General features: G+C 37.2%; 1 protein-coding gene across 1 annotated transcript; it reads left to right on the top strand.

The window, feature by feature from the left end:
• Positions 1-21408: 21408 nt before the first annotated feature.
• LOC106087062 (chitin deacetylase 1) lies at positions 21409-51868 on the top strand. Its single transcript, XM_013251953.2, has 5 exons — positions 21409-22245; positions 30896-31065; positions 36489-36738; positions 49543-49861; positions 50036-51868. Exons 1-5 carry the CDS (start codon positions 22194-22196, stop codon positions 50862-50864), a joined length of 1620 nt encoding a protein of 539 aa, XP_013107407.1. The 5' UTR covers positions 21409-22193; the 3' UTR covers positions 50865-51868.
• The last annotated feature ends 20221 nt before the right edge of the window (positions 51869-72089 follow it).

The raw sequence follows: 72089 nt of genomic DNA, 5'->3' as shown, positions 1-72089 counted from the left end.
AATCTATAATATTTGGAATATATTGTGGATACATTCTTAGATATGACAAGATTCATGAAATATGTGTAGCTTTAATTCCAACAACAAACAATCTTTACCATTAGCACACACACATGGACATGCGTAATATGAATGGTAATAATGTTATGGTGACATGTATTTTGATACCAGTCAAAAATTCCCAATTATGCAAATTCAAAACTCATATTTCAAAATTCTAAATAGATGGAACACACATTTAAATGTCAGCCGTCTCTCGTCTGTTTTCCTGTTTCTTAATCATATCGGATAATGATTGTGTGATCGGATATTGATTGTGGATACTCACCTGGCAAAACGTTATGAATATGCTCTATAAAACCGGATTAAATTTTATCAATTTGAAATTTGTAACCAAAAATTTTAAATTTTATGGAGTAAAAATTAAAAATGTAACTTCAATAAAATTTAATAATTAATGTAAAACAAACGTTAGAAAAATAAATAAGGCAACTTAAATCAACCTATATAACATGCAAAACGAAAACGAATTCAGAAATGCGTAAAAATCTGTCTAAAGTCAGGCCTCAGGACCTCAAATCGGGAGATCGGTCTTTATCGCAGTTTTATCCAAATTGAGTAGGGGTCTACCAAAACTTACTGTTTTAAATTTCAGCGAAATCGGATGAAAAATGGGCCTTTTATAACTACTAGCTGAACCGGACCCGCTCCACTGCGACTTCTTTTACTTTATATGGAGCAAAATTTTCCACTGAATATTTATTTTCGACAATTAAAGATCTTTTAGTGAAATACCATGCTACGGAAATAGTATATCGCTTGACTAACAGTTTAACAATATAAGTGCCTTTTTCTGAATCCCATATGATCTTTATTGGCCTACGAATTTAAATTTGGATGTAAGATGTACTCCATTTTTAAAATACTTTATTTCAGCCCGATATGCTCATGTATTCTCTGATTTAGGGGTGTTTTCGCGGCTGAGGTGGTCTCCCAGACACTTGGCCCTGAGAAAATATGAGCATCTTGCTCTTCTCTCAAATACCATTTATTTAAACCCCATATTGCCATTGGTTTAAGGGGAGTTTACACGATGAGGCGTCCCCCAAACACATGGCCCCAATATTGGTTATCAAATTCGTTTTCTAATCTCAAATACCTTTCATTTTAGCCACATATTAGCATAGTCGAAAAATGTTTACCCTTTGGGGGGTGTTTTGGGACAAGGGGTGATGCCCTAAATACATGATCCTACATTTGGATATCAAATTCGTATTCTACTCCTAAATACCTTTATTTGAACCCCATATTGCGATAGTCTAGGGGGGTATTTTGGCAAAGGGGTTCAACCGTTTATGAGTCTATAAGGAACACACAAACAAACATTAATTGATTTTTATATACAATATAAATGATGGTTCGATTTCCTGAGATCAGAATATCAGATTTATATACAGTCATAGGCGAACAGTCATAAATTTGCGTCATAGTGGCCTCCGCTTCGTGCCAACAAATAAGCATCATTTTGCTCGATTTCCAACCAAATACAAAGTTTAATCTGCGCCTGTAAGGAGGACCTCAAATGGGATCAACATCTAGTTCGATTCCAGGCATCCCATTACTTACAAAGGGTGCAAAAACGCAGAATCCATAATTGAACTGTCGTTAAAATTGACGATTTTCGGGCGATATCGGGATACCGATAGAGCGAATGGAAAAAATAGATCGACTTATATTATGAAAAATGTTCATAGAGCCGCAGATCCATCCATCAAACATCGAAAAATTTGTGTGCTGACTTTAAATATTTGTTAAACTAACTAAAAAGATGCAGAAATTTCCAAAATTTTAGACAAAAGTTACATAGATGAAAACATTTTACCTAATATTAAGGAATTTTCATCTTAACTTCCAGTGTAATACATTCTTATTTTCTTCGCCTGTTAGGGCGAAGATCATTAAACTTTACAATCCATGTCTGTTTTTCCTTCGAGACGAGCTCAATGATCGGAGACATTCCTTTCAAATGGAAAAGGAAAGCCAGAGATAGCAACACACACCAACTACCATGGGACGCCTCCCTATCTTTGGTTAAAATGCCCCTCAACCATATTAGGTGTGATGGCTTTAAGGGCCGTGCGTTGGTATGTTGTATTTGAATCGTATTAAATGCGAAAACGCCTCTATGATACAATTACCACATTAACCACTCTCGACGAACCTGTCTATTAGCCGCACTTTTTCCCAATGCATGTAGTGTACTTTGTACACTACTTCCGTGGTACACATGCTTCTGTGCTTATGCCAGAAGCCGCACTGATGACCTCTAACGCCAGACAATGGAAACGGCTCTCGCTGTTGCTATGTGTGCCCAGGCTGGAATCCCGGCCGGGATCTGCCAAATTTTTTAGTTTTCAAGTCTATAGCCTGCGAAAATCATTTAACTTTGCAATCCTTTACTGTTTCTCTTTCGAGGCGAGCTCAATGATCGGAGACACTTCTTATAATTAGAGATGAACCTCTTTCGTGGTATATTTAAACGAAATGGCCATCTTTAACCCAATTTTCTATTTTTAAAGCAACATTTTCTTTCGTGATATTTTTTCGATGATATTTGTAGCGAGATATTGAGGAATTTTTATCATTAAGTTAATAATAGTAGATCATTCCCATGAACATTCCACTAAAGTGCAGGGGCAAACTTCTCACATATCCACAAACTTCTCACAACGGCGTGCCGCAGTGCGACACCTCTTTAGGCAGAAGTTTTAACATGGCATAGTGGTCAGTATAAGAAGGGGAAAACCATCACTGACAAGTTTTTCTGATGGTCTCGCCAGGATTAGAACCCAGGCGTCCAGCGTAACAGGCGGACAATCTAACCTCTGCGCTACGGTGGCCCCCTTCTCTTCTCTTTATTATGAAAGTGTAAATATCGTTGAAGGTTGGGAAAAAGAACAACCTTGTACCTTGTTCAAAGAAACAGAGAAGTTTTATATTTAAAGCATCTTTGAATATTTGTACTTTAAGAGAACGGATGCTAAAAAATGGGGCTTTGAAAAAAGAAGAAATAGGAAATACTTTGTGAAGTTATATGACATTTAGTCAGCGAGCGAAATTCGCATTGTAAGATTGTGAAGATTAGAGTAAAACCTTTGGGAACTTAGTCTGTGGCTCTTTTACACGAAATCATAAAAATGCGTTTAAGGCAGCAAAAGATGCTTTATAACACGATAAGATGATTTTTTTTTGTGTCTTTTCCATTTGTTTGAGAATGTAAGTTCTTGAGCAGATAGAAACGCACGCTAAAAGGTCTCATTTTGGGCTTTTTCATGGAGCATGTATCTTTAAGTATTGTTTGAAACATAGTCGTGTATACGCAAAAATATAGTTTGTTTGATATAAAGGAAATTTCCGCCAAGCAAACTTCTTTTCTGTGATGAATTCTTGGAAAAATATGTGGTAAATATAAAGTTTTTTAGCCTGACAATACCTTTCATTCTTGATATATAGAACATGGTATTCGGGGTTTCAACCAGGGTTTTCTTTATTTATAAACTAATTTAACGTTTAAAATGGATTGTGCATATTGAAAAGGATGCCAAGTTCAATTTAATGCTGTAACATAATTCAAATTAAAATGTTTACGAAAAATAAGCAGATCTCAGTTTGTAATTCAAACTATTCCAGAATATATTTGGATTTATTTCGACAATTAGCCTTCCATTTTCTTACAACTCCATGATGGTTTTATATTATGATCTGGGCATGTCATACCTAGGGACCAATAATTTTAACCGGTCATTTCATCGGTTTAAAACACTGGTAATTTTACTGATTTAAAAAATTAGCAATTTCACCGGTTTCCAATATCGAAAATTTCTCCGATTTAAAAAAACCCTCCACTTCAAAAGTTTGAAAAAAACCAGTCATTTGTGCCGTTGAGACAAACACATCACTTCACCTATTTGGACAATTTTTTAATAATTGTATATTTAGTTTATTCATTTTTGATTTTCTTTCACAATTTTTTTTATATAGAAAAAATAAACAATGGGTAAAATCAGGATAAAAATAAAAGTAAAGTAAAAATTAATTAATTCATTACATAAAAAAAATATAATTAAATACTAAAAATTATTTCTTAATTTTTAAATATGGTTTTGATATTAAATATATCGCTTTTCTAAGCTGTTGCGTTCTCCTTCTATCATTTATCAAGAGGCGAAATTGCTTCTAAAAAATGAGAAAAAAAATAATTAAAATTTTGTATCGTTTAGTGCAAATTATTTGCAAGTAGCAAATATTTGGGCACTTACCTGTTTGTAGAACATAAGAACACAGACAGAAATAATTTGTCAAATTGCAGCCAAAGCAAACAAACATCAACTTCTTCGAACGGTTTATGTTGTTGTTTTATGTTGGTATGTTTTGTCAGAAGCAAAAAAATCTCACCCAGAGCAAAGTAGTTTTTATACCCACCACCATAGGATGGGGGAATACTAATCAAGTCATTACGTTTGTAACACCTCGAAATAATCGTCTAAGACCCCATAAAGCATATACATTCTTAATCGTCTCGACGTTCCGATTCGGAATAGACATCTCCGTCCGTCCGTCCGTCTGTCGAAATCACGATAGCGGTCGAACGTGTAAAGCTAGCCACTTGAAATTTTGCACAGATACTTAATATTTATGTAAGTCGTTGGGGATTGCAAATGGGCCATATTGGTTCAGGTTTAGATATAGCTCCCATATAAACCGTTCTCCCGATTTGACTTTTTGAGCCCGTGGAAGCCGCAGTTTTTGACCGATTTGACGGAAATTTTGCACATAGTGTTCTGTTATGACTTGCAACAATTGTGTTCAGTACGGCCCAAATCGGTGTACAACCTGATATATGGCCCCCATATAAATCGATCTCCCGATTTGACTTCTTGAGCCCCTGGCAACCGCAATTTTTGTCCGATTTGGCTGAAATTCCATGAGGTGTTCTATTACCACTTCCAACAGTTGTGCCATATAATCCGGTCTCCCGATTTGACATCTTTGGCCCGTGAAAGCAGCAATTTTCGTCCGATTTAGTTAAAATGTTGCACATTCGTTTTGTTATGACTTCCAACAACTGTGCCAAGTACGGTCCAAAAAACCATAACGTTAAACTTATTTTGTATTAAATTTTAGCAGAATCCATGGTGGTGGGTTCCCATGATTCGGCCCGGCCGAACTTAGCATGTTTTTACTTCTTTTGTGACAATACGATGCGTGTACAACAAGAAAAGCAAGAAAAACAACGAATGCGTACTTATGAAAAAAAAACGAACTGTCGCCAACATAGAGACATTTATACCGGTGTTTTCACCGGTTTATTTTGCGAAAAGAAAAATTCCTCAAAGCAGCCACGCATTGGACTAAAATGACTGGTGATATAACCGGTACTTTATATAAATAGGGGTGAATTTACACCAAACTTCCTCCAGGGCATTTACTGCTGTTCAACTAGGCACAGGTAAATGTTAAATTGCATACACAAGTACTTATGAAAAAGTTCAAACATGTGTGATACACTTAATTTCAGGTTTGATATCCAAACAAAGTGTTCGATACTAACAGTATCTGTGTATATTCACAGTATCCGTGGACATTTACAGTACCCGTGTATGTTCGCAGCTAAATTGAGATATGAATGAAAAAATATTTTTTTGTAGTTAGTTTGTTTTCCAAAATGGAAATGCGTCCACAACTTTTGATCTATTGATATGATCTGTACAAAATGTTTTAGACATTTGTAGAAGAAGATAAGCTTTCAGGGACATGTCGTAATCGTCCCATATCTTGAATACATCATGAGATACAGGTTGTCAAAGTTTACCTCCTATCGCCTCCATAACCTTCTGAGGGCTATAAATGTGAATTTATATAATTGATTTAAACGATTATTTTACGGAAAAAAGTATTTGGAAAGATATAGAGTATATGTTTGGCATATATGTTTGTGATGTCAAAAAAAAGTCCCTTCATGCACTAAAAATTAGTTTTAGTGCAAAAATACGTTAATCCATTAACGACGAGTGGATAAAAAATATCCAAATAGAGCTGTCTTAGAAAAATTGTAGCTCGAGTTAGAAAAAAAGGTATTGTTATGAAATTCGGATTGACGTAAAGTGGACGATTGAAACTAGTTAAAAAATTTGTTCCCGTCATGTAAGGTCATGTTTTGGAGGAAAATTGGCTTGCCGCAACTCGACCATTTTTTTAAGCTAAAAAAATTTTCTCAAAATTCTTAGGAGTGAGATTTCTGGAAACCGTTTTAATGTCCTATTGCACTTGGTGGTTTCTATATTAAAAAAATAAATTTATGGCAATAATCTTACTACTTATGACGCCGGTTGCGATTTTTTGTTAAAGTCATTAAAATCTCCTTTTCCTGCTAAATGGTTTTAAATATTAAGAAAAAAAAAGTCTAGTAGCTTAAGAAATAAAAGATTTTTTTCTTTTTCAAAAATTTTAATATATTTTTTTAATTAAAAATTTATATTTAAACAAAAGTCTACCTCATCTTTCTTCGGTATTACTTTGAATGGGAGTTTCATCACGGGGTAATTGATGAACACATTTATGTTTAACAAGTAAGAGCGTGCTAAGTTCGGCCGGGCCGAATCTTATGTACCTTCCACCATGGATCGCATTTGTCGTGTTCTATGCGCGGTATCTCTTTTAAGGCAAACAAAGAATATTGAATAAGAACTGCTATTGAAGCTTTTTCAAGTTATAGTCCGATCCGGACCATAAATGATAGAATTGCGCCTTGTAGCCGCCCAAGAAGCAAAATTGGGAGATCGGTTTATATGGGAGCTGTATTAAGCTATTGATCGATTCAGACCATATTGGACACGTATGTTGAAGATCATGAGAGAAACCGATGTACAAAATTTCTGCCAAATGGGATGAGAATTACGCCTTCTAAAGGCTCAAGAAGTCAAGATCCCAAATCGGTTTATATGCCAGCTATATCAGTTTAGGTACCGATTTGCGCCATACCCAGCACAGCTATTGGAAGTCATTACGGAACACCTCATGCAAAATATCAGCCAAATCGGATGAGAATTGAGCCTTCTAGAAGCTCAAAAAGTCAAGACCCAAGATCGGTTTATATGGCAGCTATATTAAAATATGGACCGATTTGAACCATACCCACCGCAGTTGTTGGAAGTGACACCAAAACACCACGTGCAAAATTTCAGTCAAATCGGATGAGAATTGCGCCCTCTAGAGGCTCAAGAAGTCAAGACCCAAGATCGGTTTATATCGCAGCTATATCAAAACATGGACCGATTTGGCCCATTTACAACACCAACCGACCTACACCAATAAAACATATTTGTGCAAAATTTGAAGCGGCTAGCTTTACTCCTTCGAAAGTTAGCGTGCTTTCGACAGACAGACGGACGGACGGACATGCCTAGATCGACTTAAAATGACATGACGATCATGAATATATATACTTTATGTGGTCTCAGACGCATATTTCGAGGTGTTACAAACAGAATGACGAAATTAGTATACCCCCATCCTATGGTAGAGGGTCTCCAAATATAATAAGTATTCTGTTTACCATATTTTAATATCTTTCGACAAATATTGCAGAATACTTTCTCTGGCAAGACAAATCCTTCTTCAATTTCAAGAAAACATTTCCAAATTGCACTTCTTTTAGATTTTAAAGGTTTTCCATTCTACAAATTAAACGGTATAAAATTTGCGATATAAAATTAGAAACAAAATGTTCTTGTTACCTGTTTCATTAGTTTGCAAACAAAAAATGCATGCAATTTGTGCCAAATAGCAAACCACAAACCACGTGCATACGTTCAGTTCATTATCATTTTTTCCAGCGATAAACAAACAAATCCAATTGCTTGTTCCTTTAAAAAAAATATATAGATATATACATGTGTACAGAATTACTCATTCCTACTCCTCACCATACTGGAATATTCAACTTGCAGTATGGGTCAATCCTTTCTCGAACATATTTGAGTTGTTCATGTATGTGACAAATCAAACAAAAACCTATTTAGAATCTACCCATGCCGAACTCGAACAGTTGTGAGTATGGTAAATATATTTCCAATCGGAATTGGGTTTGTGTCTCTCACATACCGAAAAAATTTTGTGAAATATCCGTGTACACCAGGGATGGAAAAGTTAGTACTTTAGTACTTTTTCCAACCGGGGAGTACCGTAGTACCCCCTCGACCATTTTTGTACCTTTTCGAGCATTACGAATTTTTCGAACAATTCGGATACTTTCGAGTCTTTTTTATCCTAAAAGACGAGAAGTTCTTAATTTTTGAAACAACCCACGATAAAATATAGATATTCACTAGTTAGTCGATGTCCGACTAACCAATTTGCGTAATGCGGACCGTTTGAGAATTTTAAGAGGCAATATCAGTTTATGTTTGTGGCCTTATTTGACTAATTGTGCCTCTAGAAAGCTTTGGGAGACAAGTGGCCACCCTGACACTTGGCTCCCAATTTCTATATGGGTTTTGTGATATATTATCAAAATGTAGGTCTTTGCAGTACCAATCGGTCTATATGTTTGTTTGAAGTCGGGCGTTCCCCCTAGATACTTTGAACGAAATGCATACTCCATTACGGAATAGTTGGAAAACTTCTCAGCATCGATGAGTGCTATCCGATAAAAGTTTAAGCACAATGATAAGGCACCTCCTTGGCCACCTCTAACAATTTCATCGCTGATGTAATCTCGAATATATCGCGGAAGATGAGGATGTTTTTCTTCGATTAGGCTTGAATGTAAATAGCCAAAAATTGTTTGTCCTGAGAACTCTTTTGGGGGTTTCCTTTACCATTACCATCACCATAACTTGGAATATCCAACACCTCTGTTGTGCTGTGTAATGCGTTAGGTAGAAGATTTCCAAAGAAATATTTTTGATTTCTGTGATGACTTAGGCATGGTTAGTAAAAGGTTTACAATAAACAACGTTACATAGGTTCAACAATTCTACAATTATGGGTAACTTTTGATATGTTCGAGCGAAACCTAACGCAGTTACAATGAATGTACAACTTAGTAATGTAAGTGTGGTGTTTTTTACGTAAATACGATTCAAACGCTTTATTATTTTGCGTGTATTGCAATGAGCGCCAGGATTCAAGTCCCAGCGTGAACATCAGAAAGAATTATCACCGGCGGACATTTAAAACTTCTACAGTGGTGTCGCTAATCTTCTTCACTGTTCGTACGCGGCATAAAAAGGAGCTCCCCTATGATTTAGTTAAAACTTTAATCAGACTGTTCTCTCTTGATGGAATGTTCATGGGAAAATTTATTTATAGATCCAACACTCTTTGAAGAATCCATCATAAAAACCTACAATGCTTGAATTCAATTTCATGTTCATTAAAATGCATAGAGTCATCTAAGTGGTGGTGTAGCTTTGGCTAAAGAAATTCGTAATGTTTCATTTGAAGCAACAAATCTTAGGTGCACAACGCATTTAAGGTGACAAGCATATCTAGATATCATTAATTTCGATTTCAATCTCTTTTGACAACCAAGAACTTTTGCTTGCTTGTTTAAAGCAGTCAAAAAGGAAGAAGTTTCAATACTGCGCAAATACGTATCCATCACTCAAGAATAAATCAGCAGCAAGAAGATGTTAACAAAACAAGTAAGAGCGTGCTAAGTTTGGCCAGGCCGAATCTTATATACCCTCCACCATTGATCGCATTTGTCGAGTTCTATGCGCGGTATCTCTTTTTAGACACACATAGAATATTGAATATAAAATGTTATGCTATTGGAGCTATATCAAGTTATAGTCTGATTCGGACCAAAAATGAATGCTGAACATTGTGCAATATTTCAGTTCATTCGGATAATAATTGCGCCTTGTAGGGGCTCAAGAAGCAAAATCGGGAGACAGGTTTATGTAGGAGATGTATCAAGCTATTGATCGATCCATACCGTATTAGACACATATGTTAAAGGTCATAAGAGAAGCCGTTGTACAAAATTTCAGCCAAATGGGATGAGAATTGCGCCCTCTAGAGGTTCAAGAAGTCAAGATCCCAGATCGCAGCTATATCAAAACATGGACCGATTTGGCCCATTTACAATACCAACCGACCTACTCTAATAAAAAGTATTTGTGCAAAATTTCAAGCGGCTGGCTTTAGCGTGCTTTCGACAGACAGACGGACGGACGGACAGACGGACGGACGGACAGACGGACGGACATGGCTAGTTCGACTTAAAATGTCACGACGATCAATACATAATTTATGGGGTCTTAACGAATATTTCGAGGTGTTACAAACAGAATGACGAAATTAGTATACCCGCATCCTATGGTGGAGGGTATAAAAAAAAAAGCCAAATCATCTATGCCTTTTGTTTTTACAGAATTCTAAGGGGCGTAGAAAAAAGAAAGAAATAATTGGTTGATTGAATGCTTTATGTTCAGTGTTTGGTCTTTTAAACGCCCGAAGATTTTAACGAATCTGTGTTTGCACTCAACTCGCTCAACCAAAGATCTAAATTGACAAAATGTCAGCGAATTAGATATGCAAATACAAACTAATTATAACACATTTTCAAAGATTATTTATGATAATCAAATTTATGATTTTCAAAATCTGTTTTTTAAAGTTCAATCTTTGTTTTATTGGTTGGCTGGCGATGAGAAGGGGTTGGTTGGTTAGCTGTTGATTTTTCTGCATCCTATTCTGCTGCAAAAATACAAACAAAATCAATTAAGACTATAAATAAATCATGGTGTAAATTGATACCAAAGAAATTAATACAAATATTGGATAAAATGTTAAGCGATTGATTGCTCAAGGTCGCCATAAACTACATCTACTCCTCAGAGTGGAGCATCGGCAACGTGAGCGCTAGCCAGCCACACCACACACAAAATATCAGCATCGCCAACCATATCAAGACAACGACGACAATAAAGGCCTGAAAAACTGGAGACAAATCAATGTTTCTTGTGGGTATTTTTTGATTTTTTTTTTCGGTTGAGTTGAATAGGCAAACAAAACATCGACACCAGCCAACAATGTAGCAAAGAAATGATGACGAACGACGACAAACAATGATTGACAATAAATGATGATGTCTGTCTGAGGTTAAGTAGCTAACAAAGCAAATAACGAAGCCGCCAAAGACTTTACCCGAGTACCATATACACGTTAGAAGTGTTGTGGGCATACCCATTTTTATACCCACCACCGACGGATGGGGGTATATTCATTTTGTCATTCCGTTTGCAACACATCGAAATATCCATTTCCGATCCTATAAAGTATATATATTCTTGATCAGTGTAAAAATCTAAGACGATCTAGACATGTCCGTCCGTCTGTCCGTCTGTCTGTTGAAATCACGCTACAGTCTTCAAAAATAGAGATATTGAGCTGAAATTTTGCACAGGTTCTTTTGTTGTCCATAAGCAGGTTAAATTTGAAGATGGGATATATCGGACTATATCTTGATATAGCCCCCATATAGACCGATCCGCCGATTTAGGGTCTTAGGCCAATAAAGGCCACATTTATTATCCGATTTTGCTGAAATTTGGGGCAGTGAGTTGTGTTAGGCCCTTCGACATCCTCCGTCAATTTGGCTCAGATCGGTCCAGATTTGGATATAGCTGCCATATAGACCGATCCTCCAATTTAGGGTCTTAGGCCCATAAAAACCACACTTATTATCTGATTTTGCTGAAATTCGGGACAGTGAGTTGTCTTAGGCCCTTCGACATCTTCCTTCAATATGGATCAGATCGGTTTAGATTTTGATATAGCTGCCATATAGACCGATCCTCCCATTTAGGGTCTTAGGCCCATAAAAGCCACATTTATTATCGGTGTGTTAGGCCCTTCGATATCCTCCGTCAATATGGCTCCGATCGGTTCAGATTTGGATATAGCTGCCATATAGACCGATCATCCGATTTAGGGCCATAGACCCATAAAAGCTACATTTATTATCCGATTTTGCTGAAATTTGGGACAGTGACTTGTGTTAGGCCCTTCGACATCGTCCGTCAATATGGCTCAGATCGGTTCAGATTTGGATATAGTTGCCATATATACCGATTCTCCAATTTAGAGTCTTAGGCCCATAAAAGCCACATTTATTATCCGATTTTGAGAAAATTTGGGACAGTGAGTTGTATTAGGCCCTTCAACATCCTCCGTCAATTTGGCTCAGATCGGTCTAGATTTGGATATAGCTGCCATATAGACCGATCTCTCGGTTTTAGGTTTTGGGGCCATTAAAAACGCATTTATTGTCCGATGTTGCCGAAATTTGGGACAAAGAGTTAAGTTAAGCCCCTCCACATATTTCTGCAATTTGGTTTAGATCGATCATGATTTGCATATAACTGCCATATAAACCGATCTCTCGATTTAAAGTCTTTGCCCCATAAAAGACGCATTTTTAATCCGATTGCACTGAAATTTGACACACTGACTTATGTTATGCTTTTCGACATCCGTGTGGTATATAGTTCAGATCGGTTTATTTTTAGATATAACTACTAAAAAGACCAATATTTTGTTATATACAATTGAACAATAACTTTTACTTATTAGTATCTGGTCCAAATCGGAACATAGCTGCTATGGGGCATAAGGTATGAATTTTGCACCGAATTTGGTGGTGGGTATCCAAAGTTCGGCCTGGCCGAACTTAACGCCTTTTTACTTGTTAGGCTTAACCATGTATGATTGTTGCTATCAACTACATGAGTTTTTTTAGCCATAAAAGATTTCATGTTGCATCACATTTTTATACGCATGATTGGTGCAGATGCATGCTCGTATACTAAAGGGTGATTTTTTTGAGGTTAGGATTTTCATGCATTAGTATTTGACAGATCACGTGGGATTTCAGACATGGTGTCAAAGAGAAAGATGCTCAGTATGCTTTGACATTTCATCATGAATAGACTTACTAACGAGCAACGCTTGCAAATCATTGAATTTTATTACCAAAATCAGTGTTCGGTTCGAAATGTGTTCATTCACCGTAACGTTGCGTCCAACAGCACCAGCGTACAAACCACACCAAAAAGTGCATTTTTCGGGATGCATGGGCAGTTCTTGAACGGCTTCTGGTTGCTCTTCACTCCAAATGCGGCAATTTTGCTTATTTACGTAGCCATTCAACCAGAAATGAGCCTCATCGCTGAACGGTGAATGAACACATTTCGAACCGAACAGTGATTTTGGTAATAAAATTCAATGATTTGCAAGCGTTGCTCGTTAGTAAGTCTATTCATGATGAAATGTCAAAGCATACTGAGCATCTTTCTCTTTGACACCATGTCTGAAATCCCACGTGATCTGTCAAATACTAATGCATGAAAATCCTAACCTCAAAAAAAATCACCCTTTACTATAACTGACCTTTATCATCATAAAAAGTACTTAGCGCCACTACGAAAAGATTTAAAAAATTGTCTCATTAGCACAAGTATCAAACTCTTTGGCGGTGTTGAACACATCTCAAACTTTAGACTTACGCACCTTCAATCTGTTTGAGTTTCTCAAGGAATTCTATCCTGAGTGACTTTTTTAGAGGCTTTGCTAAAGATATACAGAAGATTAAATGTTAAATGTTATTGTTTGCCAAAAAGTTTTAAATGTTAACGAAATTATGATGGGTATTTAACGCCTCTGCTGTGGGCTTTAGACCAAACATGGCAAAATCGGTCTCTATGGCGCTATATCTAAATATGTGAATTTGCCCATGAAAATTTTTTCAAGGAACAAATGGCGAACTTCTCACTTATCAGTGAGTGTTGTCCGATTCAAGTTTATGCTCAATGATTAGGGGCGTCCTTTTTATAGCCGAGCCCGAAAGGCGTGCCGAATAGCGACACCTCTTTGGGGAGAAGTTTTTAAAAAGTACCTCATAAATGTCGACAGCATAAGGAGGGGATAACCAAATTTTTTTCTGATTTTTTCGCCAGAATACGAACGCAGGCGTTCAGCGCCAAAGGCGGACTCTCTAACCTCTGCGCTACGGTGGCCTGCAAATATCCAAATATGGTCCCAGCGAAAAATCTGCAATTCCGGCATTTAATGCCAGCGTTATGAGCTCAAAATCCTAAATCGCCAGTGATATCTAAACTTGGTCCGATGTGGACCATATTCGGTTTGGGACTCTAGTAAAACCCTGCAATGTCGGACAAAATAAAGTGCGGTTGTGCACCCATCTTCATAATTCTTAATATTTTTTATCTACGTGTATTATTTACTGTCCCGTTATATGTTTGAGTGCCTCAATTATTTCCATAAACATTTGGCGTTCAGCACCAAAGGCGGACTCTCTAACCTCTGCGCTACGGTGGCCTGCAAATATCCAAATATGGTCCCAGCGAAAAATCTGCAATTCCGGCATTTAATGCCAGCGTTATGAGCTCAAAATCCTAAATCGCCAGTGATATCAAAACATGGTCCGATGTGCACCATAATCGGTTTGGGACTATAGTGAAACCCTGCATTGTCGGACAAAATAAAGTGCGGTTGTGTACCCTTCTTCATTAATCCTCAATATTTTTTTATCTAAGTGTATTATTTACTGCCCCGTTATTTGTTTGAGTGCCTCAATTATTTCCATAAACATTTGAAATTTTTAAACTCGTTCGTTCAGGTTTCTGATGTAAAAGTATTGTAGCGTAAAAAAGTCTTCGCGACATAATAAACTGCGTTTTTTGTAAACCGTGAAATTTATAATATACTAGCTGACCCGGGCCCACTTCCCATATTGCTATGGTCTTAAATTTGTCCCCTTTAGGGGATGTTCTTGGCAACACTTGGTCCCAAATTTGGATATCAGATTCGAATTCTACACTCAAATACCTTTTATTTGAGCCCCATATTTCCCATGGCCAGTAAATGAGTCCTGTTTGGGGGGTGTTTTGGGGAAGGGGTGCACCCCCAGAAACGTGGTCCCACATTTAGATATTAGATTCGTATTCTACTAGCAAATACCTTTCACTTGAGTCCCATATTACCATGATCGGTAAATATGTCCGATTTAGGGTTGTTTTGGGGGTTGGGGTGGTCCCCTTAGCACTTGGTCCGACAATTGGATATCAGATACGTTTTCTTATCCTAAATACCTTTTATTTGAGTCCCATATTGTCGTGATTGGTCTAAATATATGTTTGGCAGGTTTTATGGTGGGGCGGCCCCCCTAGGTACCCCATCCGAAATTTGGATACTAAATTTTTATTTTTATGATACTATATGAGAGCACACAAAATATCGCTTAAATCGCACCAACCATCTTTGAGATCTGGCGTTTCTTCTTCGTGTGCCAATGTGCTTAGGCGCGAACAATTTCTTTACGAACAGCGTCTGCGTACTAAGGTTCATGCTTCTCCACGAGGAAGTAAGAGCTTTTGGTCGTTCGTGAGAAGAGTAAAGAGTAGTTCTTCATCTATTCCAACTCTTGTAAAGGACGATCAAACGTTCACTGACCCGATTAATAAGGCTAACCTGTTGGCTGATATATTTGCAGGAAACTCTTCCCTGACGGATTGCAATTAACCACTCCCCTCAATCGAAAATGTATTTTTTCGAACTCGTGGAGCTAAAAGCGCTAAAAACGTAAATAAATCCCCGGGCCCGGATGGCAGTCTTCGACGCTCCATTACGCCCATAACGCAACCTTTTTAACATTGCTTACCCTGCGGGAGCGTTGGAAGATTGCGAACGTTCAGCCAATACCCAAGAAGGGCGAGGCAAATAACCCTGCGAATTATCGGTCAATTGCGATATGCTCTGCTCTCTCCAAGGTCATGGAGAGCATGGTTAATCACCATCTTGTGAGGTATTTAGAGTCTAATAGCCCTCTTAGCAACCAAAATTATGGGTTCCGCAGAAATCGCTCTACGGGCGACCTCATGAACCTTAGAGTCGCTCAATTCACCAGTTTGGTGAGAGTAAGGTTATGGCTCTGGATATCTCCAAGCCATTTGATAGGGTCTGGCATGGTGCACTACTATCAAAGCTTGTCGCATTTGGTGTCGGTAATGGCTTCGTTCAATTTATTTCGCGCTTTCTCAGAGATCGCACTATTCGATTTTAACGAATCGTTAAAGATGGGTTTTCATCCAATGAGCCCAAGGGCTCCGTTCTTCCTCCTTCTCTTTTTCTAATTTTCATCAATGATCTGTTGGGTCAGACATCGAATCCGATCTACTCATTTGCTGATGACAGTAATCTCTGTCATTCGTACTCATACGACCATAGGCCGAGTCTTCGAGAGATTGAGGACAAAAGACGGGTTATGGACGATACACTATGCTAGGATTTGCTGGCCATTTCTGAGTGGGGTCGAATGAATCGATCGATTAATTCACGGAAGACTCAGTGCTGCTTGTTGAGCAATCAGAAGCTCTTGATGTTCTGGCCATGAAAATACAAAGTGCTGTCCGTTGGGCTAAACATGTATTTGAAGTGTCGAAAGAAGCATTCAAGTGTTAAGGCTTCCTTAATCGGTGTAAGAATTACTTCACTCCGTCTGATCTTCTTAACATCTACACCACTTTCATAAGGCCGAAAATGGAGTACAACTCACATGTATGTATGGAGCTTCAAAATCATCCCTGGAGCTACTGGATCGTGTAAAGAGGGGAGCAATGGCGTTGGTTGGGGACAGTGGGGTATCATCATCGTCGCAATGTGGGTTGTTTGGCGCTGTTCTATCGGTACTTTCATGGTGTGTGTTCGTCTGATATTAGTCTTCTTATTCCTGATGTAAGGATGTATGTCAGAGATACTAGACATTCCAGGAACTCACACCCGTTTGTAATTGATTAGCCAGCGGTCCGCACATTGCATTATAGAGAGAATTCTTATTTCGCCCGAACCGTTCGTATGTGGAATCGACTTCCGATGAAGAAACAGAATGGCCAGCTCAAAGCCCTGATCTAAACCCCATAGAGCATCTTTGGGCTATCCTAGATGACAAAATCCCGATGGAATCCAGATCAAATCTTCAAACATTTTGGGAAAAAATGCAAAGTGAATGGAGGGCAATTTCAACAAATACTTTAAAGAACCTTGCTTTAAGTATGCCGAAAAGATTGAGAGAAGTCATTAATAACAAAGGAGGTAGATAAAATATTAACCGAATTAAAAATAGAACTATAATTTATAAACATTTGAAAACAACAAATATATGCTTCAATCAAAAAACTTAAAATATTTAAAACCGCACTTTTTTTCTCCTACAGTGTTTATCTGAATATGGCCCGATATGGATCATATTGAATATAGATGTCGATCTAATATAACTCTTTGTGGTCTGATTTCGCCCGTTCAAGAACTTAAGAATCTAAGGACTTAGGTTTAGTTTTAATGGTGAGTTCACTGGGAGGTTAGTTCGACCTGTTGTAAACAGTGTTACCGTTTTTGGTAGGTTCCTACCGGTGTGCAAAATTTTGAGAAAATCGATTGATAAATGCGTTAGCAATGGTCTGTATTGGGTTGCCCAAAAAGTAATTGCGGATTTTTTAAAAGAAAGTAAATACATTTTTAATAAAACTTAGAATGAACTTTAATCAAATATACTTTTTTTACACTTTTTTTCTAAAGCAAGCTAAAAATAACAGCTGATAACTGACAGAAGAAAGAATGCAATTACAGAGTCACAAGCTGTGAAAAAATTTGTCAACGCCGACTATATGAAAATTACTTTTTGGGCAACCAATATATCTAAAATTGAAAACATTTCCATGCAATTCATCAATCATCAGAAGAGTTATAACAGAGAAACCTTCGTGCCAAAGTTTGTGAAAATCGATTAACAAATTACTAAATTGTTGAGTATTATTCAAAATCGGACGAAAATATATGTGGGAGCTTTATCTAAATCTGAGCCGATTTCTATGAAATTCACCAATAATTCACCAAAGTCGTGACTTATAAAAAAATCTCTCGTGCAAAATTTCGTGAGACTCGGTTTATAAATGACGATAAAATTGCAATTTCAGTCCAAATCGGACAAACATATCTAGGAGAGCTTTATCTAAATCTGAACCGATTTCTATTAAATTCACCAATAATGACGACACTTATAAAAGAATCCCTTGTGTAAAATGTTGTGAGAATCGGTTTACAAATGACCATGTAATTGCAATTTTAGTCCATATCGGACGAACATATATATGGAAGCTATATCTAAATCTGAACCGATTTTTTCCAATTTCAATAGGCTTCGTCTCTAGGCTCAAGAAAATGATTGCGCCAAATTTGAAGACGATCGGATGAAAATTGCGACCTGTACTTTGTACACAAATTAACAAGGACAGACGGACAGACAGACAGAGAGACGGAATCAGAAATTGATTCCGAGTCGATCGGTATACTTATCAATGGGTCTATCTTTCTTGCTTTTAGGTGTTACAAACAAATTCACCAAGTTATAATACCCTGTACCACAGTAGTGGTGTAAATACTCTAAAACCATCGATAATATTTATCGTTCTTTATTTCGTTAAAGTAAACACCAAATAATAGTCCATCGTTTAGTTAACGAATTTCTAATCGTTTGCGAAAACAGATTATTTTAACGATGTCGATTATATTTATTTTCTGCTAACGCTTTTTAACTAAACAATGTTCGTTAAAACACTTTACTGAATTCCAATACTGGGCCATTATCGCTTTAATCAGCCCAGGCCATGTGATAGGACGGTCTTCGTGGCATTGGACCTATCGAAGCCATTCGACAAACTTTTTTTGAGGACATCCCTAACACATCCCTCCAACCAGGCCTGAAACACTTCGTAGCGAATTATCTGTGTGTTCAACTCATCGTAGAGTGAAACAGGAAGTTCCTTAAGGCGGGGTGATATCTCCGGCACTGTTTAACCTTTACCTATCCTACTATGGTAAGTTATGCAGCTCCGGTGTGATCTCGTCAGCTCTATGACACGCAGTGAAATAATATTCAGATCTGTCGATCTTCGAACTGCTACAGGCTGTCTCCTCAGGTCCCATGTGGGCCACCTCCATCAGGAGACAAAGATCCTACCCGTGCGACAAAGATCCTACCTTGTGGATAGGTATCCATCCATCCATAGGTGTGTGGAGATGATGATTGGGATTGTCTTTGCGATAACAGGCCAAAGGGTATTGCTTAGACGGCATGTATTTATGTCTTCGCACGGGTAGGATCTTTGTCTCCTGAAGCCCAGAAGCCTTAAGGTAAATCTACATGATCTAGAGCGTTAGGTTCAGCGCTACAAGAGATAACCTCTAGATCAAGCGGCATATTAAGCGGGTCTAGAAAACATTCATGCGGACACGGTAACAGATGCGGTAAATAGCTACCGGGTTAATGTAGTCCTTGGAGAACGACCGCCTCTCATTGCACCTTAAGAAATCGACCTCCCCCCAAAAACCAGAGTGGTTTTGGCTCAATTGCGACCGGGCAGATGCAGCTGCCTCAACTCCAAGGATTGCAAGGATTGATGCCGACGTGCAGGATGTATGTCCCGATTGTGACCAAGGACCACACTACACACGTCACCAGCCAGACCCACTCGACTCAGACCCAGATGCCTCTGAATGCACCCCACCTTAGTCGCAGAGTTCCTGGATAGTGATACTCAACAACAACAACAACAACAATAGTTGTTATGAATGCTCAAAGGCAAGAACAAGTAGTATTGAACACAGATCTCATACAGTATGACAACATTATTGTTGAGAGGGAATCTTTCTGTACAACATACTTTGCAAATTATCCAGTTGCTTTATTTTTTGAAACCAATTTAAAAGCCTATTTAGAAAGTTCAAAGCAATAAATTAAAAGGAGCCTCAAACTGGCTCTATGATTGCGGCTCTTAGTTTAGTTTCATATTGATATATTCCTAAATTTAAAAGTCAAACATTAAAAACACGATTACAAAATCACAGCATGTCCATTCAATTGATGCTAAACTCCAAGACTGTAAAAAAACACACACCACGTCGTATGAACACACATTTGCACATGTAACCTACTATGAGATGAACAGCCTCATCGTGTTGCTCGAAGATAAATGATATGGAACTACACATTTTTACCTTTGTGGGAGCATTCGAAGTTTATGGGGGGGTGGGGGATTCTGTAATATGAGTTGTTGTTTGAGATAAAGTGTCAAAAAGTATGGCACACTTTTATGGCCAAAAAAATATATTTAAACAAAAACTAAAAAAGAAACATTCAACGGCTGCTCAGTGGAAAAAAGACACACACAAATTGTTGAGGATTTATTTAAAATCAAGGTCGTCTTATAAAACCAACTAGTTTTTTTCTTCTTCGATTTGATGATGACAAACATGTTGTTGTCGGGGTGGCTGCGGTCCATGCTGCGCATGGCGGTAGGTGGTGGTACTGGGAGGTTGATGTCGCCGTTGTGGTTGCGGCCGACAACAACGAACAAGATAATAATAATTTTTCTCTTTATAAGAAATTGTTGTTGTTGTCCTCAGTGAGCAGTGAGCTTGCTGGTGAATGTATGTGTGTATGTAGAGCGAGTGGTGCTAACTAGCTGGCGGGCGGCTCTAGACAACGTTGCTGATGCTGATGACGACGATGATACTTGAATGCAAATATAATTGGCAATTTATAGATTAAGAAAGCAGAAAAGGCAATTAGATTATACCTACCGTACATACCAGATCTTGTCTACAATGCAAGGCAAAACTTAATAACTTGAGTCATTATTTGGCTTGAGTTTTATGGCCTTTCCTCTATGTACTTTGCTATGCTGCACACTAAGTCGATATGAATGTATTTTGCGGTTGTATGTCGCTGGTCTATTTTCCCCGGCATGTCTTGCAGACAGGCTGTAGCAACATAGCCCCCATAAACAAAACAAAAGGGGGAAATGACACCTCATTTAATTATTTTACGTTTCTCTCATTGCAAGCGATCATTGTTTAAGCAAACCCACAAATAAAGCTTTTATTGCACAAAGAAGACGTCAACAAAGACTTAAGAGATAAACCCAACATGCATTACTTAATCACCCCATCAACTACTCAGCAATCCAGAGTCGCCTCGAAAACCCCAATTCACCACTATGCTTCAAGTCAATGCGAGAGTGAGCTCATGTCCGTCTCCCATACACAAGCGACCAAGAGCAGATCTTTAGGTGAGGTGATGGTGGTGCCATGGTGAGTTTCTTTGTTTCATTTGGCATTACCCCTTGTTTTCAACTCAAATTCACCACCCAGTGTGAGTGGAAACAACTTTTTACCCCTCACCAGCAAGGCTTGCATTTGATTATAAAAACCCTGCTGACGTGCGCAAAGCGCTCTCTCGTGTTCTGTGGCACGTCGCGTTATGTGGTTTTTTGTGAAACCGAGTAAACAAGTGTCTTTCATACAACGAAACAGCCATTAAAGCAATTTTTATAACCTTTTCAATACGAATTTGAATAAAGCCATAAAACAAACAAAACAACCCAAGAAGCGTCTTAAAACAAGATACTCATGGATTTTCGGTTAAATTTGCATTTTTCGAACGCAACATAAGTCGAAAGACCACGACGACGACGACGACGACAGCAACAACAAGAACTACCAACCTGTAGCAAGTCATATCCAACCAGGCACAAAGAAGACTTTGAGTTTAGTTCTCTCTCTCTCTTCGTAACTCACTTTCCGACCAGGTGGATGTTCATTGGCTCTCATAGCTGGCAAAAAGCTTTTAATTTCAGCTCGAATACACCACGAGACCTGTGTTAGCGCTGTCGCTGGCCCATGCTGAGAATTCCACCTCGCCGACTTGATTTGTGGTGTGCTTTAGTTGGTGTTTTTGCATACGACTTTTTGTAATAAAAGAAGAAGAAAATCGGTTTTGGCTCTTTAACTTTTAAAAGTTCGAGAAATTTTACTGTGCTGCGTTTGAAAGTGTCAGTGTAAATGAAACATTGATACCGATCGGAAGGACAAATTGCAGCTGGTGCGCTTGTGCTGAAGATCATTGTTTCTCATACATAAAAGAAAAAAATCAAAAAAAAAACATAAATAATTTTTTTTTTGTCTTGAAGTTTAAGTGCAAAAAAATATTTCATAGAAAAAGAAATAGTTCAAGTGTTTAATATCAAGCCAAATAATTTTTAGAAAAAATGGCAAAACTTTTTGTAGTTTTTGCCGTTTTAGCCGTTGCTGTAACAACAGGTAAGTGGTGTCACCCAAAAAAAAATTCATAACAAAAATATTTTTTATTTTCCTACAACCCACTCATTGTCTGATTTAAAGTTCTTATTTGGTGAAAATTGTGGGCAAACAAAAACAACAACTTGACTATAATTACAAAGTCCCCCAAATATGCAATCAATTTGCAAACTAGTTTTCTTCAATGAAATTTCGTAAGAAAATTACAAAAAGTAATCAAGCTGGAAGTTTGTGAATTTTTCCACTCCTAACTTTGAGAAACTTTTAATTTGCAATTATCAGTGATGGTGTTGGTTGGAAAAATTTAACACATTAATAGAAAATAGATAGATCGTTTTAAATGGACCGAAAAAAACATTTAGTAGAATATTTGAATGACTACTTATAAAATTTTGTCAAAAAAAGTATGTAAAGATTATTTATTTTGAGGTTATTATGGGGGAAAAAAACTATCTTTGTTTGGAGCTCAATCGCTTTTCAGCACTAAAACAAGTTTTCCCAGCAAAAAGAAGTTTTTAGGAAATCTTATAATTTTTTGAGGCTTTTATAAATTACTTAAGTTAAAAAAATAAAAAAACAACAAACATAGACAAATAAAATAAATAAAATATTAAAAAATTTTAGAAAAAAATAAATAAAAAAGATTAACAATAAAATTTATTAAAAAATAACAAAAAAAGAGATAAAAAATTATAAATAGATAATAATAGAAATAAATAAAAAGATTAAAAGAAAAGAAAAATGTAAAAGAAAACAAAACAGATAAAATAAATTAAAATATAGATAAAAACATGTAATAAATAAATACAAATGTAAAAGAAAAAGCTAAGTTAAAAAAAAAATTAAATAAAAAACAAAAAAATCTATTGTTAAAACAAAACTGAGTAATTTAAACAAAACTAAATGATTTAAAACATGAAGTAAAAATGAAACAAAATTAAAAAAAAAAATTAAGAGATTTAAAAATTTTAATAATAAAAAATATGAAAAAGTTCTCTAAATAAAAATTTAAAGTTTCATCAACATCGGAAGTATTGTAAACCCCTTTCTTATTATTTTGTTATTTTTTAATCCTCGTGCTTCATCATGACCATCAAGTTTACTCTTTAATAAATCTTTTGTAACGTGTGCTGTGTGGCTTGTGACACCGTCCTATTAAAGCCACATGTGTTGTCCGTTCACGGTAATGTGACGATTGGTATCGTCGTCAGAGAGGTATGGACCAATGACGCCGCCGGCATGCAAACCGCGCCATGTCGTTGAAGCACTTGTGGATTTTCACTTGACCAATTACGCATATTTTGTTTATTGATGAAACCATTAAGCCAAAAATGAGCTTCGTCACCAAAGATGATTTTGCTTTTAAAGTAGCGGCAAGCGACTCCGAATTTTGGTAGTAAATTTGTATGATTTACAGACGTTGTTCATTGGTGTACTTTACCACGATGAGTTTGTTGAGTTTGTTGAATAAATTGACAGTGAAAATTCGATAATTAGTGTAAGAGTGCGTTCACAATCAAAGATGTCAAGTCCCTTTTATAAAACCCTCTATATTAGACACATAAAAATTTTCACAAAACATTTGTGAATGGTCTTCAATCACTTGGATGAGTACCGCTGTTCTGGATATTTGGTCCCAAGAACATTAAAATACAAACTTCAACTTTTAAAGTGGGATAATCATACCACCATAGTTGATAATTCGGTACAAATCATTTGGTCTACATAAACAAAACTAGGGGAGGAACTATTTGCCTGTCACAAAGATAGAAAAACTCCAAAAAAATCTTTCAACTTAGACACTTATCATAAATGGACTCTAAAATTTCGTGGAATTGACACTACAACACTTATTATTAATTTTCTTTACACCTACGACGAGCATAGGATCACAACAAAATTAACTATATAGTTGACCATAGGCTAGATTCCTAATTTAGCTCCTACTTCGATTCTTTCCTCTTGCCTTCACTTTCGCTGATCTCCATGTGTTTGCCGGCCTTATTCTACTTTAAAACCTGTCTGGCAATATCATCTAGGGGCTTCTTTTGATATGGTCTATACATCTCTAAACCTTGCTTCTTCATTGATGAGCTCTTGCGGTAGCCTATTGTGTGGACTCAATTTTTCGAAACATTATGGTAATCCATAAACCTCGTACTTAATATTGGACACATCGGGAATGTCATAAAAGATGCTCAAAAGCAATCTTTGGATGGGTAGTCCAATAACAACGATGATTACGTACTGTTTGCTATAATCTTTAAACCTCCTCCCACCAATCGAACAGTTTGTCATTGCACCTTGGCCTCGACGCAACTCCTTTGATTTTACAGCGAGAGGCAAATATGGTCATCCCTTGGCACAAGTTCTAGTGAATATAAAGGTTGCTGAAGAATCTCTTATTATCTCATATTGGAGAGCAGTTCTGAAGGCATTGGCAAAGCCTGTCGTTGTCAAAAAGAACGACCAACTTTTTTGCTGTCGTGCCCTTAATTCTTCTCAATCATCTGATTCTGCCCAAGCATTCTCTCTACACGGAACATTGTCTTCTTTGGGTGTGGATCCCGCTCCAACCTTGACTTTAGAATCTTTTCGGGAGCTTCTCACTCTTTTGCCGTACAGAACCCCTTCTTGACTCCGAAGACAATTGCGTATGAGTATCTTTGCTAATGGCCATGAGCATCTCGATATCCAACAGCTTGCAGTATCCAGTTCAGTTAGTATGGACCATTGCCGCAAGGTTTTGAACATTTCCTTGAATCTTAACAAATATATTTAGAAGATTTTTATCAAAGTTGCATATTCTAGCACAACGTGGAAGTAAATGAAGATAACCAGGTTGTAGTGTAGAGTTATGCGATTTGCATTAGCATTACGAATTCCAGGTGTTCATTAAGTCAAATCGGAACATGGCCTTATATTGAAGGTAAATGTACAGGGTACTCCAGAGAAGCTTACTTATTTGAAAAACCTCCCGAGAAATGAGTTGGGAGGGGAGGGGGTCAAGAGAGCGAAGTCCCCAAGTTTGTTTCTCTCTCCAGTTAGTTGCCATCATGCCATCCACATGAAAACCATGCCTTAATGAAGTGATGTAAATTCGCGTGAATTTCACCAAAAACCATTTAATTGTAAACGAGTTACTGTCTGGTGTTTAATGAAAACGGGCGCGCAGTTGCCGTGAATGCAGCTCGCTACAGCAACATAAAGCCGCAGCACATACAGCACGAGACTTAATGAATTTGTTGCGAGAACATTTCCCCGACCGCTGCATCTCTCTCAGAGGCGATCTCCAAAGGCCGGCCCACTCTCCAGTCCGTGCGATTCCTTTTTATACCCTCCACCATGGGGGTGGGGGTATACTAACTTCGTCATTCTGTTGGTAACTCCTCAAAATATTCGTCAAAGACCCCATAAATTATATATATTCTTGATGGTCGGTCGGGATTGTAAATGGGTTATATCGGTCCATGTTTTCATATAGCTGCCATATAAACCGATCTTGGATCTTGACTTCTTGAGCCACTAGAGGGCACAATTCTTATCCGATTTGACATTTTGACATTTGCATGAGGTGTTTCATTATGACTTCCAACAACTGTGACGAGTATGCTTGAAATCGGGCCATAACCTGATATAGCTGACATTTAAACCGATCTGGGATCTTGACTTCTTCAGCCTCCAGAGGGCGTAATCATTATCCGATTTGGATGAAATTTTGTACAACGGCTTCTCCCATGACCTTCAACATACGTGTCAAATATGGTTCGAATCGGTCTATAGCCTGATACAGCTCCCATATAAACCGATCTCGCGATTGGGACCATAAAGAGCGCAATTCTTACTCAAATTGGCTGAAATTTTACACAATTACTTCGGCTATGGTCTCCAACATTTATTTCAATTATGGTCTAAATCGGACCATAACTTAATATAGCTCCAATATTATAGCAAAACTTTTTTTGTCCTTTGTTTGCATAAAAAGAGATATCGGGAAAAGAACACGACAACGGACCATAGCACATCTCAAGAACAACATTCGCGACGGCAATGGGGGTCGCCATTTACCCGAAGTAATTTTCAAGACTGCATTAAAAAAAAACAAAAAATCTTCGGATATTGTATTCCTAACATAAAAAAAACACAAATAAAACAATTACTCATGATCTTTTGCTTTTATTGACCTTTCAAATAAGCAAGTTTCTCTGGCGCACCCTGTATTAGGTTATTTACCGAGAAGGGTAAGACATGATATGGTTATGAGAAATCATAATAGAACCCAAAACGAAACGAATTTTTCGACACGTCAACTACTTTTACCGAAAACAATGGGACTTTATGTATGACAAAAGCGCAAGAATGTGTGACGAATACAAGGGATGGACATTTCTTTATAGCGCTGTAGACATTTTTATTGCCTCCAGCCTGGCGCCGTTTGGTGCTAAGTTACTTATTTGTTTTATTGCAAATACGTGCATTTCCTTCACCTTAAGTAAAATATTTTCACTTTCCTAGTTTATAGCCGCCCACTACCGCGAAACTCCCAACAATGACTGATGACAGACTTGGCTTTACCCAATGAAAAAAAAAATGAAAAAAGCCTATTTTAGCTACACTCTCTGTCAAATGGAAGAGACACAGGATATAAAGAAACCAAAAGAATCATCTTTTCTTCTAACAAATTGTCTTTTACTGTAAACGAAGCACTTTTGTCTTAAAAGAAGTTTTGAATTCTTTCACAACCAAAGTGCCACATCAACATGTGGCAACTTCACAACACACTCAAAGTTCAATAGTGGAGGGACATATTGTACAGTTACCACCAAAATAGTAATGCAACGCAGGAACATTCCATAAAAATATTACTTCCTCAATGGTTAGGTTAAGTTGAAAAGAGGTTGCGGATATTAATCCGACCCATGCCACTATGGACCAGTAATCGGCTTGATGTGCGCTCTAAATACTAAAAAAGTAACCTCGAAAAAGAAAATCTTAGTTTGGAAATCCATGTTACTTACAAAATCCTTAACAGTTTTCCATGCCAAGCCCCTAATTTGGTTGATGGTGGTATTGTGTCACAAAAGCCGGACAATGACATAGGAAATGGTCCAACGGCTCATCATCTTACCCACATGCCCTACACATGCTCGTAATCCTATGCGTTCGGTTATGATACCTAAAACTATTGACCTCCTTCTTACTTCCTTTCAGTAATAGCCTTGTCTTCTCACGATCTGGATCGCCCCATAGGATTTTCGCCGTTCTAACGACTATTTCGCTGTTCCACAGTATTACATGCGCTTGAGTTGCCCACACCCTAGGCTCGGACTGCGTCGACCTGAAAGTCTTCGGATTAGCCGAGTTTATTGACGGCAGTCCTCTGGTCTTCACCGCCAAATCGTCTGTCCTTTCATTCCCCCTTACTCCGATATGGTGCGGCACCTAAACGATGCGGTTTTGCCATGCTCAGAGAAGGCGTTGATCTGCTTCTTACACAGAAAGACTGTTCGTGACCTTATCGAACTTGTTGTTATTGCCCTTATGGTCATTTGACTGTCTGTAAAGATATTCACACCACACCATCTCACGCATTCCGTGATCGCCCGGATCTCCGCCTGCAGGACCGTATTATGGTCAGGCAGTCTAAAACAGATCCCAGTCCCTGGGTTCTGAATGTAGACCCCCAGGCCCACTCTGTCCTCTAGCCTTGTTCCATCCGTGTGACAAGATCTTCCAGAAGCAATACAAGGGTTCCGTCAATCCAAGTTTGAGCCGCTGGCAGCAGTGCCTCGTAATCGAGCTCAAGTGTCGTCTTAGTTATCCAATCGGAAACCTCTTCCAAGTTTTCTATCGTTGCCTCGTTTATACCACGATGGTATGAGCTGCTCCTATCCGCAGTGGCTACCTCGCACTTAATCTGTATGTCTTCCCCAATTAAACAGATTTGATTGTGGTAAAGATATTGCAAACGTTTGATTACTTTTTTTGCTTGTAGGAGTTCAAGAAGTTCGTAAAAGAGCTATATCAGTAAATTAACCGAAATTCAATAGCAATCAGACAAGAACTGCGCCATATATGAATTTTAGGAAGTCGAAGTGGGCAATGATTTATAGGGGAGCTTTTTATCAAGTAAATCAGCCGAGGTGGGCCATACTTAGCATGAATATTGCAGTTCTTTACAAAACACCACGAGCAGAATTTCAGAGACATTGGAAAATAACTGCTCCTCCTAAAGGCTCAAGATGTCAAATCAAGTCGATATGGCTTATTTATAATCCCAATCCACCTAGATGAATAAGAAAACAACATTCTAGAAATTTTCTCACTAATACAGAACATACTAAGAAACGGTGGCCAAAAATTCAAAGTCCATTTGCCACTGAAAAATAAATAACGTTGTGCACTTGGGAAAACCTTCTACCGGATATGAATTTTCGTTTTGGACTGTTTATTGCTGACAGACCCCCTCTTTTTGACCTTTCTCAGCCAAAGGATTTATTAAAGGAAATTCGAATTCATTGTCTTTGTCAGGGGTGGCCGAAAAAAATGAAAAGAAAAGTGCTTCACCTTGGTTGCAAAATAAACGAAAAACAGCCAAAACGGCACAACGAATGCGACATACAAAAATCGGATTTTAGCCTTCTACAGCGTAAGGGGAGATTTGGTAGCCCAAAAATGTGGTTTTAAAAACAACTTTCGTTTTTTTGCCAACGCTTGGTATCAGAAAAAAAAACCAAATAAATAAAAAAATATTTACAATGAAATAGCTGAAATGAAAACCATAACTTTATACCTAAAGGCTTGAAGTCTACCAAAAAAACAAAAAATGAGTAAAACAAAAACCAAAAACGACAAAAAACCAACTGATACGACAAATGTGTTGACGAAAAGTAAATGGTGGGCTCTGGGCATGATGCATACGAGTATGTATGAGCGAGAAGGTACCCAGATTTGTTTACATAATCTCTTGGAAACAAAAGTAACTTTGAAGTAATTTCAAATAAATTACACTAATGAAAAAAATATTTATATAGACAACAACAACAACAAAAAGAAACATTGGAAAAGAAAAAGAAATAATAAACACCTTTGACATTTGAGACACAAGAGAGGAGGCTGTAAACGGCAATAGCAACAGCGCCATCGCCAACAGCTCCAAAGTCATGCACCATTGAGGTGCGCTTTTTTACTGTATAGACATAAATCTTACTTTTCATGCCATCTGGGGGGTAGAGACAGCCAGTTCGACAGCCACCTAGTCAGCCAATAATGTCAAAGTGATTTTCATAAGAAATTTAGAAAAAAAAACCAGAAACTGATCGAAGAAAAAAAATAAGAGGCCAACTCATGCCATTCAAAGTATTACACATTCCTTAAATAGTTTAAGGCAATTAGAAAAACAAAGCACTTGGCAGCCCCCAACAACCCAAGTGGTGACTCCATAAATAAAAACTTCATAAGGCAAACTGCATTGGATCTTGGCCAAATGGCCAAATGACCGCATGGACGGATACTTGGTTGCTGCAGCAAACGGTCAATAGCAATTGTTTCATTTAACACTTACTCTTAGTAGTACTTCAAATCGAATTAATGACAGCAATATATTGAAAAACGCAACAACCCAATGGCAACCATGAGGTGTTGTAGTTTTTTATAACCATGCCAGGCCATGCATGCGACTGGGAATAATTTAACGTTTATGCAAATCTGCCTTATCCCAATCAGACCAGATTCAACCATCCATTGTATTCAAGACTCAGCCAGGCTGGCTGCGCATGTGCATTAAAGAGGAGCAATTATTGTTGTTGCCCACCTGCTGCCATAGCTGCCAAGCGATTGAAATGGAATTCTTATGGGGTTTTGTTTTCACAAACAAACGAAATGTCAAAGCATTATGTTGTTGTTTGTTGTTGTTGTTGCACATAATTGAATAACATTTTGTTTTTGTTTAACAATCTAATTATTGCTTAATTTGATAAATAGCATTTTAATTGAGCCATGCATAGGGTAGCGTACGTATGACGAATCCATTGGTGTTGCATTTGATGTCTGCATTTGCTACATTTGGGCACACACTGAGTCAGTCAGCCAAAAAGCCTTAAATTTTTGCTACCATTTCTGGCAAATATGGTCAATTGCAATGAATGCCGTCTGAACAGGAAGTAAACGTAACGTAACTTTAGTTCGCTCAACTATGTTCGAAAGCCAGCCTGCATAGGTGTGTGTAGAATTTGTGCCACTTGTGCCACATGGGGCGGCAAGCCAGTCGCCGTTGACGTCAACCATCCCAAATGGCATTTGTTTGTAACTAAAAACCTACTTTTAAAGACCCATAATTTGGAAAAACTACAAACTCTAAAGACAATAATTAATGTGGCGTTTGGCGTTTGGCGTTTGAGGTGAAAAACACAATAATAACAACAACAACAATCGCAAAAATATTCCCAACTTAGCCAGTCAGTCAGGCTAAATGCAAATTTCCGTTCGAAGCTTGTCATTCACCTTTAGGCTTTAGGCCTTTAGGTCAGAAAAACAATTCTCAACTATTGCCAACTATTTTCAGTTTTCCCTTTTTGTTTCCTTTGCATGTATGTGTGTATGTGTATGGTAATTAATTGCTTATTTTTTCTATTTCTCTTTCGTTCGTTTTTAGCATCGGCCACCACCTATGATCGTGTGAAACGTCAAGCCAGCACCGAAGAGCCCAAGAAAGAGGAATCTTTCGAAAAGGAGTTGTGTAAAGACAAAGATGCCGGTGAATGGTTTCGCTTGGTAGCCGGTGAAGGTGATAACTGTCGTGATGTCATTCAATGTACCTCATCGGTAAGTAAGAAAGAAAACAAAAAAACCAAAACCATAGAAATTTGTTGGTTAAAACAGCAAAAATATTTGCTATAACAGCAGAAAGTCTGTTGAAAATGGAAATGCAGTTATTTTGTGCTAAAACAGCAAACATTTTCTGCATTTTTTAAAATAGTAAAAGGTTACAGAAAGGATTTAAAATGCCATAAATAATTCAACACGTTTTATATTCCATCTTTTATAAGCTTGTAATGAATTTTTTACAATTTCTGAACGAATTTAATAACAGCAGACAAAATAACTACTACCATTATATTTATACTTTCAAATAAAAAATGAACGCCAAAAATTGGCAATTTTTTTTTGTTAACATATAGCAAATGCCTCAATTGTTATTCAGAAGTCAAACAAATTTTATATGGATTCTTTTAAATTAATTTTAATTTAATATCAGCAAACACTGTCTGCTGATTTTAGACCAGACCATGTGTGATCACGTTTCTTAAGTTCCCTGGAGAACGTTTTTTGAAGGCAGAATTATTGAAGATCTTAAAAACAGTTCATCACCATTTTTTTGTTGTTGTTGTGCAATTGTAAATTCGCTGTGTTTATATGGGAACTAAAGGGTGATTTTTAAAGGACCATAGGAAAGTTTTTCAAAAAAAAAAAACACATAAAATTCAGAAAAATGCATGAAATCTTTATTTGAATCGATAGAACGGTTCATATAATTTAGAGTTTGAAGATTATTTCATGCAAATGTTGACCGTGACTACACCTCAAATGGTCCATCCGCTTAATCGAATTTTGGCATGTTACTTCAAACATTGAAGCGAGCTTGTCTTCACTCCAAAATCAACAATTTTGATTATTTACGTACCCATTGAGACAAAAATGAGCTTCGTCGATGAATGCAAATTGAACTGGTTTAACAGGCACTTTTTTTTATTTTGCTAATGCAAATGTGAATTTTGCGCTAAGGAACGGGGGCAAACTTCCCACATATCAATGAGTGCATTTTCATAATAAAATTCTATAACTGCAAGCGTTCCTCGTTTGAAAGACGATTCAAGGTTAAATTATAGATCAAACTGAAGATGTTTGACAATAAATCAAAACACGAAACCTACGTGAGCTGTTTAAACCAGTGTTGCCAAAAGGATAACAGCTAAAAAATCACCCTTTATTTCGGGTTTACACTATGCAGGGCACTGATATTGGAATTTATAACTAGCCATATTGCGCCCTTCAGATGGTCAAAAAGTCAAAACGGGAAATTGGTTTTAGATGGTCATAGAACGGTTCAAACTTCAAGCATGGCACGAACATTGAAAATCATATCCAATCATGAATTTTAACAGACGGACTTTACCAAATCAACCCAGAATATCATGGAGTCTAATTAAATATTTCGAAGAAAATGATGACAGTGTAGTCTTTACATATGTACTAGGTGAGATAAGAAAGACAGTCGTTTAAACACGCTTAGACAAAGCCAACGGGAATCCAAGCCCACTTACAAATTGGCTACTGGGGCGCTTGATTTAGGGTATAATGAAATATTTGACTAAAGAAATTTCAAAATATCTAAAATAAAAATGGAAAATATAATCGGTCTTATACACAAAACTTAATAAAGCCCTAAAATAGGTTTATTTGACAGCTCTATAAAGGAAATATGTCAAATAAACCTATTTCAAAACTATGTATGAAGTTTGTGAATACGGCCGAATATGTGTAGCTCACAAGAAATTCGACCCATGGACACTTTGGACACCCACCATCATAAATCTTCCGTGAACTTTATGTGGACGTCAACTTTATATAATGGGTATATCAATATAGGGGTATATCCTAATAGATATACCAAAATATTTCATACATATGGATATTGAAGAAGTAAAAACGGGCCAAGTTCGGCCCCACCATGGATTCTACTTAAAATTTACACATAATTATCAACGTTGTTGGAGGGCATACGTTTAATTTACGCATCAAATTTCTGCCAAACCAGGACAAAATTGAAGCTGCTAGGAGCGGTAGAAGGCGAAACGGGAGATCGGTTTATATGGGAGTTATATCAGGTCTTAAACCTATTTGAATCGTACTAGGCACCGTTGTTGGAAGTAATGAAAAAACACTATGTGCAAAATTTTAATCAAATCTTGCAAAAATTGAGCTTCCAGGGGCCCAAGACTTTAAATCGGGAGATAGGTTAATATGGGAGCTATATCAGGTTATACACCGATTTGTTCCATACTTTGCCCGAATGTTGCAAGTGTTCTATATGAACACTATGTGCAAAATTCAGCCAAATCGGATAATTATTCTTCTTATGAAGGTCGTCATTGAGGATTGCAAATGGGTCTTATCGGATATATTATTCGGATATAGTAGCAGCTTCCATATAAAGTGGTCCTTCGACTTGAATTCTTGAGCCCCTACTTACAATCCTCAACGACCTATATAAGAAAAATCTGTGCAAAATTGGAAGCGGCTAACTTAAAGCGTTCGACCGCTATCGTGATTATGACAGACGGTCATGGCTATATTGAGACTATCAAAAATATATACACCTTATAAGATTGCCGAACAATATGCCGAGGTAATAAAAACGGAATGACCAGATTAGTATACCCCCATTCTAAGGGTAAATAGCCTTAAATCGTCAATGTCCAATCCCCCGGATTTCCTAGTTATACCCTCCACCATAGGATGGGGGTAAACTAATTTCTGTTTGTAACACCTCGACATATTCGTCTAAAGTATGTTTATTCTTGATCGTCATGACATTTTAAGTCGATCTAGCCATGCCCGTCCGTCTATTTGAAGAAAGCATGCTAACTTTCGAAGGAGTTAGCATGCTTTCTTTCATAAATACTTTTTATTGGTGTAGGTCGGTTGGGATTGTTATTGGGCCTCATCGGTCCTTGCTTTGATATAGCTACCATATAAACCGATCTTGGGTCTTGACTTCTTGAGCTTCTAGAGAGCGCAATTCTTATCCGATTTGGCAGAAACATTGCGTTTTATAATGACATCAAACACATGTTTCAAGCATGGTCTAAATCAGTCCATATCCTGATATAGCTACCATATAAACCGATCTCTCGATTAGATTTCTTCAGCTTTCAGAGGGCGCAATTCTTATCCGATTTGTTTGAACTTTTGCACATGTCTTTTTCGGTTGTTGTTGGAAACAACTGTCCTAAGTGTGGTCCAAATCAGTCTATAACCTGCTATAGCGGTTATAAAAATTTATCTCCTGATTTAACTTCTTGAGCACTAGACGGAGCATCCAGTTTGGCAGAAATTTTGCATATGTCGTTTTGAAATGACTCCCAACAACTATGTCGAGTGGTCAAAATCGGTTCATAACCTGATATAGCTGCCATACAAACCGATATCTATTTTGGAGGTGATATTTTTCTATGGCTTGTACGGCATGACAAGTACGTTCCATATCGGTCAATAACAATAACAATATAGCATATATATTGTATATTTGAAAAAGTCATTCAAAGAGCTTGATAAAGATATCGATTAGAATGCGAGCTGTGTCGCAAAAATCACTGATGGGCGCCTGTAGAAGAATTTCATCGAAATATAATGAAGGCGGCACGAGCAGCAGTGTGATTACAAAAGATAAACCCAGAGATAGGTAGATCTGCTTATTTTTTTTATTCAATACGGATGTAATTAAGGCTCTTAGAACCCAAAAAGTGAAAACTGAAAATTGGTTATAGGAGCTGTATATATTTATTAAAAAATGGAGGTCACCGTAACGCAGATGTTCCACATGCCCGCCTATGACGCTGAACGCGTGGGTTCGAATCCTGGCGAGAACATCAGATAATACTTTTCAGCGGTGGTTATCCCCTCCTAATGCTGGCAACATTTCACGCCGTTCATTCACTTATTGATATGGGAGAAGTTCGGAAAGTTGGGTGTGGGCATAAACATTGTAAATGTACTTAACGCACCAAATTGCAGGCCAACCGTTCTCTAGATGTCGAATTTTACTATACCCACCACCATTGGATGGGGGTACACCTATCTAGTCATTCCGTTTGTACTACTACTAAATTTCCCATGAACATTCCATTAAGGAACAGGGGATGCTTTTAGATTTGGATAAAGCTCCCATACAAACCGTTTTCCAGATTTGACTTCTTGAATCCCTGGAAGTCGCAATATTTATACGATTTGGCTGAAATTCTGCACGTAGTGTTCTGTTATGACTTCCAACAATCGTGCTACCATAGGATGGGTGTAAACTAATGTCGTCATTCCGTTTGCAACACATCGAAGTATGTATCTGAGACCCAATAAAGTATATACGAGTATATTCTTGATCGTCTTGACATTCTAAGTCGATTTTATTTTATTTTATTAGTCTTTGCGCTACTTTTTGTTGTGGTCACAATTTCATTTCTTTTGTTGTTGGATTTACCTCCTTCCAGCTTGGACCGATTGATTTCTTTGTTTTGCTTCTATTTCGAATGGAAAAGCAAACCAGCAAAACCAACTTTTTAACAGTCAAGGCTCACAGTGGTGTGCATATGTAGTGGTCAGGTTACCATAATCGCGATCCTCGGATCCTCGTCGGATGGCTTTGCCACAAAAGGTGACATGCTTCCACCCACTCAATAATCAGTGAGCTGTGCAATGGTAGAAGCATGCCTTTCGAATGAAACGTTGGGTCTTACTGGTTAACTTTTTCTTATAGCGCAGTAAGAAAGAAATTAAAATCCAACAGACAACATATCCTGAAAAAGACATCTAGCATCGGCAACACACACAGAGCCAAGACTTGTTATGCAGACCATCTTCGATTGCCATAGAATAACCTTTCAATATGAGCATATTGCAGCTACATATTTCTCGACATGCTGTTTGTGCATTCATTTGTTTTTGCGCTTCTTTTTATTTTGGCCACAAATTATTTCATATGTTGTTGGATTTTTTTTATTTCCAATAGAAAAGCCAAGCAACAAAAACTCCTCAAAGAGTTCAAGACTGTTGATTTTAGTTTATTTTTTTCAAATTCTGAATATAACCGCTAATGCAATTGTTAGAAATAGCTAGTTTACCAAATCTGCATAAACTGTATAGTTACCAACAGTGACAGCATATTGCCCTACAAACTTAAATTTTCCATGAACATTCCATTAAGGACAAACGGATACTTCTCTCACATCCATAGGTGTAGTCCGATTAAAGTTGAAGCTCAATGAGAAAGGACCTCCTTCGACACAACTTGGTGGAGAAGTTTTAACATGGCAGGGTACCTCACAAATGTAGCCAGAATTAGTAAGGGGATAACCACCTCTGAAATGTTTTCTGATTTTACGCGTTTGGCGGACATCTGCGGACTTCTGCGCCATATTAATTGAAATGATGTGATTTTCTGAAAATTGTTTTCTTCAATTGTTTCATTTCAGGGTCTCCAAGCCATCCGTTGCCCAGCCGGTTTGTATTTCGATATTGAAAAGCAAACTTGTGATTGGAAGGAATCCGTAAAGAATTGTAAATCCAAGAACAAGGAACGTCGCGTCAAGCCCTTGCTGCACACCGATGAGCCTTTGTGTCAGGATGGTTTTCTGGCTTGCGGTGATGGCAACTGTATCGAACGTGGACTCTTCTGTAACGGCGAAAAGGATTGCGGAGATGGCTCAGATGAAAACTCTTGCGGTAAGTCAAGGACAAAATTAAAATAATGCCCATATTAATGCCCAAAATTAAATATAATGCCAAAAGTCAAGCCTTTGAAGGTAATTCACAACAATTTCGTTGTAGTAAAAACATAACAAGGGAACTTTGACTTTCGACACCTGAAGAAAATTAAAAAAAAAAAATTATAAAGTTTGCAAAGTGGTTTAAAAAAAGCTACATACGTGCCCTGAAGAACGGTATTAAGCGCTAAGAGAAAAATGATGTCAACATTTCGAGATGTTTGTTTTTTGATACTTCTTACTATGGAATTTGTCACTGCATTTTGGATACATGAAAATCGAGTTGTTGTTGTTGTTGTTGTTGGCATAACAACAAATATGAAACCCAAATTTTGCAACTCAATATGAAAAAGACAAAAAACAAATGCATTCACAAAAACAAGGGAAAAAGTTGTTTTGCATATGCTATGTGTGCTGTGCAGTGCATTGCTAGGTGCATATGTGGTATTTTATAAAAAAAAAAATGGGCATGCCGCCACATTCATACATATGGGCACACATGCAACTGCCACAAAATGCGGGTCATACAATACGGACGGACACACAGAAATGCATGTATGTTCGTACTGAAAACAAGTGACTGACCGTTTCACGACACATATGGATTAATTGCATTTAGCAATCAACTAAAAGATGATGTGCCAATTAAAGTGAGCAAGTGAGTGAGCCTACTGCCAACCAGGCAACCGGTTCACCGACCAGTTTCGTCTTCATTTATTTATTTCCCAAACCAAATACCCACCATCAGCAGACAAAAGACAAGAAATACAACTAAACTTCGCCCCAAGCAAATTAATACCATCATCTTCAGCATGAGCAGAGTTATTGGTACCAGCGGCTGCGTCACCGGTACCAGTCCCAACATGTTAACCTTGCTCCCAAAACCTTTAAAATACAAATTAGCACACACGCTGATATGTATGATCGAACAGACGGACCAGCCGACATTCACACATAAATTATATAATACCAAAAATGTATACAACAAAACGTTCACCAAGCTACCTATTGTAGGCTAATTATAGCCATTTCTTATTCGAACCCCCAAAAAAACCACAAATCGAGAAACAAAACTTCAGAAAATGTATGAAAGTGAAAGAAGTAAAAACAAAAAACTACAAACAAATGGGTGTCCTCCTTTTTTGCAGATTGAAGTTGTGAAGTAATGAGGTCAGGCTGTTTTTGTGAATAAAACAAAAAACAACTTCACTCAGTCATGAAACATGGGAACTCAACTAGTAAAACAAAGGATAATAAATACAATCACATTGAAAACAGTAGGATTAGAAAGGGGCCCTCTTTAGAGGGACCGTGTGGCATGAGTTCAAAATAAAAAAAAAATTATACATTGGACACAGGCGTAGGAATTCACTATTGGCTTTTAATTAAAGGTTAGGTTAAATGACATTTATTATATGTCAGAGAGACTAGAACTATTCGTTGATACCAATTTCCCTGGAAACTCTTCAACGGATAACGTGGCACCCGAAGAGGTTGTCACTGATATGCATTCGTCTGAAAATTGTGTCTGCGTCGAAAATCCTTTGGGCTGTAAAAAGTTTTGATTCGTTTAAGTCGCCAGGCACTAATGTTGTATAACCGGTTGTATTACAAGCTGTGTCCGACAGACTGGCTCCTTGGCTTGAAGAGATATACTCTGCCTGTACCGGCATGTCGTATATGGGATATCTTTACCCCAAAGATGTTCGTCCTATTAGTCAGAGAGGTTGAAAGAAATATATCTTAGGGCAACAATCCCTGCAGATCGCCTGTCTCGGCAGCAGAGTGCATATGGTAAGGGCAAGTCCACGGAAACAGCCCTTCACGACCTAGTCGCCTGCATACAGGGTTCTCTCGCTGTTAAGGAACACACAATGGTAGCATTTGTGAGTGTTCTGCTAGACAGCAAATTGAACTAAAATCCAACATTTTGCAAAGACAATTCTTGCCCTCTACACCTGCAAAAGTGTTATTGGCAAAAGTTGGGGGGTTTAAACCGGATGTAATGCGGCGGACCTATAATGCTATATGATGTTGTGATCTGGTGGACGGTACTTTAGAAATCCATCTACTGCTCAATACTCAGCCGGATAACAGTCCCCATCAGATGCACTGAATGCTACACCTAATGCCTCTGAACATCGTGGCTAATTGCTGCGACCACTGATGTCAGGATATTAGGTAGCATTTTTCTTTTTGTTCATGCGGCGCCTACAGATACTGTGTTATCCTTGATACAATGTCCAGGCAGTGTGAATTATACTCTGCCTCAGCAGATTGTACCACTATCATTGATAGATAGACTTCTATACGGATAGACTTCCATACGGATGGTTTCCAACTAAAAAACCAGCTGGGCTTTGGGGTGTACTCTGATAAACTTGGAGAAGGTGACCCGACCACTGCAGTGTGTATCAAGTGAAGATTTTTTTAACTAAAGAAGTGGTTGCTGTTGTTGTAGCAGTGTGTTACACACTGAGGCGGCAGCCCTTAAAACCCATCGACTGTCGCAGATCTCTCAATGAGATGACTGAACAGTTCAAAATTCAGCTGTTTTGGGTGCCGGGTCACAGAGATATCCCAGGCAATACTAGGAACTACCCTACACATTCTAGGAGAACTAGAATCTGTTGGTATAGCTCTAGCGACATGTAAGCTAAGTCTACAGGATCAGGCCCGAAGGGCAACGGATGATAGATGGTCACAAAGGAGGGGCTAATCTAGACTTGAAGAGGTCTTCCGCTTTACTGTCGCTAGTTAGAAGGACGTTGCAGTTATTGTGTCCATCATCACAGATTGCCAGAAACGACATTTGCCGAACCTGTGAAGACGTCGAGAAAGAAGAGACCATAGAACATGTGCTGTGTGTGTTTCCCGCACTGGCAGTCAAAAAGAGTTACACTGTAGGTTCTCATTTCTTTGAGAACCTGTCTGATTTAGCAAATGTGAACCTGTTCCTATGGTATCACAATAGACGAAAACATCTGAGTGATTCTGATGGCACAATGCCAATTAATAAGAAAAGTGGGCAAGGTTATTCAGCTATGCAGTGGTCGTTAATAAAATTGTTCGTGAGTTCATATCGAATGGTATTGAATTCCTTACCAGAGGTACCAAGCCAACGAGTTAGACTAGACTTCTAAATGTTTTATTTGACTAAGACCATCGAAAATTCAAAAGTCGCACAAAAAATTTGTTTTGAAAATCATACCATTTGGACATTTTCAACATGCGTTTGTTACGTGCGCTTCTGATCCATTCAAAATGTTGCGTAAATACTTCTCCTAGATGTAGTTGGGTTGGGTCAAAACGCTTCATAAAGTGCTTAGGCCCCTATAGTAATCAATTTTTATTCAATTTGGCTGAAGTAAGGCCACAACTGTTTATCTGTTGATCTGAGCGGTAAAACGTATTCAAGGCATTTGTGGAGGAAGCCATAGGCCATCAGCAAAATATACCATCACATTGTACACTGATTAGGAGGTATGAAAAGTTTAATTTTAAAATATCAAAATTTTTACTTGATTTTTTCCGTGTTTTATTAATAACTCCGTAAATTTTTAAGCTCTATACAGTACCCAGTATATAATTGGAAATTTTTGTCAAAGTTTGCAATATTTTCAAAAAGAAAAAAATCTCTTTTTTACTTCAAGTTTTCGTGAACTTTGGCCCACAAAGCATTGCCATTCCTTTCCACTTTCATAAAGCGGAATTAGGAAGAAAAGATGTTAATGCTAATTTTGACTCATTTCGATGAAACCACCCCGAAGCAAACGCCTTCTATAGACTTAAGAACTCAAATCAAGAGATTGGCTTATATAAGAGCTATATACGGTTTTTTTTTACCGATTTGGATTATTGAGAGTCATGGCATAAGTCATTGTGCAAAATTTCAGCCAAATCGGATAATAACTGTACCCTCTGAAGGCTATATATGTTAAATCGGAAGATCCGTTTATATACACAGTTTTGTTCCTTTCTTGTGGTAGTCGAATAATAATTGCGACCTCCAGGAGCTCAAGAAGTCAAATCGAGAGAGATCGGTTTATGTGGGAGCTATATCAGGATATAAACCGACTTGGACCATGCATTTGTAACTCTTTATGGATTTTCCACACTATTGGGGCTATATCAAGTTATGGACCGTTTCGACTCATACTTGATTCGGATGTTGGAGGCCATTTCAGATAACCATTGCGCCATATACGGGCTCAAGGAATATAATTATGGGATAGGTTTTCATGCGATCTATGCGATATCAGATTACTTGGCACACCTGTTAAATATCATAGAAAAGGTCGTAGTACATAATTTCAGTCAATTTATAATTGGGATATCGCTTTATATGAGAGCTATATCAAAGCATGGACCGCAAGCAATTCCCATTAACAATAACAACTGACCTACACTTATGGCAAGTAGTTGTGCTTAATTTTGAAGAGCCTAGCTTTACTCCTTCGACAGATGGACGCGAATGGCTAAATAGACTCAGAATGTCAAGATGGTCAAGTATATTTAAAGTTTCTTGGAGCTCGTATCAATATTTCGATGGGTTACAAACGAAATTACTAAATTGGTATACCCTCCATACCCGATGGCGGAGGCTATATAAAAAACTACTTAAAAAAATTCTATGAGTTATTGCCGCATCTTTGAAAGAATATTCCTACGTCAATGTGTTTATGGCCGCAGCCATTAGTCGGTGCGCTTGAAACCATTTTAAAGCTTTGATAATTATCTAAGCGAAGCGTACAAAACAAAGAAGGAGCCGTAAATGTTGGCACGTCTAATTAATCCGCTTACAAGGTGTTATTTGCTTGGCTTCTGCAAGTTGTATTTTTTGTTAAAATTTTAATAATACGTTGTTTGGTGGCTCAATCTATACAAAAATAAAAAATAATTGGCATTGCGAAAAATTAAATGAAACAAAACAAAACAAACACCAACATAAGGAACTAAGAAACAAACCAAACAAAACCATAAACCATTAACAATTGTTAAGCATAAATGCTCAATACAAACAAATATTTATTTATAACGTCAAACCGAGGAAAAAACACAAAGCAAAACTCAAGTAGCAGATACAATAAAATAAACAAAGCATTATGACTATAACAAAAAATCAAAAAAAAAGTAACAATATTTAAGGCAAGCATAAAAAATATTGACTTATCTAGTATATGAAGAGGCATTTCAAAAACCATTTTCCCAGGTCCTTAAGGAATACTCATAGCAATCTCCACAGCCTTTAATGTCTCATGTTTTCCCATGCATGGGTGTCCATCATTAAGATGATTGATTAATCAAAAAAATGTTTTTGTTTTTCCTTGAACTCTTCTCGTAAGCAAGTTTTAAATGTTTGGCGGGATGTTTGAAAATTTGTACACATTTTTTTTAATACCATAGGTAATTAATTTTCCTGTTTCCACTTGCACAAAAGACTTCTGAAATGCTATGTGCTATGGTAATTTATAATTAATAAGGGTGCAGCCAACTTCCATTTAAATATGTTGATGATGACATCAGCTACATTGATGTTGATTGAGACGCCCAAGAAACTCTTAACTGAGTTTTAATGCCACAAGTTACCCACATACGTGAAGACCTCAGTGTATTTGTACAAAATTTTACGAGTTTCCATTAAAGTTTGGCGTTTGTTTTTTTTCATAATTGCTTAAAAACATTTATAATCCAACAGGTTGATGTTGGATAATTCCAGCTTTAGGCAATGACATAACATTTTGGGTTTTTGCCAGCGTGCAATGAAATATAATTTAACTTCACTTCACTTCACTTCGAAACAAAAGGAAGAACTGCAAAAAAAACACTAAACTGATTAAAGTTTCACAAAAAGTAAAACCATCCATCTTCAAGTTTGAAACGCTTGTCAGCAGTGACGATCTTTTATTTTGTTGGCTTTGTATACCAAAAAAATGCTGATCGCAAAAGGTGGAATGGCAATGCTTCATGGTGCTGGTGAAATGAATGCAGCAACCAGTGTGGAATAATAAACACCAAAACTAAAAACAAACAAAAAATCATTTATAAGTCCTTTTTGATGTGTCACAAATGTGACAAAAGTGCAAATTTCATGAAATTAAACAAAATCCCAAATGGGAAGCTTATTTGTTAATTTTTCAGATTTTCAATTGTAGGGTGATCCAAAACGTATGAGTAACACCTGCTATGTTAAGTCACAAATAAGAATATTTAAAAAGAATTTTACAAATATTGCAATTAAAACTAGTAAAATGCGTGCTAAGTTTTCGGCCGGGCCGAGTCTTGGATTCTGCTACAAATTTATACAAACTAAATTTAGTTGAAGGGCATAATTTTATTCTAAATACCAAACTTCTGTCAAACCAGCAAAAATTAAAGCTTCTAGGAACCCAATAAGGATAATCGAGAGACCGGTTTATATGGCAGCTATATCAGGTTATACTACGTACTAGGCACAGATGTTGGAAGTCGTAACAGAACACTGCATGCAAAATTGTAGCCAAATCGGACAAATAAATTGTGGCTTGTAAGGACTCAAGAAGTCAAATCGGCCGATCTGTTTATATGGGAGCTAAACCAGGACCGTACTTAGCATAGTTGTTGAAAGTTATAGCAGAACACCATGTGCCAAATCAAATCCGATCGGTTTATATGGGAGCTATATCGGGTTATAGACCGATTTGAACCGTTTTAGGCACAGTTGTTGGCAGTCGTAACAGAACACTACATGCAAAATTGTAGCCAAATCGGACAAAAAAATTGTGGCTTGTAAGGACTCAAGAAGTCAACTCCCGTGCCCGTGATTTCCACAGACGAACGGACATGGTTAGTTCGACTCATAATGTCGAGACCATCCAGAATATATATACTTTATGGGGTCGCATATCAATATTTTGAGGTGTTACAAACGCAATGACTATGATGGTGGGTATAACAAATAAAAACGCATTAAGTTCGACCAGTCCTAACTTTAGATAGCCACCACCTAAAAATGCACCATTTATGAAGCCTTAGCAGCTGTATCAAAATAGGGTCCGATTTGGACCAAACTTGGTACGGACGTCGAGGGGTCAAATACTACTCTCTATGGTAAATTTCAGCAAATTCCAGGGTCAAAGACCTCAAATCGGAGATTGATGTGGGCGGGTTTTGTTGTCGCAAAACCTTAAATCGGGAGATCGGTATATTTGGCAGTTATATCCAAATATGGTACGATTTGCTCCATATTCGACAAAGGAATCTAATACAAATCACTGCATCAAATTTCAAGTAATAAATGCGTCTTTATGGGCCCAAGAACTTAAATCTGGAGATGGGTATATACGGCGGCTATATCCAAATATGGTCCGCTTTGGACCATACTCGGTACGGCTGTCAAAGGGCCCATCACAACTCGTTGTGGCAAATTTCAACGAAATCGGCCAATAAATGCGGCCAAAAACCTTAAATCGGAAGATTGGTTTATATGGGGGTTATATCTGTAGTAGTAGTAGTAGTAGCAGTGTGTGGTACGCTGAGGCGGCAGCCCTTGCCGATGAAGGAATTCATCGGGTCAATCCGGTACATACAACCGGCTGCCATGGGATTGGGGTTATATCTGTGCAAAGCTTCAGCTCAATAACTTCACAGTTTAAGACTGATTTCAATAGATAAACGGATAGGCACAGAACGGACATGGCTAGATAAAATTTACAGGATTGGAAATGAATATTTTGATGTGTTGCAAACGGAATGACAAAATTAATATATCCCCGTCCTTCGGTGGTGGGTATAAAATAAAAGCAGAAACTTTTAACTAGTGCTTAAACTTAATTTCAAACTTAAACTTAAACATAAAAAATAAAAAAATAAAAACAAAATAAACAAAATAAACAAAATAAATTAATAAAATTAGAATAATTATATCCACCACCGTAGGATATACTAGTCTGGCCATTCTGTTTGTAATACCTCGAAATATTGATACATTAGGGCGGGTTGATTTGTACAGATGAAAAAAAAATTAAAAATCTTATAGCAAATCGTAATTTACATAAAATTCTAATAAAATTCTCCGAAGAAACCATAGATCTGATCAAACTCTAATCCGCGCCTCTCCACATGGAGAAATCTGTTACTTCTAGTATTGTTTTTTTTTTTTTTTTTGGCAAAGGCGGGCATGTACATTTTCTAGGCCAAAGGCGCGGATTAGGATTTTATTTTAGATAAATAGTTTCTTTGGAGAATTTTCTTAGAATTGATATAGTTTACGTTTTTGATATACGATTTACCAAAAAAAAAAACAGCTCTATTATATATTCTTGATCGTCTTGACATTCTAAGTCGATCTATCCTTGTCCGTCCGTCCGTCTGTGGAAATCACGATTCCGGTCCAACGCATAATGCTAGGCGCTTCAAAATTTGCACATATTGCTTCTTGTATGGCTTTGGCGATTGCAAATGGGCCATATCGGTTCAGTTTTGGATATAGCTCCCATATGAACCGATAACCAGATTTGAAGTCTTGAGCACCTGGAAGCTGCAAATGTTTGCGATTTGGCTGAAATTTTGCACGTAGTGTTGCGTTACCACTTCCAACAACCGAGCCGAGCATGGTCCGATTCGGTCAGATCTCCTGGTCTCAAATCTATCTCTCGATTTGACTTTCCAAGCCCCTAAAAGCCGCATTTACTGTCCGATTGAGCGGTGGTATTTTTCTGATTTGCGGTATACTCAAAAAATAGGAAGTTAATATCTATCGCCACCTCAATTGATGCGGTATTATGGTGAGCACAAAGACATGTGTAGCGATTGTAAGAGTGCTCGTACATTCATTTTCATGCTTCATGTACCACCGCTTTTAATACCCCCCTTTGTCCCGGAAGAGAATAGAAACACAGCATCATCACAACACATTGACTCAAATCCTAATTGTGGTAATGCTTTTGCAATAATGATAATACATACATATTTATATTTTTCTGGATGTTTACTAACTTTTTAAAGTTAAAAATAAAATACAGATATTTGCGTTATTTTTGGCAAACACTCATCCACCACCGGAAATACAAGAGACATATGATCATAATTATTTGAGGTGTTAGGTGTTAAACCCAGGCGTCACTCCTTAGCTTCATAGCGATACACATACACATCAGAACCACTGCAAAATCATTTGTGTTTTTGTTAAGGCTGTTTGCGTTGAGTAGAGTTGAATGAAGTATTTTTGCGGTGCACCGCATATGAGACAATCTACAGATCTCTGCTCTACACAGTACTCACTAGTTATGGGAATGTAGAGTATCTTAATCCGTTTGACGAATCTCATTGAAAACATTCTTGGCGGACTTGGAGAAGTCCATAAAATGGTTTAAAACCAGCACACATTTGCTTAAAAGCATTGAACTTATATTAGTTACATAAAAAAGAGTCTTAATATTTGAGTAACTAAACAATCATAGTGAAATTTAAAATGTGAGTCCAACACTAGGGTGAACCTGCTAAACTATTGCCATAAACGCAATATAAGTATCTTCTTTGCGTATGATATACGAATTTTTGAAAATCATTACATTTCACTATTCGTAGCTTATCCGCATTGACTTAAAAATGCGCCAGCAAATTGTTTTGCCATTCAAATTTCAAAACACGCAAACCGCGCAAATATCGACATCAGCCTCGCTTCTTCTTCTTTTTCGTCTTCCCCCTACATAACAATACAGAGCGTAAAGGAATGGCAATTTGCAATTGATTGTAAATTGTTGTTACCAATGAAAACCAAAGAAACTTGAACTTTCGCAAATTCAATTTTTCAATTCGTATGTATTATCAACAAAAATAAATTCATCACTAAACCTGTTGAACATACAAAATTAGATGGAAACATGCGAGCAGAAATTCGCAGAAATCCACAACACAAGCAAGTAAACAAAAAAAAAAATAAACATAATTATAGGTAAACAAAGATTTGAAGTAAAAGTGCAATATTTTATGGCTTTTACTACGTTGGCTATGACTCGACATTTGGTTTGACAGAAAGCCAATGAAAGGGTCCTCTTCCATGCGCTCTCCTATATTTAGTGTGTGTGTGTGTGTCTGGTGTACTTGGCCATTCTCTAACGGAACCCCGGTTTTCATCCATACATTAGGCACCACCGTTACTTTGAGACATGTTAACGTGATGAGAATGCCTAAATAAATGCCTAAAGAGAGTATTAGTGAGAGGAGGAAAGAGAGCACCATTTAGCCGGCCTCATTTGACGTCACGCTTAATTGTTTGGGAAATCTATCGATTGACACACATATACATAGGCAGACGACACTCCCACATGCAGTGGCGGCGGTGGTTGGTAACTCACGTAATTGTAATGTGTATAAAATAAATAAATACTTGGATTTTATATATGGTTTAAAGCAAAGTCGCACAGTGGGAAGGAAAAAAAAAGTGGAAAAATCAATCCGTAAACTGTTTTGTTTGAAAAATGAGATTCTTTTCAGTTTTGAAAACATTGCTTGCATTAATTATCCCAAAGATGTAGAACGGGTTAACTGATAAAGAGTATGTTATGTTAGGTTTCTATCGCACGATATGTGCGCTCACTTTCTCTATTCATAAGACTTTCCTTAGGTAGGTCAAATACGAATAAAGTGCGCTCTAATCATCATGTTTTCTAATGTGTATTGTATTTTTTTTTTAAATAGATATGTATGTTCGATGAAATAAGAGCTCGCTTTAATCGAAAGAGTTGGAAACTTATTTGAAAATCCATTTATCATACTAAATTTTTCGTACGTATCAAACGATGTGTACAGCTGTCAGAGTTGCTATATTTGAAAACACATGTCGTGTGATAGCAACATAAGAAATAGAATGGTATGGGTGAAATTTGCATACTTTATTTGTGATATACACCCTCATTTCGTTTGCAACACACCAACAAATGTATTTCTGACCCTTAAAGGACCTAAATTCTTGATCGTCGCAAAAATCTTGAATGATTTAGCAACCCCCGTCTGCCTGTCCATTGTAATTACACTAAAGCCTTGAAAAATAATACTACCGATTTATGACTTGGTACAAATTATGTTTTTCCATGGACAGATTAAGTTAGAAGACGGCCACCTCGGACTAAATCTTGTTATAGCACTCACGCTCGATTTACTGTACCAACCACATTTTTTGTCCAATTTGGAACAATGAGTTGAATAAGATTTATTGACATACGGCGGTTGGTCTAAGCCAGACCATATTTGGGCTCGATTTTGTTAAAGTTTGGAACGGTGAGTTGTGAGTTGCACTGTACTACGAAATAAAAAGAGCATGTATGCCCAATTTCCCTGAAATATAGAGCAGTTAATGGTGTTACACCCGGAGACTATCGTAGAGCAGAGGTATGCGTGTTCGTTTATAACGCTGAATCCCTGGGATCGATTCCGGGCGAGTAACTCAGAAAAAAATTGTCAGCGGTGATTATGGTCTCTTAATGTTGGCGACATTTGTGAAGTACTATGTCATAAAAAAACTTCTTTCCAAAGAGGCGTCGGCACACACTCCGGCTCGGCTATAAAAAAAGCTGGCAAACTATCGATTATCGCAACAATCGATATTTTCAATAATTTTAATAATAAATATCGATAGTATCGATGCTATCATTAATTTCCCAACATTTATATTTCAAACGAAAATGAGAAGTAAAATTCAGGAGATCGATTTATATAGAAGCAATATCAATGCACAGACCACATAATATCAAGGTTAACACAGTCAGTTGGAAGTCATGAGTGTGAATCATTGTACAAATTGTTAGTCTAATCGGATGAAAATTGCGCCCTCTATGGGCATACATTCATTGTCGGACTGCTTATTTTTGTTTAATTTTTCAAAAAATGTAACAAAGAATTAAATATCGATAGTGCCATCGCCAGCTCCACTATAAAAAGGAGGACCCTTACCATTAAGCTTAAACTTGAATCGGACAGCACTCATTTATATGTGAGAAGTTTGCCCCTGTTCCTTAGTGCAATGTTCAGGAGGAAATTTGCAAAATGTTGAGTTTCATCCATGGACACTCTTGCCAAATACGGTCTTTATACGAGCATATGTGAATATAGCTCTGTATAGCCCGATCACCTGGGTGGAATTTTTGTTTGGCACATTTTTGGGGAGTTTGGACGAAAAATCAACTTTAAAAAAGTTCCTCTCATCCCACTATGCAACTTTGCAATTTAATCATTGGCTTTGGTGTTGCCAGTGAATTTTTTCCATTCTCTTTTCTTACAGTGCATGTGTGTGTCTCTTAAATGCATTGATGCATACATATACATACATGTTCACATACAGGTGTGAATATTGAATTTTTATTTCTACAATCATGGAATTGTTTGCTACCCCAAAAGCACTGGCACAAGTAGTAATGCCATGAAAATACAAAAGTTCATTGGCATTTGAAACGGGAAAATGTGCCGTTACGAAGACATTGCAACGTTTAACGGTGATTCAAATTCCAAAAAACAATAAAAATATACACCTTGCCTTGCCATCATATCGACATCCATCCATTCACCATCGTTTGTTTTTCGTCGTTTCCCAGAAGAAGAGGTGTTTATTTTTACAAATAACCAAATTGCCCATAAATTGTTTCCAATGCAACGTTAATGATGACAAACAAAGCGTAAAAGAGCACATTGCTTACAAGGTTATTGAACTCTTGGCTAATGTTTATAATCTTCTTCATCATAAAATTTTAATTTTATTTCCTTTCCTTGTTTTCATTTCGATTTGCAGACATTGACAATGATCCCAACCGCGCTCCTCCCTGTGATCCTGTCGTGTGTGTGTTGCCCGATTGTTTCTGCTCTGAGGATGGTACCGCCATTCCCGGTGATTTGCCAGCCAAGGACGTTCCCATGATGATCACCATCACCTTCGATGATGCCATCAATAACAACAACATTGAATTGTATAAGGAAATGTTTAAGGGACGCAAGAATCCCAATGGTTGTGACATCAAGGCCACCTACTTCATCTCACATAAATACACCAATTACTCGGCTGTACAGGAAACTCATCGTAAGGGTCATGAAGTTGCTGTCCACTCCATTACGTAAGTACTAAACACCAAACAGATTAATGAAGTGAAAAAATAAACTTTCGGAGACAGATGAGCTCTGGAATGTGTAAAATAAAAATCACTAAAACTATATCGCCTATATCTTTGTAACAATTCTCCATTCTTTGTTTCTTTTTCTTTCTTTATATACGACTTTCTTCGCTTTAGCCACAATGACGAAGAACGTTTCTGGTCCAATGCCACCGTTGATGATTGGGCTAAGGAAATGGCTGGCATGCGTATTATCATTGAGAAATTCTCCAACATCACCGACAACTCCGTTGTAGGTGTGCGCGCCCCTTACTTGCGTGTGGGTGGCAACAATCAATTCACCATGATGGAAGAGCAAGCCTTCTTGTATGATTCCACCATCACCGCTCCCTTGTCCAATCCCCCGCTATGGCCCTATACCATGTACTTCCGCATGCCCCATCGTTGCCATGGTAACTTGCAGAGCTGCCCCACTCGTTCTCATGCTGTCTGGGAAATGGTCATGAATGAATTGGATCGTCGTGAGGACCCCACCAATGATGAATACTTGCCCGGTTGCGCTATGGTTGACTCCTGCTCCAACATCTTGACCGGTGATCAGTTCTACAATTTCTTGAATCACAATTTCGATCGTCATTACGATCAAAATCGTGCTCCTCTTGGTTTGTACTTCCATGCTGCCTGGTTGAAGAACAATCCCGAATTCTTGGATGCCTTCTTGTATTGGATCGATGAAATCCTGGCCAATCACAATGATGTCTACTTTGTGACCATGACACAGGTTATCCAATGGATGCAGAATCCACGCACCATCAGTGAAGTCAAGAACTTCGAACCCTGGAGGGAGAAGTGTACCGTCGAAGGCAAGCCTGCCTGTTGGGTGCCCAATGCCTGCAAGTTGACTTCCAAGGAAATTCCCGGAGAAACTGTCAACTTGCAAACCTGCGTAAGATGTCCCAACAACTACCCATGGGTCAATGATCCCACCGGTGATGGTTTCTTCTAAGTCAGCAACAACAACTCCACCCAAAACAAAAAACAAAACGCCTTTTAAACTAAGCACAACAAAAAATTCTCTAACTTAAACAAAACAAAAAATTAGCTACCCTTACGAAAAGTTTCCTAAGAATCCTTCCTCTCGCTCTCCTTCTATTTCTTCCTAAGAACCTATACACACATACACACAACTAACACCCTACGACACACACACACGCACATACACTCCTTAATTGCCTTCCTCAACTCTGTGCGAGTGCTCGAGTACATCTCTAGCAACGACATTCGAACTTTGTAAATAATTTCCAACTTTTTTTCTTATCGAAATCTTTTGAAGCGCATCTTTGAGTTCTTTTTTAGTTTGTTTATTAATTTTATTTTTTTTTTTAATTTCTTTTTTGTTACAAAACAATAATATATCCATGAATATATATTTTTTTTAATTTCTCAATTTGCAAAGACTTTTTAGTTGGGCCTTTGAGCTTCTCCTGCCTCTCCAAACACATAAAGGAGAAGCTCAAAGGTCATTGCTGTGTTAATTATAAAAAGAAAACAAGAACAAAAATAAAACAAGTAAAAAAATGAATTTCGAAATGAGAAGAAGAAAAAATCTAAAGAAATCCCCTAAGGAGGACGCCATCTTTGGGGCGTCTTCTCATCCATCAGTGGTTTTTCTTTCTTTCGTTTTTTTTTTTTTTTGATTAATTTTGTAGAATATTATGTTATTTGTAACGTACTATATTTAAAATATTATTATATGACATTGCATACATACATACAACAACAACAAACCGCATACAACAGACACATGCAATGAATGTTTTTCTGTATTGATTGTTCAATTTACTATGTGTGTATCGAACGAGACAACAAAACAAAAACATTAAAATGGAAAAAACAAGAAAAAGACGAAAATAGTAAGACATACAATATACAAATTGTAAACATACAACAACAACAACAACAAAACAAAACAAATAATAAAAAACAATAAAAATTGAAAAAAACAACACACCTCGCAAACGTTTTTTTATTTGGGGCCACCACCTGTGTGGTGGAGAAGATTTCAAAATAAAAAATTCATCGATTTATTGGTAAATTTTTCGGTGTTAGTAGTTTAAGGTCAAGGGGAATGCTGTGAAATAAAATCGATGTTGACCAGAAATCAGATAATGAAATGCGCATTTAACTGCCTCATAAAGGCAAGATTTTGAATGTTATATCAAAGCATGCTCTAATTAGGAAAGGCGTCAACGCAAGAGTCACACATCATGAAGTTTGGATGTATTAGCGAAACAAGAAATTATTGCTCGATATGCATTTATAATTGGCTGAAGGTAAAATTCGAAGAATACATTTCGGAAATAAGCGTTTTGCTAATGCAAATACACAAGCTTTATAAAGTCAAGAGATTCCGGAGTCAGCCAAACTAGGTAGTTTGGCAATAATTCAATTGAAATTTTAAAAAAATTTAATAGCCGACTTCAAACATCTGATTTTAGGTCGAAACAGAAGGATTTCCAGTCTGTGATGTAATTCCTTTAGTCATTGCTACTCCATGAAGACAGGAATACACAAAAAACATTTTCATCCGTAGATCCCTCCCTCAGTACTGGCAAAATTTACGGGTTTGGGTTAATTTCTTTAAAAAGGCTAAACATTTGTATGGGACAGCACTTAAAGGGGCATTAGGTCACCGGACACATATTATCAGATGTTCTTGATCTTCCATTAGAGGATAGACAGAAATCATGGCCTCTACAACCAACAAGAAGTTAAGAAATGGCAAAAACTGGTACTTTTTGTGCGTTATTCGTTAAAGTTATCTTACATAGCAGTGCATTCGTTTTGATACCCTTCACCGAAGGGTGGGGATATAAACACTTTATCATTCCGTTTGCAACACCTCGAAATATTCGTGTCCGACCCTATAACGAATAAAAAGTACAGTGGCACAAAAAAGTGGTACATACGCCACTAAAAAAAAAACCTTTTACAAAACAAATTTTTTATAGGAAAAAGTTTTTCTCCCAAATATCTATTGTTTCTAAGATTGTTTGATATTTTTAGGGTAAAATTTTATCCTCAGTCAGTTTACGTAACTGTTATTTGTGAAAAAGCATGTAGGCTTATCTTTGCCACTGTATGTTTTTGATCGTGGACAATTCTATGACGATTGAACGATGTCAGTGTGTCGGTCCATCTGTTCGGCCGTCGGTCAGTTAAAATAGTGCGGGGTTTGAGTGATTGGAGAAGGAGCGCAGAACATCGAGGTGCTTGGAAACGTATTCTACGTTTGGCTAGAGTTACAAATGTTCTGTAATGGCCAACAAAAGTAAAAGTACCCTCCCTTACTTAGTCCTAGGCTCATAAAAGCCGCTGAAATTTAGCACAACGTTAAGTTGTTGTGTTGTGTTAAGATCCTCGTCTTACCCGTGCCGAATATGATTTTGATTGGACCATTTTTGGGTATGACCCGCATATAGTCCGATCTCCTGCTTGAAGGTCGTCATGTGATAAATGCCCTATTCATTACCCGATTTTCTTGAAATTTAATACAATAAGCTATGTTTAACCCCTATATAACCTCCCCAAATATCGCACAGGTAGAATCATATTGGGAATTAGCCGCCATATATATCGATCTACCGATTTACGATCTTGCACCCGTATATGATATATATTTATTACCCAATTTCACTGGAATTTGGAACAGTGAATTGCGGCGTCTTTGGTTGAGAACAGATCGTATTTCGATGGATTCATAAATGGTGCATATTTCACCGGATTTTGACGAAATTTGGTTTTTATATACACTTCAGGCGATGGATATCTAAAGTTCGGCCCAAACGAACTTAAGCCTTTTTATTTGTACATAGTGTCTTTGCAGAACATATAGTTTATGTCAGCAGAAAGTTTAAACATTATTTTTGTGCGCTATTCAAAGAATTGGTCTTAAATAGTGGTTTAACTCAAGACGGGACGAAAGTGAGCCGCTTATTGGTGTTTATAATCAAATAGAACTCAATCCGGAAAATTTCTGCATTTTGGGTGATCTAAACGCAAGAATAGGTGAAGAATAGTTGATGGAAAACAGATTTTTTTGAAGATTTAGCATATTTAAGTGGTCGTCGTAGATCAAAGGATAACACCATAGGATATACTAATTTCGCCATTCTGTTTGTAACTACTCAAAATATTCGTCTGAGACCCCATAAAGTATATATATTCTTGATCGTCGTGAAATTTTATGTCGATCTAGCCATGTCCGTCCGTCTGTCTGTCGAAAGCACGCAAACTTCCAAAGGAATAAAGCTATCCGCTTGAAATTTTGCACAAATACTTTTTATTGGCGTAGGTCGGTTGGTATTGTAAATCGGCCATATAGGTCCATGATTTGACATAGCTACCATATAAACCGATCGTGGGCCTTGACTTCTTGAGCCTCTAGAGGGCGCAATTCTTATCCGATTTGAATGAATTTTTGCACGAAGTATTTTGTTATGATATCCAACAATTATGATATCCAATTAGTATGGTTCAAATCGGTTCATAACCTGATATAGCTGCCATATAAACTGATCTTGGGTCTTGACTTTTTGAGCCTCTAGAGTGCGCAATTCTTATCCGATTGGAATGAAATTTCGCACGACGTGTTTTGTTATGATGTCCAACAAATGTCCCATGTATGGTTCAAATCGGTCCATAACCTGATATAGCTGTCATATAAACCTATCTTGGGTCTTGACATCTTGAGTCTCTAGAGGGCGCATTTCTTATCTGATTGGAATGAAATTTCGCACGACGTGTTTTGTTATGATGTCCAACAAATGTCCCATGTATGGTTCAAATCGGTCCATAACCTGATATAGCTGTCATATAAACCTATCTTGGGTCTTGACATCTTGAGTCTCTAGAGGGCGCAATTCTTATCCGATTTGAATGAATTTTTGCACGAAGTATTTTGTTATGATATCCAACAACTATGCCAAGTATGGTTTAAATCGGCTCATAACCTGATATAGCTGCCATATAAACCGATCTGGCATCTTGTCTTCTTGAAATTTTGTACGACGGATTCTCTCTTTACCATATAAATCGATATCGCTATTTTATTTCTTATGCCCCCAAAGAGCGCAATTCTTATTCGAATTGGCTGACATTTTACACAGGTCTCCAACATATAATTTAATTGTGGCCCAAAACGGATCATATCTTGATATCGCTCTAATAGCAGAGCAAATCTTTTCTTATATCCTTTTTTGCCTAAGAAGAGATGCCGGGAAAAGAACTCGACAAATACGATCCATTAAGGAGGGTATGTAAGATTCGGCCCGGCCGAACTTAGCACGCTTTTACTTGTTGCAAATTATTGCGGATATAGGGGGTATTGTTTTGAATGGTACAACAACAGTTGATACAGAAGGAAATGTTAGCTTTTGTGGAATAATGGATAGCTCTGTAATAGACTACAACATATGCTCTCACAGCTTTTTGAGATATGTTATGAGATAATGAAAGAGTTTCTATACGGAAACTACATTGGAAGGACAAGTTTAGGATTCAGTATAGGCAAAACCTCGCAGCACTGTGCAATGATTTCCAATTTTTTGTTGACTTGCCAGCAATAGATATCATTGACACGATTATATCTAAAATAAAACAATCAAACGTAGAGAAAATCAGTTTTTGAGCCGAGGCAAAAATGGTTCGATTGGGGGTGTTTTCGTTGGCGGGCAAGCATGATGAAGAATTTGAGAATGTACAGACAATCGCATAAACCGAAGACGTTATTTTTTATCAAGGGCCAGGTTTCGGTCTCTATGCAGTAAGAGGAAGCAGGCTTATTATAATAACAATCTGAAGAAATTGGACTATATAAATTGCAGTAAGGACTGGTGTGCTCTGCCCAAATCGTTAAAAGCCCCTTCTGTCTCCCATAGAGGTAATCTTAATGCAGACTTGTTCAGATGCCACTTTGAACAGATTTTGCAGTATACGGATGAGGAACAAGCAGTGAGCTGGTGTATACCCTTTTTGTTGGACCCTTTCCTAGATTCCCCTATAGAATTCGTCGAATTACTCAATGCCATTAGAAAGCTGAAGACAAACAAATCACCAGGGAAGGACGCCATACCCTACGAGTTTTATAAATATGTCCCTATAATTTTTTGAAGGATATTCTCCTTATTCTCGTTATTTTAAGTAGGATTTTTTACACATATATATATGTGAAGGATATTTCACACAATCTATATTGATTCCCCTTTTTAAAAAAGGTGATCCTAACATTGCTTCAAATTATAGAGGATTATCGCTCATGGATATAATCTCGAAAATTTCCATCCTATTAAATCGTATTACAGGTGGGCTGGAACGTGAAAACATTCTTAACGAATTTCAAGCAGGTTTAGATTCCCCTATAGAATTCGTCGAATTACTCAATGCCATTAGAAAGCTGAAGACAAACAAATCACCAGGGCAGGACGCCATACCCTACGAGTTTTATAAATATGTCCCTATAATTTTTTGAAGGATATTCTCCTTATTCTCGTTATTTTAAGTAGGATTTTTTACACATATATATATGTGAAGGATATTTCACACAATCTATATTGATTCCCCTTTTTAAAAAAGGTGATCCTAACATTGCTTCAAATTATAGAGGATTATCGCTCTGGATATAATCTCGAAAATTTCCATCCTATTAAGTCGTATTACAGGTGGGCTGGAACGTGAAAACATTCTTAACGAATTTCAAGCAGGTTTTAGGAAGGAATATTCAACGGTTGATATCATTTTTAACCTTGTGAATACTGTATGTCTCAATATACATGATAATAAACCCGCTTATAGTTTTTTCGTCGACTTTTCAACAGCATTCGAAACAGCCTTTTTAACAAATTACCAGGTATAGGTTTATCTACAAAGATAATAAGAATATTACAAGGTCTGTATAACAATACAACTACAAAGATTTGGGATAGTTGCAGTTTTTCGAAGGCATTTAGCGTAAATTCGGGTGTGAAACAGGGATGTATTCTAAGTCCGACACTGTTTTCATTATACATCAACGATCTACCAGATGAATTACCGGGTGGGGTCAGTGTCGCAGGTTGTAATGTTAAAGTCGCAGGTTGTAAATATAAAGTGATTCCCCCAATGGTTTACAAATGATGATAAACTCTTTGCAAGGGTATTGCACTAAAAGGCGTTTGAAAGTCAACTTATTTAAATCGAAGATACTTGTTTTTCGTAGAGGTAGTCGAATAAATACAGGTCTGAAATGGCATTATGATAATCAAGAGATTGAGATTGTAAACCGATACACTTATCTTGGAGTTGAACTTGCATACAATTTATCATTCAATACTCACTTACAGACTTAACTTTTATCTTCCAAAATGACTATAAATTCAATATGGTCGAGATATTTAGCCCAACCTGGGATGTCGAAAACTAATAAATTGAAGATTTTAACAGCATGCGCCAGATCAATAATGTTTTATGTATCACAAATATGGGCTTTTCAGAAATATGAATGTGTGGAGAAAGTGCTAGGATTTTTCACTAAAAAAATGTTGTATCTTCCAAATAATACGCCAAACTATATCATACACTTAGAAACTGATCTACCCACTTTATTTATGTCTACGTTAAAGAATCACTTTGGTTATGTCAGAGTTCTGCGTTTAGGATCACACAGATTGCCACGGATACTTGCAGAAAAAGTTTTGGAGTTGAAAATATATTGGGCAAATGAATAGTCAAATATATGCGAAAAGATACAATTCTTTCCTTCCAATCATAACTTCCCCCTTTGTTATTATTGGAAGGGGATTATCGACACTTTGAGTACTCAGGAACGTAATGATTTTTGTAGCAGTGCAAATAACTCGCTATTCCATGATCTTTATTCCGGTTTACAATACAGTCAAATCCCCTCTTGTACAATGGATCTATCTGCATATGCAACAGATTATAAAAGCTAGAGGAGGCCGGCTTGATTTGTATGTCAAACATTTCACTTGAAGTAATAACTCAAATGTATTTTGTTCAATTTGCAGTTTTTCGATGAGGGCCTGTCAAATCATAAAAAGGTGGCGCCTTTTGAACTAATAATTAGATGAACAAGAACTCTTTATTTCTGGTCCATGCATACGTGGTTTGAATAACCGAAAGCGTTGAGTCTGGATATATTCGCAATCCTCTAGTCGCAACACAGCCGGAGATTATGGCGACTGCATATGTTCCCTATCCAAATTATGACGATCCAGTGACTAGACAGACAGAAAATGCGACGTTTGCAGATGTTCTTGACCAACCAGTGGCGAGAAAAGCAGAAAACGCAATGAAATCGTAATACCACAGTAATTGATAGACTTTTTTCACAACAGCAAAAATGTTGGCCAAAACAGCAATTTTTGTCTGCTGAAAATGGGAAAGTAGACATTACTGCTGTTTCAGCAAACATAGTGCTGCTGTATTAGCAAACATTTCGTTCAGCTAAATCAGCAAACAAAATTTGCTGTTTTAAGTACAAAATCTACTGAAAAAATTTTTTAAAATTCGGATAAGAATTGCGCCCTCTAGAGGCTCAAGAAGTCAAGATGCCAGATCGATTTATATGGCAGCTATATTATATAATGGATCGATTTGAACCATACTTGGCACAGTTGTTGGATATCAGAACAGAACACGTCGTGCAGATTTCATTTCAATCGGATAAGAATTGCGCCCTCTAGAGGCTCAAGAAGTCAAGACCCAAGATCGGTTCATATGGCAGCTATATTAGATTAGGGACCGATTTGAACCATACTGAGCACACGTAACAGAACAGGTCGTGCAAAATTTCATTCCAATCGGATAAGAATTGCGCCCTCTAGAGGCTCAAGAAGTCAAGACCCAAGATCGGTTTATATGGCAGCTTTATCAAAACACAGTTCGATATGGCGATATTTACAATCCCAACCGACCTACACTAATAAGAAGTATTTGTGCAAAATTTCAAGCGGATAACTTTACTGCTTCAAAAGTTAGCGTGGTTTCGACAGACAGACGGACGGACATGGCTAGATCGAAATAAAATGTCACGACGATCAAGTATATATATACTCTATGGGGTCTCAGACGAATATTTCGAGTAGAATGACGAAATTAGTAAACCCCCATCCTATGGTGGAGAGTATAAAAATATTATGGAAAGAATGCATTTAGTGGTGAATATAACCATCCACTGAGAAACACATTTATATTTGTATTTTTTTTCTCTTATAACATCCACTTCATAATTAAGCAACAGTCATTTTCAGGAAAGAAAAACGGACTTTTCAGCATTAAGCCTGCTGCTCTGAAATTACAGAATTACTGCTGTAATAGCAGAACAACTATCAGCAAAATTAACTAATAATAGTCAGCGGACAGTGTTTGCTATTTTCAGCAAACTTTTATCTGTGAATGAGACGACGAAATTTTTCCCACAGTTTTGAGCTGTTTTTAAATTTTTATTATTTGAAAACAACAGAAAAGTTTTGCGGTCTTAGCAAAAATTACTGCTGTCCCATTTTCAGCAGTTTTTCTGCTGTTACAGCAAACATTTTTGCTGTTTAAACTAACAAATATCTTTGAGTGTAGTTTTTGGAAGCACACTAAATATGCATACTTAACTTAATAGTTGACCCTAACAAATTTCTTAGGAAATAATGTAGAGCAATTAAATAAATTTTTCAATACCATGAACGTTGGATGGACATATCAGTTAACTAAACTAACCTGCCATATTTTCCTTTTTCCCCTATTTTTGTATTTCATTTCATTAAAGTAAACTTGCGAACACTAACTATTAGTTTCCGTTTTGTCTTCACTTTCATAGGTTTTCTGTCATTAGAGAACGCCACAAATCCAATTAAAACACAGTTACCACTTAGGCGGACGATGCAGCTATTTTAGCTTCCAGTTTCTGTTTGAACGAAGCAGCACAATTAATTCAGAATCAACTGAATTGTATCGAAACATGGTTAGACAAGGGGAGAATAAAAATAAACGCATTAAAATCAGTGCATTCCATTGGCATCCTATGCGCCTCTCATTTTGTTTTAGCTCACCGTAGCTAGTCACTCGGTTGATGCATATGCCACCAAGTCCTTATAGCTATACCTGAATACCTTCACAAGAAAGCCAATGTTTTCACTACATGAGTATGCGTGCACCGATCTCCGATTACAGCGCCGTGTTGTGATCCGACTGTCGATATAAGAACTAAGTCTCTGGATCTTCAATATAGATGACGAGAGCCGTTTCTTCTCTAGCTTTGAGCCACATGTGTGGCAACAGCGACCCGATGACATTTGTGGAAGATTCTCTCATGTTCATGCCTGCATGTTTGCATTTGTTTTTGCACACTGGACTTCAATCGTCCTCAGAGGTATCCGGTCTGAAACTTTTTCCCCATGCTATCGTCACCACGATTTAAAATGATATTGTGACCTACTCCCACTTTCAATGCATTCCTCCATCGTCTTGAGTCCTGTGGTCGAAAGATCTGACTCACATTTCATCTGCATCCACAGAAAAAATGAAGCACGGCGTTGGGAGTGACCGATTTAATGAATTTTGCAGATAAAACTGTCCTTGAAAACCAAAAACAAATTCTGCCCGAACCATCATTTAGTGGTGGTTATAAACATTCACTGAGATACACATTTAGATTTGTATTTTATTTTTTCTTCTAACATCCCCTTCATAATTAAGCAGCAGTCATTTTCAGCAGTAAGCCTGCTGCTCTAAAATTGCAGTACTACTGCTGTTATACCAGAACTACTGCTACAATAGCAGCAAAATTAACTACTAATATTCAGCAGACAGTGTTTGCTATTTTTAGCAAACTTTTTGCTATGAGTGTACGTAATAGTGCAATGGACCAGGTTTCGCAAATGTTCACAATCGCCAAAGAGCTAGAATCCGTGAGGATTTGTGACATATTACTCATCTATAAATGGCTAGCTCGGACAAAAATCGTGGCGTTTTTATATGTTCGTAACCCACCATTTCCTTTGCTAGGCAAACAGAAGTTGCTACGAAGTTGTAATTCACACATGGACGCTCATCCAAAATGGATGGATGCAAGTCCGACATTGGGATGATATTTTTGCTCGCCTAAGAGACTATCACAGCAAATATTTGCAACGGCAAATGTAGGTGTTCTCAACTCACCACCATGGAAACCATGGCTAGGCAGACAAAAATCGCTGAGAATAAGTAAGCCATTGGTGAAGGATAGAAATCGAGAAAAACTTAGTAAAAAACGGTGTCCTTAAATATCAGATGAACCATAAATTGTGATTTATTATCCATGCATAAATGACTAGACGGACAGAAATGGCGTTTCCAAATGTTGGCGACTCACCATTGGCCAGAGAAACAGAAATAACCATGAAATCATTGTCACATACCACTCGGCATATGTTATTTCGGCGATTCTCAAGAGGCTACGTCAGGATATATGTTATTAACTCTACTCACTAGAAATATTGACTATTCCTAGTGAGTAGACAGGCTGAAATAGAGGCGTTTGCAGAAGTGCTCCACCACTGGTGGAGGATACCCCCACCGGCTAGGTGGTTTAAAATTGTGCGGTAAACACAATCCATCAGTAATGTTGCAATGGCGCATCAAAAAGGATGGATATTTCTTAATGGCGTAAAGTATAGTCAAACAATCTATGAGCTGTAGAAACTCTTGTTGCCTCCAGCCTGACGCCCTTTGTTGCGAGGTTTTTGATTGTGGTATTGTAATTACGAGCATTTTTTTATCTTATGTAAAATTTCAAATTTGAAAATTTGATGTATGTCCGCGATCGCGAACCTTCCAACAATGACTGCTAAACCTATTATTGGTCTTTTTAGCTACACTCTTTGCCAATCGAAGAAATAAAAGATATATAGTAAACCAAACGAATTATCATTTGGTGTAACAACTCGACTTTTGCTGTAAACGAAGCATTTTTGGATCAAAAGAAGTATTGAACTTTTGCGTAAAAGAGTTATCATTTACCACAGAGTTTTACCGTAACTGAAGTGACACTTACATCAAAATGTGGCAAATTCACGACTAACGTTCAACGGTGCATGAAAATGCTGCACAGTGCCTCAAGACATTCCAAACGTTTTAATTTTTGCGTGTGTGTGATAGATAGATAGAAATCGAGCACACTCACAAGCATCGCTGGTCATAAATTACGTAAATTATGTTGACAAATTTCTTTATAGCTCCGATTTCAGGAATTTTTTTTTAAATTGAATATACAAATTTCTTAATTGAATTGAATTGAAACCTAACCTAACCTATCTCTTACCGATTGCACTTAAGCTCATTAAATGCTATAGTCCGAATCAGCTGTGAACCGACTTCCCTATACAAGTTTTACAATGCTTGAATGATCATAAAAAGTTGTCAATCACCGGGATTTAACCCATACGCTGAATGCAAAGAACTCAAGCTGTTCTCCTTCCTTCTTCCGCAACAATTCATTATCATTTTATTTATTGTATTCAAATACAAACTAGGCAACTATTTTCTCACTTCCTTTGCTAAAAATAGCTCATCTCAAGTTTCACATAGAAGTCATCCATTTATCATACAACAAACAAGCATTCATATTTAATGGCTTACGTCTAAACTCTGCATAAGCTGCCAAATTGAATTATTGACAATTCTAGCGACACTTAATTATTTTTACCAACCAATATTAGTATTGGAACATTCGTCATAGACATAGTCGTCGCCGTCTGCCCTCCGGCCCGATTTTAAGACTTCAATTCTTTCAATTCTCTCAGTTATTGTCTAAGCGACAAATGAGCTCATTATTATTCCAAGAATTTTAACATTTGATTCAGTTTTGCAGTTTTTCAATTTGCCTCTACATCTCCATTCATTGGTGTTCAATGGTGGAGGTGCTCTTAGACTAGCTGCTGAGATGCTGTGTTTGGAAATTATGGTTGCTTATTGGATAATTGCTGCTTGCTCGCTCCAAAGGTGAGGGCATTTGCCATCGTCGTTGTTGTTTGGCATTTGAAATACTTGGCGGTACGATGTTGCTGTCAGAGTCGATTAGAGTTTGATAATAATGGCAATTGCCGCATAGATTCGTGCATTGTTTTGCTTTGGGGCTACCGCTAAAGCTGTGCAAGTTATATGCAAGGAATTTCTACGAAGTGTAACCCAGCAAACATAGGTGCTAAGTTCTACGACCACCACCATAGGATGGGGTTTAAGTGGTCCTCTGATTTGAACTTCCTCAATACTAAGATGTTTGTACTGCAAATTGATATGTGAATATTTTGCCAAGTTTTGTGAAAAAACCTTCGATTTGTGTTATATATTGTTACCAGCTGGCCCGGTGTGCTTCGCTACACCCTTAAGTATTTTGAAAATAATTCATTCATTGTATTCATATTTAACTCTCAAATATTAGACGGCACCTTCTTTTTAACATAGCCTAGCTCTCAAATGCCTTCCATAAGATTTCCATACTGTCTCGTTTGGTATACAGGTCTATTTGGGGCACAATTTTGTGGTGGGGTGAACCCCCGGGAATTGAACCAAACTTTTATATATGGATCCTATTCTACTCTCAAATACCTTTCGTTTGAGTCCCATATGGTCCCGTTCGGTGGAGTTAGCTCACAAAATTTTATATAAGTTTCATGTTTTACTCTAATGTACCTTTCGCTTGAGTCCAATATTGTCGCGATTGGGATACATTTCCGTTTGAGGGTGGGTCGGCCCCCCTGGGGCTTGACCCTAAATTTTATTTCCAATTTCCTTTCATTTTATACCCAATCTCAATCGGTAAACATGTCATTGTTGGGCTGTTTTTGGGGGGGTGGGAACGGGGGAGACCCCGCGACAATTGGGGTCAAATTTTTTTGTCAAGTTCATGCTCTTCTCTTAAATACCTTTTATTTGATACCAATTCCCAAGACCAATCGATAAACATGTCCCTTTGGGTGGTTATTGGGGTAGGGCATTCCCCACGCTTATTTGACCCCAAATTTTATGACAATTTTGTGTTTTTGGGTTACCGTAAGGGGGCATACAAAATTTCGCCTAATTCGATGGACCCATTTCCGAGTTCTGGTGTTTTTTGAAAATTGTGTTTAGGGGGAGGGTCGGCCCTCGTGTGTATTTCACAAAACGAAGTACATACCTTAATTTTACCAAGGGGCCAAACTCTACCATCTATGAAAATTTGATGAAAATCGGTTCAGACGTTTTACAAACAAAGCGCAACACTTTCATTTTTATACCCACCACCGAAGGATGGGGGTATATTCATTTTGTCAATCCGTTTGCAACACATCGATATATCCATTTCTGACCCTATAAAGTATATATATTCTTGATCAGCGGAAAAATCTGAGACGATCTAGACATGTCCGTCCGTCTGTTCGTCTGTCTGTTGAAATCACGCTACAGTCTTTAAAAACAGCGATATTGAGCTAAAATTTTGCACAAATTCTTTTCTTATCCATAAGTTAGAAGATGGGCTATATCGGACTATATCTTGATATAGCCCCCATATAGACCGATCCGCCGACTTTGGGTCTTAGGCCCATAAAAGCCACATTTATTGTCCGGTTTTGCTGAAATTTTGGACAGTGAGTTGTGTTAGGGCACTCGACATCTTCTTTCAATTTGGCTCAAATCGGTCCAGGTTTGTATATAGCTGCCATATAGACCGATCCGCCGATTTAGGGTCTTAAGCCCATAAAAGTCAAATTTATTGTCCGATTTTGCTGAAATTCGGGAACGTGAGTTGTGTTAAGCCACTCGGCATCTTTTTTCAATTTGGCCCAGATCGGTCCAGATTTGGATATAGCTGCCATATAGACCGATCTCTCCATTTAAGGTTTTGGGCCCATAAGAAGAGCATTTATTGTCCGATGTCGCCGAAACTTGAGTTGTGTTAGGTCCTTCGACATTTTTCTTCAATTTGGCCCAGATCGGTTCAGATTTGAATATAGCTGCCATATAGACCGATCTCACGATTTAAGGTTTTGGGGCCATAAAAGGCGAATTTATTGTCCGATTTCGCCGAAATTTGGAATAGTGAGCTGTGTTAGGCTCTCTGGCATTCTTCTGCAACTTGATCCAAATCAGTACAGATTTGGATATAGCCACTATATAGACCGATATCTCGATTTAAAGTCTTGGTCCCATAAAAGGCACATTTATAATCCGATTTCACTGAAATTTGACACAGTGACCTATGTTAGGCTTTTCGACGTCCGTGTCGTGAAAGAAAAGATCAATTAATTGTTATACACAATTGAACAATGACTTGTACTTATTAGCATTTGGTCCAAATAAGATATGCATTTTCCACTGGATTTTGACGAAAGGTGGTTTACATATATACCCGAGGTGGTGGGTATCCAAAGTTCGGCCCGGCCGAACTTAACGCCTTTTCACTTGTTATACCCTACACCACCATTGAGGCGCAGGGTATTACAAGTTTGTGCATTTGTTTGCAACGCAAAATGGAAGAAGAAGTGCTTGACCCATTGCTATGTATACCGATCGACTCGGAATAACATTCTGATTCGATTTAGCCAAGGCCGTCTATGAGTTCATGTATTCTTTCAGTCAAGGTACAGGTCGTATTTGTTGTCCAATCGTGGCACATGCCACTTTTTGGTCCAAGGACGAATCCTATTGATTTTGATAAAAATCGGTTCAGATTTAGTTATAGCTCTCTCGCGAAACGTATAACGCGATTTGCACTTAAATGACCGTAGTAACCGTAAATTTTCAACCGACATGAACAAGGCTTGGCATGAATTGTTTTGTTACTCAACATATTTGGAAAATTTCAGCGAAGTCGGTTCGCATTTGGATTTGGATTTTGGATTTGCACTTATATGGCGGTAGTAACAACAATTTTCAAGCGACCGAGTTCGAAAAGCATCGGTTCAGATTTAGATATAGCTCCCATGCACTTATATCTATTGGTCGAATTTATAATTGTAGGGTAGGTGTAGGGTACAGTCGGCTCCGCCCGTCTTTACCCTTTCATTTTTGGTCCAAGGACGAACGCTACTGATTTTGAAAAAAATCTGTGCAGATTTAAATATAGCTCCCATATATATCTTACATCCGATATGGCCTATTAAGGCTATAAAAGCCATAATTTTGGTCCGATCTTCACAAAATTTCCCAATATGTGTGCAAAATTTCATCAAAATCGGTTCAGATTTAGATACAGCTCCCATATATATCTTTCATCCGATGTGGCCTTCTAAGGCTATAAAAGTCACAATTTTGGTCCGATCTACAAAATTTAGCATGAGATGTTTTATTTGTGTGAAGTATTATTATTATTTGGTGTAGGGTACTATATAGTCGTCTGTGCCCGACTTTAGCTTTTCCTAACTGGTTATAACCAATTTTGTTTTGATTTGGAGGAGTATTTGATTTCGAAGAAAATTTCATAGTGATTTCAATTTAAAAAAAAAAATTTCTCGAAATGCTAATAGAATAGAATTTTTTTTTTTCGAGATTCGGCATTAAATTTTTTTAAACATAAAATTTTTGGTGAAATTAAGTTTTCATAGAAATTTAATTGAAATTTCATTTCCATAAACAAAATTAATGTAAATTAAATTAAAGCAAATTTTGTCAAAAATCTGTTGATGAAGATACATGGCGTATCAGAAATCACGATCCACCATGCCACTCAAAGTGTTTTGAATAACAACACACAAATGTCTAACTTTTATAAGTTCTTTGCTATGCTATTCTTGAATAAAAAACATTGAATATAATCTCAAGCTAGAATATGTTTGAAAAAAAAGTTATTTTATAAAAAAATGCGTCAAAATAAGATTTTCATAGAAAATATTGTCGATATTTATTTTTCTAGAAAATTTTTCTGAAATTTAATTTTTAACGAATTATGTCTTACAACTACAAAAAAATTTCGTCGAAATTTGATTTTCGTAAAAAATTTAGTCGACGCACAGTGGCGCGATTTGAATTTTTTCGTTGCAAAAGTCATATCTGATAAAGAATATAGAATAATTTAAACGGCATATGACAGAAACGCGTTCAGCCCATAAAGTGAATGCTTAAAAATGCAATTTAAAATTATCACCCAAAACTTAAAAATTAATTTTTTCAAAATTTTTTTCAATTTTCTGTAACGACAAGGCAAGGGCAATATTTAAAAAATTTTTTTTCTTTTTTTGATAATTCGGAGAACTTTGAAACCTTTCCAATGGTAAAGAAATTGTGCCACAATTCCAAATATGCCGACGATACCTTCACTGAAATCTTAGAACAAATTTTGTAACTCCAATATCTCATAAAGAGTTATAGATATAGGCTCTATCTTATGCAAAAAAATCATAACACTCGGCTTATAAATGACTATTTGACAGCATTTTAAAATTTGAAATGCTAGAGGTGACCTAAACTCATGCCCCATGTCAACCTCTGGACCGACTGGGGTCAAAAAATTGGAAATCATCTCCACATTCATTTTGTCATGTTTCGTGTAGATATTTTTATCCGTTCAACAGTTGTAGAATTATTCCAAGAATTTTTCGACTCTTGGACATGTCCTCCAAGCACTTCTGGAACCATGAGGTCTTTTTTAAATTTTTTGACTTTTGAAAAAATTTGGGCATTTTTGAATTATGTTAAGGGGCATTCAAAGAGTGTATTTTGAAAATATGCCTAGGGTTATTTTGGGTTATTCTTTTATTTTCCATCAAAATTAAAAAATAGTGAAAATTATGGAATTTTTAAACAGTGATTTATTTGAAGAAGCTCAAAGGGATTATTTTTATTTTTGTGATAATTCTACGCTTATTAAGTATATCGTTCCATGGATAAAATAAAAAATAACAATCCCTCAATTAGTTTTCGAGATACAACACTTAAAACCAGACAGAAATACTGTAAAATTTTATTTTTTTGGAAAATCGAAAAAAGGTCAGCTTTGAATGGCCGTATGTCTTAAACTAAAAATCTGAAATTTTTGTGGTTAGCATTTTTTTTATATAAGATAGGTTCTATCAAAATTTCATAGGCGCACATGAAAATTTTATTTTTGCCACCTTTTCCCCCTGTTTGCGCCATAGTGCGCAAACTTAGTCAAATTTTGATAGGAACTTTCATCGGCTAAATTAAAATTGAATTGAATTTTTTATTAAATGTTTATGGTTTAAAAAATGTTGTCAAAATTTGATTTCGTAAAAATAAGAGTTTTGTACCAAAATTTCGCCGATTTTTTTTTTTTGTAATTTTTTTCATTTTTTCCAAAATTGATTTTCCGAAAAAAAGCCTCTTGGTAACTGATCAAACTAGGACTTTTCTGTGTTAACTGCTTTTTTACAAATTTTTCTATTCAAATTTTTCATTGGGTCCGCAAAACAATTTTCTGCATCACCTTAATCTCATGGTGGGTGTTGCAGTTGCAGCGTTTTAAGCTATAATCATGCTATTGGGCATAGCGTTCATTACACAGTGCTTAAGTATTTGTTCCCAATAACATTGAGAAAGAATGAGCAAAAAAACACATCAAAGAATTGCTATAAGACAAATACTGGTACGTGTGATTGTATGCACAAAAAAAGGCAATGCAACGAAACTTGTTTTTTCTTTCTTTAAGGCAATTGCTTTGAAGCTCTTATGGTTGGGGTGGCACACCGGTGACTGGCTTCGAGGTTTCAGGAAATACTGCAGTTATTACACCATACAATGATACGAGTCTAATGACACCCGATGCGTGTTAGAATAGGCAAACGAAGAAGAAGAAAACAACCAAAACATGGAATAAATGGCTAATAACCTTGTTTAACGCTTTATTAGGAGGTGCCCGGATTGATTTGCACTTTTAAAACGGTCCCCCCCCCCTGGCTAAATATCTCAGATCAGCTACAATTTGTTGTGTCTTAACTCTGTTCGACTATAGAGAGATGGCTAGACTTTGGTTGGCTATTTGCATATTTCCTTGTAGCCAAGATTTTGAGAAATGATTTGACATTTACTTACGCAAAATGTCAAATATCAAAAACATGATGCTGGAATTTTGGCTATTTTTGTTTTTGCACACAACATTTGTTTTAGAGCCAAATCCAGTTTTCTATTCAGTTTAATTTTTTTTCTTTAAATATATGTATTCAATAATACCTTTTTTCTAGAGGTTTGTATGTCCATTTTTCTCAAAAAAAAAAAAAAAAAAAGTCATGGCTGACAAACTTGTCTTCTGGCAGCCAGAGTAGGTTTGTTTTTTGTTTTTTCTTTTCATTTTCTAAAGAGCTACATAAAAGATAATTAATAATAAATAAAGTGTTAAACACTTTGCATAAATGTTTTGGGGTGGCCCAAGAGATAGAGAGAGAGAGAGAGAGAGAGAGACATAAATTCTGACTTGTTTTCTCCCTTTCTAAGCTAAGCTGAGAGGTGTCATCCCATAAGTCTACACAAAATCAAACCAGGCGACAGACGCCCATTTGATGAGGATCATTGAAATCAAATTCGGGCTTTTTTTTATACCCTCCACCATAAGATGGGGGGTATACTAATTTCGTCATTCTGTTTGTAACTACTCGAAATATTCGTCTGAGACCCCATAAAGTATATATATTCTTGATCGTCGTGACATTTTATGTCGATCTAGCCATGTCCGTCCGTCTGTCCGTCCGTCCGTCCGTCCGTCCGTCCGTCCGTCCGTCCGTCCGTCCGTCCGTCCGTCTGTCTGTCGAAAGCACGCTAACTTCCGAAGGAGTAAAGCTAGCCGCTTGAAATTTTGCACAAATACTTCTTATTAGTGTAGGTCGGTTGGTATTGTAAATGGGCCATATCGGTCCATGTTTTGATATAGCTGCCATATAAACCGATCTTGGGTCTTGACTTCTTGAGCCTCTAGAGTGCGCAGTTCTTATCCGATTGGAATGAAATTTTGCACGACGTGTTTTGTTATGATGTCCAACAACTGTGCCAAGTATGGTTCAAATCGGTCCATAACCTGATATAGCTGCCATATAAACCGATCTTGGGTATTGACTTCTTGAGCCTCTAGAGTGCGGAATTCTTATCCGAATGGAATGGAATTTCGCACGACGTGTTTTGTTATGATACCCAACAACTGTGCCAAGTATGGTTTAAATCGGCCCATAACCTGATATAGCTGCCATATAAACCGATCTTGGGTCTTGACTTCTTGAGCCTCTAGAGGGCGCAATTCTTATCCGAATGGAATGGAATTTCGCACGACGTGTTTTGGAATTTCGCACGACGTGTTTTTGATATCCAACAACTGTGCCAAATATGGTTGAAATCGGTCCATAACCTGATATAGCTGTCATATAAACAGATCTGGAGATTTGACTTCTTGAGCTTTTACAGGGCGCAATTCCTATCCGATTTGGCTGAAATTTTGCATGACTTTTTTTATTTTTACTTTCAACAACTGTGTCAAATAAGGTTCAAATCGGTTCATAACCTGATATAGCTCCCATATAAACCGATCTGGGATCTTGACCCCTAGAGGTCGCAATTATTATCCGATTTGCCTGAAATTTTGTACGACGGATCCTCTCATGACCATCAACAAACGTGTTTTTTATGGTCTGAATCGGTCTATAGCCCGATACAGATCCCATATAAATCGTTCTCTCTATTTTACTTCGTGAGCCCCAATGGGCCCAATTCTTATACGAATTGGCTGAAATTTTACACAGGTCTCCAACATATAATTTAATTGTGGTCCGAACCGGACCATATCTTGATATCGATTTAATAGCAGAACAACTCTTTTCTTATATCCTTTTTTGCCTAAGAAGAGATGCCGGGAAAAGAACTCGACAAATGCGATCCATTGTGGAGGGTATATAAGATTCGGCCCGGCCGAACTTAGCACGCTTTTACTTGTTATAGCTGAGGGGGTTCGGGGAGATCTTCTTTGGCTTAGGAATTAAAATTGAAAACCTGCAAAGCCATGCATGGTTTTATGATTTTCACTTTTATTTTCAATAGCCCAGCCCCCCTCACCCCCCGCCTAAGAGGTCTATGCAAACGCCACATTATCCAAAGGTTTGTTATGGACCAGTTTCGGTTTCATTTGTGTTTGGTTTAATTTGGCTTTGTTTATTCGTTTCATTTCCATTTATATTTATTGAATAATTTTTACATTAAATTTAAATTTGCATATTTAAGTTTTATTGTGTTGTGTGTCGCTTAGTAGCCAAGATTTGGTGTGAAATCAAACTGGTTGTCTACTAACAAATTAAAGAAAAAAAAAAAGTGGTATAGATTTTTTTTTTGCTTATTTTTGGTGGTTTTAAAGCTAAACCATATCCATGCAGCCCATACGTTTATTTACTATTCTCTGTTGCTGTTCATTATTGAAGCCACCACGCACACTGGGGGGGGGTTTAATCACATTCATATATAACTGGCTGACAAGAAATAGAAACAACCAAACATATGCACGCGTTAAATTTGCATGTTCGAACCATGTTCGAATGATGTTCGGAGTAGTTCAGTCAATAAATTTCGACATTTTGATCGAGTTTGCTAATGATGCTCTGATGTTTTATGCTAATTTTTTTAGCACCAAAAAAGTCGCTGAAAACGAATTTGCACGTGATTGTGTTCATTTTTGTTTTAAGTGAGGAAAGATTAACCTCAACTTCTTTGACCAATCGATGGATTAGAAAAAGGGCTACTGACTTTGATGGTGTCATTGAAGTTTTAATTGTTAAAAGTTTATAAAATCATTTACAAGTTTATCGTTGAGAAAGAGACAAAAGTTAAAGAACAAACAATCAAATATTTCATTGAAAACATTAATGGTTTCTATTTTTTGTCATGGAAAATTTTCATATTTCCAAGTTTTTATGTTTGCTAAAACAGACAAATAGACAGATGGATGAACTCACCTAAACTGATTAATTAATCAGGCATTTTGTTAAGCCGCTCCTTTCATATATCATTCCATTGGATCATAACAAGAAATAATTAAATCTCAAAAATACGGATGTTATTTGCATATCAATTAGCATGATGCCTAAACCATTCTTCTCCACACCCTGAAAAGGCGACTTTGTGGCAGCCCATGCTTAAAACCAAAGTTGATCTTAAACCACAAATTCAACTTAAATTATGACTCAAAGAGATTATGATTTCTATGGAAATGAAATTAAAAATGAAATAAAAAATATTGGAA

The sequence above is a fragment of the Stomoxys calcitrans genome, chromosome 1 (genome assembly GCF_963082655.1).
Source record: "Stomoxys calcitrans chromosome 1, idStoCalc2.1, whole genome shotgun sequence".
NCBI lineage: Eukaryota > Metazoa > Arthropoda > Insecta > Diptera > Muscidae > Stomoxys > Stomoxys calcitrans.
This window is presented reverse-complemented; position numbering and strand designations above follow the sequence as displayed.

Coding starts and splice junctions, on each gene's coding strand:
- LOC106087062 (XM_013251953.2), top strand. CDS start 22,194: ATGGCAAAACTTTTTGTAGTTTTTGCCGTTTTAGCCGTTGCTGTAACA. Junction 22,246..30,895: donor AGCCGTTGCTGTAACAACAG/GTAAGTGGTGTC, acceptor GTTCGTTTTTAG/CATCGGCCACCACCTATGAT. Junction 31,066..36,488: donor TCATTCAATGTACCTCATCG/GTAAGTAAGAAA, acceptor GTTTCATTTCAG/GGTCTCCAAGCCATCCGTTG.